The sequence below is a fragment of the Phacochoerus africanus genome, chromosome 7 (assembly GCF_016906955.1).
Source record: "Phacochoerus africanus isolate WHEZ1 chromosome 7, ROS_Pafr_v1, whole genome shotgun sequence".
NCBI lineage: Eukaryota > Metazoa > Chordata > Mammalia > Artiodactyla > Suidae > Phacochoerus > Phacochoerus africanus.
The window spans coordinates 65487811-65559899 of NC_062550.1; the positions used below are offsets into that span (position 1 = coordinate 65487811).

General features: G+C 38.8%; 3 protein-coding genes across 6 annotated transcripts in view; 2 read left to right on the plus strand and 1 right to left on the minus strand.

Annotated features, from left to right (window-relative positions):
- Positions 1-10013: 10013 nt before the first annotated feature.
- Positions 10014-18750, minus strand: TMEM52B (transmembrane protein 52B). The gene is made up of 5 exons (XM_047788568.1): positions 18232-18750; positions 15973-16016; positions 13815-13853; positions 13114-13277; positions 10014-11582 (listed from the first exon to the last, which is right to left on the minus strand). The coding sequence occupies exons 1-5, from the start codon at positions 18514-18516 to the stop codon at positions 11344-11346; spliced, it is 771 nt and encodes a 256-aa protein (XP_047644524.1). The 5' UTR covers positions 18517-18750; the 3' UTR covers positions 10014-11343.
- Positions 18751-29574: 10824 nt separating this feature from the next.
- On the plus strand, positions 29575-40975 carry OLR1 (oxidized low density lipoprotein receptor 1). 2 transcript variants are annotated; one of them, XM_047787562.1, is made up of 6 exons: positions 29575-29764; positions 31428-31529; positions 33603-33848; positions 38384-38523; positions 38833-38948; positions 39213-40975. In XM_047787562.1, exons 1-6 carry the CDS (start codon positions 29689-29691, stop codon positions 39355-39357), a joined length of 825 nt encoding a protein of 274 aa, XP_047643518.1. In that variant the 5' UTR covers positions 29575-29688; the 3' UTR covers positions 39358-40975. The 2 variants fall into 2 exon arrangements, with proteins under 2 accessions (XP_047643518.1, XP_047643517.1); XM_047787561.1 differs by having other exon boundaries at positions 29577-29773.
- Positions 40976-63152: 22177 nt separating this feature from the next.
- The window catches only part of CLEC7A (C-type lectin domain containing 7A), a 16982-nt gene continuing 8045 nt past the window's right edge, over positions 63153-72089 (plus strand). For 2 of the 3 annotated variants that reach the window (XM_047788569.1, XM_047788571.1), the window contains exons 1-4: positions 63153-63330; positions 65528-65626; positions 67073-67210; positions 71878-72029. In XM_047788569.1, the coding sequence (XP_047644525.1) occupies positions 63228-63330; positions 65528-65626; positions 67073-67210; positions 71878-72029 (492 nt within the window). In that variant the 5' untranslated portion in view covers positions 63153-63227. The remainder of the gene's footprint in view (positions 63331-65527; positions 65627-67072; positions 67211-71877; positions 72030-72089) is intronic. The other variant, XM_047788570.1, reaches the window with a different exon arrangement.

Sequence of the window (72089 nt, forward strand, 5' to 3'; positions counted from 1 at the left end):
AAAAGACAAAAAAAAAAAAGAAAACATAACATCCTCTTGCAATACAAGACAACAATCAACCACTTAGTGTCAAAGAGCAGAATTTGCTACCCCAAAAAATATCTCTGGCATATTAGTTATTTTAAGCGGGTTGTTTTCTAAAAAAAGAGCAGGTGGGGGGAAACAAGTGAGAGTTACCCTTTTGTAAGTAACATTTACGTTTGTAGGGAAAGTCTCCTTTATAAGGGTGTCTTCCTTGTACCTAGAAGAAGACTGTGACCAAATCCCTAGAAACTCTCTTATTAATACAGAAGTTGAGGACTTACATCTACATAATCACCTTACCCTTTTTATTACGTTTTGCCTGGCAAAGGACTCTCCAGTAAATGACTCTCCCCAGCCTCAACATCCCCTTTTGTCTTTAGCCGAGGGAGGTATTTAAAGTGAGGGCTTGGGACATTTTGGTGAGTTCCTCAGTTCTCCTGGGTCTCTCCGGTGTAGACGTGTTACTAAACTTCTCTTTGGTTTTCTCCTGTTAATCTGTCTCATGTCAATTTAATTCTGAGACCAGCCAGAAGAACCTAAAAGGGCAGAAGACAATTTCTTCCTCCCCAACATTAGTATTTACCCAAAGAAGTCGAAAACTTCTGTCCACGTGAAAACCGGCACACAGGTATTTATAGCAGCCGTCTTCATGTGTGTCCAAACTTGGAAGCAACCAAGATGTCCCGAGGTGAGTGAATGGACCATTCTCCATTCATCTCCATTCCAGGTGGAAGGAATGTTAAAGAATCTGTGGACTTTTTTGTTTGTTTGTTTGTTTTGTCTTTTTAGGGCAGAGGGCTGCACCTGTGACATATGGAGGTTCCCAGGCTCGGGGGTGAATCAGAGCTGTAGCCGCCAGCCTACACCACAGCCACAGCAATCCGGGATCTGAGCCGTGTCGGCAACCTACACTACAGCTCACAGCAACGCCGGATCCCCAACCCACTGAGCAAGGCCAGGGATCGAACTCTTGTCCTCATGGATGCTAGCCTGGTTGGCTAACTGCTGAGCCACGATGGGAACTCCATGTGGACTTATTTTCAAACCACCGTTATTACTCAAATCCATGTGTAATTAGTCTTGAGTTTTATCTTTATTTTTTTGAGGCAACAGAGAAAGAAAATGCTAACTGATGCTAGAATAATTATAATTAAACCATATTTCATCCTATCATTTCTCTTCTTAATATCTTTCAGTGGTCAGAGATTCTTTATAGTGGTTGGGAAAAGTTCAAATTCCTTAGTAGGGAAATGGAGTACTTAGGATCTAGCTGCTGTTTATCACTGTAGCCTCAGCCATGTTCTCCTTTGCACTCTCTGTTCCAGGCATACTAACTGACTTAAATTCCTTCTTCCCCTAGTGTTGCCCTTGTTTCCGGCCATGAGATATTCTCAAAGGCTCTTCCTGTGAAAACATTTTCTCCTCCTATTTTTTTTTTCTTCTAATTCCTATGAATCACTCAGGATTTACTACAGGCATCACCTTCTCCAGGATATCTTTTTGATTTCATTTGCTTGGATCTTTCTGTATCCTTTGCATGGGCTTTCAAAACATTGCGTGCTTATCATTGTCAAAGCACATTTGGTAATGATGTATCATACATTAGATAATATAACACCCATTAATTCTGTTTTTTGGGGGGGCAGGGAGTATGCATGATTTTGGAGGGAACTGCTTCTTCCACTGATAACCACATAGTTCTTCTAGAGGAGTTCACCAATTATAGACCCACACTGCCTTGACCATTTATAAGGCCAAGTGACTTTACACAAGACTCATCACCATCTTTCCTTAGAATTTCTCACATGTGAACTAAGAGAAGGAATCCTCCACTTTGGTGATGTAGTTTGGATGAAGGGAGATCTCGGGCTTAGAGCATCCATTGTTTTAGTCTCCTGAAATCTAAATGTACCCCCCACTCAAGTAAGAGAGCATCCGGGAGGGGTAAATTTCCCCCCCTTCCCCTCATGGGTTCTTGTGGTTGGACTAATTAAAAAAAAAATGGCATGAGATTGATGAACGGGAGAAAAAGAAACATTTTAATTTGTGCACACAGAGGTCTCAGAAATGAGATCTAAGAAGTGGTCAAAGCAATCGGCTTTTATACTTTTTAGATAAAAAATAGCAGCACATTTGTGAGAAACTGACAGGACGAAGAAACTTAGGTTTGGAGCACCAATTAATGAAGAATCGAAACAGAGTTTGGTCTTGGGGAGGTAAATCAAGGAAGTAACAAGTTTTGATTCTATGGGCTTCTTGGCCCCAAATTTCCTATCTCTGGCAATAAGAGTGACCTTCTACCTCTAGATACAGGGAGGGCATCTTTCACATGGGAGATTTATTTCCTGCTTTTAGGGAGATGGAGAGGAGGGTCAAGATGTCCCTCTTGCATCAGCTATTTCTTAAGTAACTTTAATGCAAAATAATCAATATGCCATAGAGGCCTATTTGGGGATGGCCTGCCCTAGGTTCCAACAAGTGATAGAGAAGATGATACTCAAAGAGGCAAGATACGTAGGTAGGGATAGAGAGATAAAGGAAGAGTTAGAGGGAATTCTAATAACATCTAAGTATTTAGTTTCAGGTCATCTCTAGCAATGGATGACAGGCTACTTGAAGTCATATTCCTTGTATTTATATTCCCAGTGCTTTGGATACAAAGTAAAGACTCAAAAACCGTGCAGTAGGTGATGGCCAAAGACGCAAGGGTAGACTTTCTGATTTAAGATGGTAGATTGAAGAGGTTATTATTTGTTTGCTGTCTCCTGAAATACCACGAAAACAATTGTGTCATGGGTTGAGTTACGGTCCCCTCAAAAATGTTAAGGTCCATGAGTTCCCATGGTGGTTCAGTGGGTTAAGAACCTGACTCGCCTCCGCAAGAATGCGATTTGATCCCTGGCCTCACTCAGTGGGTTAAGGATCTGGCATTGCCGTGAGCTGTGGTGTAGGTCGCAGATGCAGCTTGGATCTGGCATTACTGTGGCTGTGGCGTAGGCTGGTAGCTGCAGGTCTGATTGGACCCCTGGCCTGGGAATTGCCATATGCCACAGGTTTGGCCCTAAAAAATTTTTTTTAAAAGTTAAGCTCTGGTATCTGTAAATGTGACTTTGGAAATAGGGTCTTTGCAGATAATCGAATTAGATTGGGCCCTTAGGGTGGATGTTAATCCAATAGAACTGGTGTCCTTCTAAAAACGGGGGAAATTGGGACACAGAGACAGATATGCATAAAAGAAAGGGGACGTGAAAATGCTGGAACAGTGCCATCTGCAAACCAAAGAGTACTAGGGGTTCCTAGAAGCTGGGAGAAAGGCCGGAAACAGATTCTCCCTCACCGCTTTTAAAAGGAACCAACCCTGCCCACACCTGGATTTCAGACTCCTAGGCCAGAAATTTGTGTTGTTCAAACCATCCAGTTTGTGGCACATACGGAAGCCTGTGATATTGTGATTTATAATTAGAAATACATATTTGTTCTTCTACCCTGTCCCTGGCACAGAGCTCCTAAAACTCTTGGAATTTCCCATGTGATAAGAGTGACAAAGTCACATTACTGAGCGACTTGGAATGCCTCTAGGTAGCCTAAGGTTGGGGGCTGATCACCAGAGGAATCGCTAATTAGAGCCTTAAAATTTTCACTCCCCCTCCACCCCACCTCCAGGGAGGAGAAAAGTGCTAGAAATTGAGTTCAATAACCAATAGCGAAGGATTTAATTAAGCTTGCTTAAGTAATGAGGCCTCCATAAAAATCCTTAAGGACAGGTTGCTGAGAGCTTCAGGTTGAGGACCATGTGGAGTTGCTATATGAGTGGATCCCTGGGAAAGAGCCTAGGAGCTCCCTGCCCCTCCCACATCCCTTGCCCCGTGCATCTCTTGCATAAGTATAACTGGTTCTATTTTCCGTAAGTTGATGTAGCAACCTAATCAACCAGAAGAGGAGGTCATTGGAACCTCCAAACTATAGCCTATAGATCAGAAGCCCAGGCGGCAACCTGACTTGTGAATGGCATCTGGAATTGTGTGTGTGTGTGTGTTTGTGTGTGTGTTGGGGTGGGGGGAGCAGTATTGCAGGACTGAGCCCTCCTTAACTGTGGGATCTTAAACTATCTCTTGAGTTGAATTATGAGCCACCCAGATGGAGAATGGGAATTACTGGTGTGGGGGAAAAACCCACACGCATGTGGGAATTTGTGTCAGAATCCTATAAACCTAGAAAATCAGTACAGACTGTAAAAGAAAAAAGTAAATCAACCACTCACGAAGTCAAAAAAGAAGAGAAAATAGAAAACAGTTTTGGTGTCTAAAAAGAGGACTGACAAATGATAAATGATTGAGTAGATCTGAGAAAGGGAGTCCATACCTGGCCCGAGGGAAACTCTAAAGTGGCCCATTATTCATTACAGAATTTAGAACGGGAAGGTGAGAACTTACTTGTGACACCTGAATCCCCACACTTCTTCCTCCTAGTCCATTCCCAGAATTCGGGCAGCCCAGCTGGGTTTTTGCCTACATAACGGCATTTCAAATGAGCTTTTTAGTACCTTGTTCTTAAACAGGATCAGACAGCAAGGACTCAAGGATTTCAAGAAAAGATCTAAGACAAAGCAAATAATCAGTGAAAATGAACGTGGAGAAAATAAATGAGACAATTTGGGGAGTTAAAAACCACAAAAAGTTTATCATTACTCTCTTCAGAGAAATGAAAGAAAAGATTATATCCATGAAACAAAAATAGCTATAACCAAAGACTTGATAATTTTAAAAATTTTAAAAATTAAAAGTATGAGAAGGGAAAAATCCTATTAAAGTATTAGAAATGTGTAAGTTCACAAAATTTCCTTGAAAGTAATGCAATAAAACACAGAGATGGAAAAGGAGGCTGAGGAAATAAAAGTCCAACGTTCAAATATTAGGAGTCTCAGAGAGGGAGAATCCAGAAAACGGGGAAGGGAGGTCAGATTTTATTTAAAGCTAGTTATACCTACAAAATCCTTTTTTTTTTCTTGCTTTTTAGGGCTACATCTGAAGCATATGGAGGTTCCCAGGCTAGGGGTCGAATCAGAGCTGTAGACACTGGCCTACTCCACAGCCACAGCAACACCAGATCCAAGCCACATCTGTGACCTACACCACAGCTCACGGCAACACCGGATCCTTAACCCACTGAGCAAGGCCAGGGATGGAACCAGTGTCCTCATGGATCTAGTCGGGTTCATTTCCATGGTGCCACGATGGGAACTCCTGCCTACAAAATCCTAAGGGAAACTGCTTTCTTCCTAGAACTTTATGCAGAGAAATGGAAATTTTTTTCTAGTATTTAAGCATGAGGGTAGCACAAGGCATTTCTTAGACATAGATGGTCTCTAAACATTCACTTCTGATATATCTCTTTGCAGCAAGTATCCCCCAAATGAAGAAGTAAACCCCCAAAAAGGAAAAGACATGGGAGATAGAAAATAGGATTTAACACAAAAGAGAGAGATGAAGATAATCTTCAAGATAGTGGAAGTAATTGATAGCTCTTAAGGTATGAAAAAACATGCTTTATGAATATATAAATAAACCTCCATAACCCTCCCATAATAATGTACGTGTACTCACAAAACAGTTAAGTCACTACACCAGGACTGGACAAGGAGAAAGACAAAGAGCCAGAATTTTAACCCACAAAGCTTGGTGTCAGGATCCTAATCATTAGCAGCATTTTTCCTACGTCCCATGTATACTGCTCATCAAAATTATGATATAATTATATTTATAAAGTAGAAGGGCAGGAGAAATGTTCAGATGTGTGTCGTAGTCTCAAAGGTAGGAATAATGGTGAAAAAGGGCTGCATTTTCATCTTCTGTAATGGCAAATCAATAGGTAACGCTCCAAACTTGAAAATAAAAATCGAGAATAAAACTATATGACAAGGCCCTACTGTACAGCACAGGAAACCATAGTCAGTATCTTATAATCATCTATAATGGAAAAAGAATATATATATGTACATACAGAATTTCAAATGAGCTTTTTAAGTGCCCTGGTCTTCAATATGATTGGACAGCAAGGACTCAAGGATTTCAAGAAAAGATCTAATATGAAGCAAATAATCAGTGCAAAATAACCTGAAGAAAATCAAAAAGTCTATGTAATGGAGATGAAAATACCAAAAAGTTTATCATGAGTCTCTTCGGAGGGAGGAAAGAAAAGATTGCATTCCATGAAACCAAAATAGCTACCAAGACTATTCATATTTCAAAAATATTTATGTATTTTAAAGTATATCTTCATGTATATAAAATGACTTTGTTGTATGCCTGAAACTAACACGACATAAACAGAAAATGCACTTATAATGTATATTTGCTATTTAAAAAATTCTATGGTCCTTAAGGTTTCAACTGAAACACGACCACTTTTATGACATCCTTTCCGGTTTTGGGGAATTCTGAGGTGGGAAATGGTGCGATTCCTGCTTAACTGATGCAGAGGTGCCAACCGAAGGACACTGGGCCGCATTACTCAGATACAGCTTGTGAAAATATTTTCCTCTGTTGAATGCTCAATGTATCTTGGATGATCCATAAATCACTGATAGTGTTTTCCCAGTCAGCCTCTTCAAGGGTGGACTTCCCATCCTGGCTTTTTATTGTGTTCCAGCCAATTTGCTCACCCAAGGAAAAGAAAACAAACTCGATGTTCCCAGACGTCACAATTTTTCTCTCCTGCCTCTTAAATATGTTACATAAATTCCATTTTTGCTTTATTTCCCTGTTCTCATATGCAAGTAAATTCCCAGTGTTAACTAATCAGACCCTCTAAGGAAGGTCTTATTGACCAGACCTACAAGGCCAACTCAACAAGACTCTAAGCTCTAATTCCTGACCAATACTTGGACCGGAAACAAACCATTACAAGGTATTCTGTCCTGCTCTAGTTGCCCCCAAAGCACAGACAAAGCCAGACATCACCTCCTCCTAGGCAACCTTCTGTCAAACCCACTTTCCCTGAGAAGGGAGCGGCAGTATTAGCCTTGTGTAAAAAATACATTCCCACCTTCAGGTCTCATACATTAGGAGCTTTGTGCTAACAGAGTCATTTCCTCCTGCTCAGTAGATGTCAACACATCCTCTCAGATAGTGCTACCACAGTGGACATAGCCCTGACTATAGGAGTTTCAGGCTTGGAAAGATAAAAAAATGACTTTAAAAAATGTGGGTTTTGAGAATTCCCTGGTGCCTCAGGGGGTTAAGGATCTGGCTTTGTCACTGCTGCCGCTTGGGTTACTGCTGTGGCCCAGGTTCCATCCCTGACTTGGGAACTTCCACATGCCAAGGGAAAGGCTCCTCCCCCCAAAAAATGTGTTGTTTTTTTTTTCCCCCTATTGTAATGACCCCAGAAAACCCAAATTAAGCGGTAGAGGATAGAAAGTGCAGCTTCACGGTGAGGCTGCATATTTATGTCATTTGGGCTTAGAAAGGGGTATCACAGAATCTCCACTGCCTAAAATTAGAGGAAAGACCTTCCAGGTCTAGAACAATGGGGCAAAAGTCCTATTTCCTAACCATTTTGTTATTATTTTTTTTCAGTTTGGACACAGCTTAGAGCTCTGCTGCAAAGAATTCATAATTATCATCCATTTGATCACCACCACCACCACCCTCTGCCCTATTCATTTTCAGGCTCTCATCACTTCATCCCTTTTTGTTTTGTTGGTTTCATGACCGCACCATTGGTATATGGAAGTTCCTGGCCCAGGGATTGAATCCAAGCCACAGCTGCAACCCACGTATGCAGCAGCTGTGGCAATGACAGATCCTTTAGCCCACTGTGCTGGGCCAGGGATTGAACCCGGACTTCCACAGTGACCTGAGCTGCTGCAGTTAGATCCATAGCCCATTGTGCCATAGCAGGAACTCCTTTCATCACTTTTAAGTGGGATTTTTACAATATGCAAGGAAGACCTGCCTTCTTCACACTTCAGCTTAGATCTCAAACTTTCCTCAGTATCTTTCTGAAAACTTGATCACATGGAACTCTCCTGCTAAGAAACTTCCATCACAGTCTTCAGGTTGAGTATCTGAATCACTCATTACAAGGCTTAACACCATAATTTTCTCCTTCAGCTTCTGCTCTCTCTGTCCTTTTTTACAACATATAATTCAAACTAAACAAATGTTTACTAAAGGAAAGAAACTAATCAAAAGTGAATAGTTAAAGAAGCAAGAGGAAGGAAGATGGAGAATTGATTTTCCCATTTATACCCATATATATAAATACACATTTTAACTTCATGGCTTCCAAATGCATATCCTCCTGTCCAGAACCCAGAGTCCCATAATAGCAAATCCAGCAATTTTTGTGGCAATTTTACAAACGTGGCAAAGTATAGAGGTCCAATACAGAACATCTTTTTTTTTTTCTTTTTCACAATTTGAAGCTTTCCTCATTCAATCTCAAGGAAAACAATTTTTTCTCATTGACACGTGCACCTTCCTTGCTGCTTTTGTGTACTAGACTTTGTCTCAGATTAACTTGGTTTATATTTTGCTATCAAATGCCTTTCCCTCATTTTATTTGTTTTATTTTATTTTATTTTGTCTTTTTAGGACCACACCCATGGCATATAGAGGTTCAGTCCAAACCTCCATCAGATTTGGATGGACGCTAGGGGTAGCTGCTGACCTACACCACAGCCATAGCAAAACGGCAGCTCAAGGCGCCACCTGATCCTTCACCTACTGAGCGAGGTCAGGGATCAAACCCACATCCTCATGGGTGCCTGTCGGATTCATTAACCACTGAGCCACAACAGGAACTCCTCCCTTGTTTTAGAAATCACTGACTTTCTCCCTAAATCCGGTCTCCGCTAGTCTCCCCCAACCTCATAAATAGCTGCACCGTCCACACATTGGCTCAGGTCATTGCTCACATTCGCCCTTACTGTTTTCCTACCGGATCCATCAGCAAGTCCTGATGAGCCAATGATGGGGTCCCAGACACATCCTTCTGACTGCAGTCCTGCTCAGGGATGTAGACGTTGGGGAGTTATCACTTAGCTTCAGCGAACCAACCTTTGGAGCTTGAGAGATTGGTATGAAGAAAAAAAGGGGTTAAAAAAAATTGAGATCAGTGGTGAAAGGGATTGAGCTGATGAACAGATGTCTTAGACTGAGCAGATAAAGAAGTGAAGTCAAAAAGCTGCTAATCTCTGGTGACAAATGGGAGGGCTTCAGGAGTGGAAGAGTCCATGTGGCTAAGGAGAGGGATGGGAGAGGGGAAAGTGGGGCAGAGAGATCTCTTTAGAATAATATCCTTGTAGGTAGGAGTTCTTTCCAGATCTTGTTCTACCTGAGGATATTTTCACTTCTTCCAGACCATCGTATCTAGAATATTTTATGGACTCTGTGCTAATAAAGAGATTCATTTTGGCAGTAGAAAAACAAGTCCCCCTAGGGTGCTATGAGCAATTAAGGCATTTAACACTATCCAGAGGCAATTTCTTTCTTTCTTTTTTGGGGGTGGGGGGTGCACTTGGGGCATATGGAGGTTCCCAGGCTAATAAGAGTGGAATCTGAGCTGCATCTGCCAGCCTCCACCACAGCCACAGCAACTCAGGAGCCTTGTTTGCAACCTACACCACAGCTCACAGCAATGCCAGATCCTTAACCTACTGAGAGATGCCAAGGATGCAACCTGTGTCCTCATGGATACTAGTCAGGTTCATTACTGCTGAGCCACAACTGGAACTCCACCCAGAAGCAATTTGTTAAATGACTCAGGATAAATTCAGATCATCAACAGGTTATACTCACTGAGAACATGTTCCCTCTGGGCTGAGTGAGCATTCTAAGAAAGTATTTATAAGAAGGTGGTACACTAAATAGTCATTTCCCAGATCTGTATTGCTCCCTGAGTACTGGAGCTAATTGCCTAATAAATGAGTGTTCTCCAATATCCCTTCCCTCTACACAGAACACATTAACAGGAATCACATCATCTCCAGTTGTTTGCCTCAATCGACAAATATTTATTGATGAAATAAAGCTACATCAGGTGTGTCTTGATCATAGGCTGGCTGGCGAAAGGACAAATCAGAACACGTCTCAGTGGAATCATAGCAGGCAGGAGAAAATTCGTTGTTGATAGTAAGATTAACAAATACATGTGCATAACAGTTTACAAATCTTATCACTTATGTATAGCTTACTTGATCAGAACACTCTTTGGAGGTGTCATTATCCCCTATTTTAAGAAGAGAAAATGGTGCTTGAAAGACTTTTCAAAGTCACTGGCAAGTAGTTTTCCCCCGAATACACCTAACTTCCTAAATTTTTTCAGTAACAGTACATTTCAGAGGTAGTATGTTATGCGGACAGCTTAGCACTGAACAGTGGGCTGGTGCCCTGGGAAGGATCCCATCCAGTTAGTGCTCCAAGAACAGGACAGGTGATGCTGAGACGCTCCAATAGAAGAATGAATTTCAACCGTGCATCCGCTAGGTGGCAGTAAAGGCCACCACTAGAAGTAAGCATTTATCTAGGGACACGTGGCCTTTAAGTGGTCAAAGTAGGAAAGAGGAAAGAAGCAAAGCAATGGTAGGTAGTTTTTTAGAGTTAAGAAAAGTGTGCGTGGGTATATGCACGCGTGCATCTGTATGTGTGCGTGTGTTTGCGGGGCAGAAGAACTAAAAAATGAATAGAACTGTTACTGCATTCTATGCAGTTTCCTACACTTGCTGATGGGTAGAACCAGAATGAAAGAAAGACTGTGATATGCTCCTACTGTGTTCTCTTAAAATCCCACCTCTGGATTCTGGATTTCCAGTGAGGTATTGTATGACATCCAAAATGATCATCATACTCAGTATAAAAGTGAGTGTTCTCTTGAGAGGAAGGATGCACAAATTCAGTGCATGAATATCTATGGCTATGCCTACACTCTTGTCTTTCTTCATAAATGTATACAGTCTATTCACTGGTAGAGAAGCAAGCAACTTGCAGTTTGCTCTGGGTAAAGAAACTCAATAGCTGCAGGAATCCAAGATAGTTTTGCTGTTTTCCTGTTCAGTAGTAATCAGCATCATTACAGGTTAATTGCAAATATTGGTCACTGGATAAAGAATACAAGCTCCCAACTGGAACATCCCACATCAGAAAATACATGCATCTGAAGAGTTGCAGAGTTGGAACCCATCTTTTCCACAGAATGATGTTTAGATGCTATCCTAAGCTTTCTGAAAGTTAGGGGGAAAACTGGTCCATGTGTCTATGAATCTCAACCAATTCTGAACAGAGCCCCCACACCTCATTTATAAAACCAGAGTTCCCATCAGTTTGGGGAGTGTTCTGGGGTCTCCTTGTGCACCGGAGGCAGCTGCTTTTCTTCTGGCACCGGGGGTAGATCAGGTGCCTTCTGCCCACACCTTGAAACAGTGAAGCGAGTCATGTGAAGGGCTTCTTCATACCCTGGGAGGGTGTCCAAGGAGGTGGACAGCTGGCTGAGGGAGCCGGGGGAGTGAGCCACTGCTAGGATTCTTCGAGCTGCAGGACCAAACGCTGACTGCAGGGCTGGGAAGGGAAGAAGAACTAGAGCTCAAGTCAATGCGGTGTCCTCAGACAGCAGGGACTTACACTACACTTAACTCCTCCATTTTTAACAGGTGTCCGAACCCACTGTCACCCTTGGCCACAGATGTTATGAAAATCCTGTGATGCTTGTTTAGAAACTAACTTCATCCTTTGCTAGGAGATTCCCATCTCCTGGCTTCCTCGAATAATCTAACGTGTGTTGCCTCATCTCACAAACTTGCCCTTTCCCATTTACAGATCTGGAACCCTTTCTATCAACCCACTAAAGTCACAGACTCCTTGGAAATAGTTCTTTCTGCCTTATTTGTCTTTTCTCCAAAATGACCATGACACAAGAAAAGCAGGGAAAGTGAACAACTTGGCAGAGCATTCTCGCTTTTCAAAATAAATATCACAGTGTAGTGTAACCTGCTGTTCTGCCTGATCTTCACTCCAATCTTAGGAAAGAATATAATCCAAAGAAAAGAACAAAAGGGGAAAGAAGGAGTGCTTTATGATCATCAAGTGTTGGAACTAATATTTAATGTATTAAGACCTGGCAAATAAAGAACTGGAAGTACACATGACTAATTTCTCTAAAGTTAAAAATAGTACAGATAATAAGAAATGTATACAAGATCTGAGACATTTTGGAGAAAAGGATATGTTCAGAGCTTAAAATAGTTTTTTTGTTTGTTTTTTGTTTTTGCTTTTTTTTTTTAAAAGGGCCACACCTGTGGGATATGGAAGCTCCCAGGCCAGGGTGGAATCTGACTTACAGCTGCCGGGCTACCACAGCAGCAGCAATGGGCGATCAAGCCACATTTGTGAACTACACCACAGCTCATGGCAATACGGGACCCTTAACCCGCCGAGCGAGGCCAGGGATGGAACCCACATCCTCATGGATACTAGTCGGATTCCTTTCAGCAGTGTCACTAGGGGAACTCCTTAAAATAGTTTTATCAAAATAGCTGTAACCTTGGGAATCCTTCCTCTAAGCCATTTCCAAAATTGTCACCAACATTTCGATTATTTCTTCACTCTATCAGCAGTCAGATAAAAAAACTGAGCACACTGCATCCATGAGAAACCAGGTTATCAGGTTCTGGAAATTAAAGCTACCCTGAGTTTTAGAACCCTTAATACTGCGACCAGTGTTTCTTTTCTTTCTTTTCTTTTTTTTTTTTTTTGTCTTTTTGTCTTTTTTCTAGGGCTAGCCTCGCGGCATATGGAGGTTCCCAGGCTAGGGGTCTAATTGGAGCTGTAGCCACAGGCCTACACCAGAGCCACAGCAATGTGGGATCTAGACGCATCTGCAACCTACACCACAGCTCATGGCAAGGCTGGATCCTTAACCCACTGTGGGAGGCCAGGGATCGAACCCACTACCTCATGGTTCCTAGTCGGATTCCTTAACCACTGCACCATGATGGGAACTCCTGCGACCAGCGTTTCTACACCGTTGGAGCACCTTAAGTATTGTTTTGAGCCTGGATTCACCTGCCCTGTTATTCATCCATGTACTCACAAGTGATGGTGCTTTGCAGAGTGCTGTCATGGTCAAAAGCGATGACGGTCACTTCATAGGGGGGTCGGCCCTCCTCTTCATTTTGCTGACGACTGAGACAGCAGCGGAAGCACACAGAAGTCAGGCCACACAGCAGAAGCAATGCGCCCACGACCACCAGCAACCTGCAAGGACCCCGCACTGTGGTGAGAGTTCGGGGGGGCGGGGGGCTGGGTTGTTTCCCAGCTTAGGTGGAATCAGTCTTCAATGTCTGCGTTTTTAATTCTTGTTTCGATATTTTATAGAATGACTCAAGATTTTAACACTTAGGCTTTCCCTTCACGTGAATACTTTCTTCTTTTGGCAGCAAGGCTAAGTCCATTCGCTGGAACAATTAATAACAGATTTGATGTGGTTCAGAGGGGCTGCTTTTTACTGAAGTAATCTCTGCGTGACTTGTTCTAGAGCTGACCCCGAGAAAGTACACAATCGTCCGTTGATGTTGGCCCAGGAGATGGTATTGAAATAGGAAATCCTGGCTTATTGTCACATAGGTTAGAAATGAGGTAAAGAAGTTTTAACCCATGAGATGCTAGATAAGTAGGCTGGCTCTCTCAGACCTTTCTTTCTTCCTGCTGTCAAAATACTTAAAAACCGAAAATATTACCCCTGAGAAAAAGTCCCTTTTAAACAGCTTTCTGGGTAATAGTGATGAAACTTACCATATGTACCAGAGATGTACCCAATCCGTGGTCAGGCAACTATGGAGAAGAATAAAAATTTTTTGCAATAAAACTATAGTCAATGTCCCTTATAATTCCGGAATCAGAAATATGAATCACAAGATATAATGCCTTGCTATAATAAAAGCATCACAGGTTATATTATAATGTCATTGTAACCAGCTGAATCTATTATGAAATGGGATACCTTTAGTAGTGACTTTTATCATAAATAGTATTGTGTAAATCATTATAAGATAGACTAAACTAGTGGTCATGAAAATGATGTTGATAGAACATGTAACCATGGCCCCTGGAAACAGTGTTAATGACAATTCCCAAGAAAGAACTTGCAATGCAAGTTTACAAAGAGTGAAAATGAAACCTCAGAGTTAAGGTTTGACTATATTTTTGGTCAGTAACATTTAAACATAAAGAAAATTTCAGTTATAAACATAAAAATTTGTAATTCATGTTTTGCAAATTGTTGCAAAAACAGCCACCATATAGCTAAACAACCAGGTCCTACTGTCTAGCACAGGGAACTATATTCAATATTCTGTAATAAACCATAGTGGAAAAGAATATGAATATATGTGTATATGTACATGTATGCATAACTGAGTCAATTTGCTATACGCCAGAAAATAATACAACATAGCAAATGAATTATACATCAGTAAAAAATAAAAAGCAGAAAAAAAGAAAAAAAAAGAGAGGGAGTGCCCATTGTGACCCAGCGGGTTAAGAACCCGACATAGTGTCTGTGAGGATGCGGGTTTGATCCCTGGCCTTACTCAGTGGGGTGAGGACCTATCGCTGCTGCAAGCTAGAGCGTAGATGGCAGATGTGGCTCAGTATTGGTGTTGCCACGGCTGTGGCATATGCTGGCAGCTGCAGCTCCAATTCTTGACCCTAGCCTGGGAATTTACATTTAAAAAAAAGAGAACAAAAACAAAACAACAGACCAAAAAAGGAAAAGAAAGAAAGAAAAAAAGGGCCACTGTAAAACCATAAGGATGTCCCCCATAAAAAGGGCTTTAGATTCTCACATTCAGGGTCAAAACTGAGGCCAAATAAGACAAGGGCAAAATGTAGAAACCGACTTCATTAGAAAACTCATTAAATACTCTGAATGAACCAGGGCAATTATCAGTTTTCACTCTAGGATGAAAAACACATGGACTTTATGGGAGAAGACGTGTGGGGACACTGCAGGAGTGTGGGGTGGGGTGGAGGGGAGGGCAAAGGTTTGTCTTTGAAGATAATTACATGTGCTCATACTTGCTGGTATAATGGTCTGTTGAAATCTGTTGAAATCCATGTCTACACTCTCTCTGTTTGCACAGTTGTAGACCGTGCAGTTTGCCTTTTCACCGCACAGCATCTTCTCTGCGTGTTCTCACATTCCCATTTGTTCAAAGCCCCTGATTCTATTAAAAATAACTCTTCCTGGGGTGGTGTCTAAAAAACTTCAGAAAGCATGTGACAAGAAACAATAGGCCATCCGCTTCCCCCGGGTTTAACAGACTTGGCTGTTGGGAAACTCTTCCCATGGCTAAATATGTGTTTTCCTTCAGCCTAAGTAAGATCTGCTCTGTTCAGTAGTTTCCCCCCAAGAGAAAGGAATCTCTTCCTTTTTTATCTTTTCTGTCCTTTGTGTTTACGTGAACCTAATCAAGACAGTTTAGGTTAAGGGATAAGCACCTCAAAGTGACAGCTAAATGAAGTCTGCAATAATTGCTAATGTGCCCTAAAAAATAGGAAATGAGGCGTCTTTGGCAATTCCCCGAATATATCTGCCTGTGACTGATGAATCCAGACTATCTTGGTGAGTCACTGAGAAGCATAGGAGGAAAGGCTTTTGCAAATCTCTGTAACTGTTACATTGAGATTAGGTCTGCTATTTTGATAGGAAGATTGGCTTTGGAAAACATGCAGTCAGCAGTACTATTTTGAATCCTTAAGGTGACACGAAGGCATGTCTGTTTGGGGACAACCCCCGTCTGTGAAGTCAATGCATCGATGCCCCTTTAAGTAGAAATAAGGGAAATCACAGATACTTAATGAGATTTTGACCCAGATTTTGACCCCGTCTGGGGTGTGGATGTCTCTGTCTGCCTCTCCCCGCTCCCCGTGGGGACGCCCAGATACTTACTGTTCAGGACTGACACAGTTCTCCTCACATCTTGCCCAAGGAAGCTGTAGGAAGGAAAATAATCTCAGACAGGAAAATCATCTTAACGGCTCTGCTCAGCAGCCTATGAATCCTCCCTCGTGACATTGCTGTGAGGTTAGCTGGCGAGAGCAGGGCAAATTCAAGGACAAGGTCATGGGGTCAGCCCTGTCTAGGGCTGTTTGCATCTCTCCCATGCCTGTTCTTTATCAAATTTGAAGTGGGAAAACTTGGAAGAGCAAATATCTAATCTGGTTTTTTTGGTTTGTTTTGTTTTGGGTTTTGTTTTTTCTGGTGGTAGGTGACCATCACTGCCTTTGTGAATAAGAGGCAGCATTTATATCAATAATTTTTTATCTTAGACATTTTCTGATCTGCCCCTCAGGGTATTGTTATTGTCCTCCTAATTCTCAGTTACAAACTGCATTCATTCCCTCAGGGCATCACTAATTCACTGTACAAGAGAAGAGGGGGAAAGGGGAGGGGAAAAGTTACATATTGACTAGTGCCAATATTATGTGCCAAGCAGACTGGCACATTTTAAGATTTGAAATTTTAAGATTTCAGGGCATCTCATCACAATAGCAATGGAGGTGGGTATATTTAACCCTGTTTTGAAACATGAAGGGACTAAGGCATAGAGGTTTAAGTAACATGACAAACTGCTCACATCTATTGGTTTGGCCAGGATACAAATACAAATCAAACTCTAGCATATATGTGTGTGGACTGAATTTCTTACCAACAGCTCCTTACATTGTCATCAAGTTCCTTCTACTCCCAGGAAAGGAAACGCCCTTCCTTCTTCTACCTTATATTACCGTTGATTTTCTCCCGCGGAAGCCTCTCTAGGTAAACTTTTGCTCTAGACACTCTTTCTCTCTTCCAATAACTTGGACAGCTTGACATCTCAGCAATAAAGAACGCAAAGTTCCTCTAAAAAAAGATGGAGAAGAGTTCCCGTCCTGGCGCAGTGGTTAACGAATCCGACTAGAACCATGAGGGTGAGTGTTCAATCCCTGCCCCTGCTCAGTAGGTTAACGATCCGGCGTTGCCGTGACCTGCGGTGTAGGTTGCAGACGCGGCTCGGATCCAGCGTTGCTGTGGCTCTGGCGTAGGTCGGTGGCTACAGCTCCAATTCGACCCCTAGCCTGGGAACCTCCACATGCCGCAGGAGCGGCCCAAGAAATGGCAAAAAAAAAAAAAAAAAAAAAAAGATGGAGATGTGTACTTATTGGGAGTCTGTTGGCGGAGGCAGGGAACACGAATGGTCCTTACAAATCGCGTGAAAAGGATTTGTCGCAGGACTAACAGCTGATCTCTGCAGACATTTCCTGAGTTTTGTTTTAATTTAAAATAGTTGGCTGTTAAGCATGACAAAGTGTGTTTCCTCAACCCACCCCTGTTCCTAACCGAAGGTTAAAAAAAAAGAAAAAGAAAAAGCCCAAAGTGCTCAGCAGATAAAATCCCTCTTTTCAGAACTGTTGCAAAAAGAGAAGAAGAAGCAAGAAAAGAAGGGAAGGGAAGGACAAGGAAGAGAAGAGGAAGCAAGAAGAAAATCCAAGAAAAAGAGAGGGAAAAAAGACGCTTACTGGTATATAGGAGGCAAAACAGACTGCACCCGCCCTGCCCCGACCTCTGCAGGAAATTGACGCCGGCCCATTTCTTCATTTGGTTTCCTTCTTAATAGATTTCAAAGCTGTATAAACTTCCCCCCGACAGTGGTTCAGAATCCCTACGTCCAGTGACCCTTCTCAGCTAATGAGTTACTCAGGATCTTCTGATTTTTTGTTGAGAGATGTAAAAAGGGGCAAAGTGTTTTTAAAGACTTCTCTTTCTTATCTGTGATCCCGAGGCATCTGAACTGTTAGATCAGTAAAAGGACTGATGTGGGGAACACTAGGGGAATTACGTAGGTAGTTTTAAAATTTTACTTGGGATTTTGAGGGATAGGTGATAAGTTAAAAGAGAGAAATGTACAGGAGACACTTCTAAATCGTCATCGCTGTCCTACTTGTATATATGTTCCTGTTTTCACCCATGTCATTAGTCCCCTGTGCCCTACGTAACTTTATACTACTATGGGAATTCTAGTTATTCTTTCTAGTTATTCTTTCCCCACCATCACTTTGGTTCTATACGTCTTTCCCCCTCTTTCATTTGCCCCCAGATTCTTCTGAGAGTTGATTTACTTGAGAAACAAACAAACAAAAGCCTTATTTTGGCGTTTTCACGACTCACCTGGATGAAATACACCAGGGCAGAGGTCATCAGGGCTGGAGCTTGAATGCCCATTGGGCTGGATTCCCTTTTCCCCAGATCAGGCACTGGGTGTCCACTGCCTCCTTTCCGTGGTCTGTGCCATGTCTGTCTTCTTGACCTACAGGACTTAAGGAGAGAAACTTTTCTCAGCAATAGATCAGGTTTTCCTTCTCTCTCCCTCCTTCTTTCTCTCCTCTCACTCCCTTGGGCTGCTGTTCTCTGTGGTTTTCCTCTCCCCTTCCATCCTGGCATCTTTAGTTCCATCACTGGCTTGAAGCTCTCCCCATTGGCTTCCCTTTGCCTTCCCTTCTTCTCCTTTGAATCCTTTCTCTATGTCCTTAACTTTCTCCCACTGCCCTGCAAGGAAGGCATTCAAGGAGGACACATCAGTATCTGGAAGGAGGTATTTTTCTAGGCAGTGGTGAGACACTGGACTCCAAGGAGAATCAAAGGCAAGCTGAGGGCCACCAAATAAGTTGTCTTCTCCATCAGAAAGGGAGTACTATTCTTGGCCCTTCACCCAAGCACTCCAGGGAGATGGTTGCAAGTTGAAAGTCACCCTACAAATTTCCAGTCACTCCCTCTCCCTGTGATTAGCCCTCCTCTCTTGCTCTTTGAAACCCTCCCCTTCACTGTGTTGATAATCAACTCCCCTGGTTCTGGGTCATTTATTCCTAGACACTGAAGTAGGGCTGAGAGGTTGCCACATGAACTGGAAAGCGCTCCCATCTTTGGAGAAGGCAGATTTGAAGATTAGAATATCTGGGTGCTGTCCATGAGATTTCCCCCCTCCACCCTGACTTCAATTTCCACTGAAATAGTTAAACTTTTTTTTTTTTTTCACACTGAGATTCAAGAGCTATAAGTCTCTCCCTCTCTCTCTCTCTTATATATAAAGTCAGAGCGAAAACAAGTGCACATGGAATGGACATAAAATATTTGTAAAGAAACATCTCTACAGGGACAAAGAAATGGCTGTATAAATGATGTATGCTTACACCAGTAGACTTTTACTTAATAATAGAAAGGATTAAAACATATTAAAAGTACAGAATATTTCATAAAAAAATTATGAATTTCTTCATAAAAAGAACGGGAAAAATTCTTCTCATAAGAGTTGGAAAAAAACAACTTTCAGATCCTTTCTAATTTGGAAAGTCTGATTTTACTATTGGGAGGCTTTGGGATGGGGTGATTCTAAAAAGCCATCACATGGCTTAACAATGGGACATGAGAATGGAGAATATAAACTTAACTTTTTTTCTTAGCTTGGGAAAGCAAATAGCTTTTCTTTTGAAAGAAAAGCCTGGTGTGGTCCTGGCGATTCAAAATCATTCAGTTCCAAAACTAAATGAGCACTGCATTATTATTATTTTTTTCTTTCTATGGCCATACCCACAGCATATGGAAGTTCCTGGGCTAGGGGCAGAATCAAAGCTACAGCTGAGGTCTACACCACAGCCAAGGCAACACTGGAATGAGATATTTTTCTGTTTTTCTGCGACCTACACCATGGCTTGCAGCACCTCTGGATCCTTAACCCACTGAGTGAGGCCAGGGATTGAACCCATATCCTCACAGAGACAACCTCAGGTCCTTAATCCACTGAGTCACAACAAGAACTCCTGCATCATTTTTTTTTTTAAATGTAAGTGTACTTTCCGAATTTCTGCAGAAAGCTTGGCCAGGTAGGAGGTATCTTATAGGACAAGAGAGTAGAATTCTAATCTTGGTCCTCCACCAAATCGTAATGTAGTTTCTCCATCCTCAATTTTCCCACTAATGAACTTGAAATGGAATACTCACTTGACCTGCCCTAGATGCTGTTTCATAGAGAAAATACAATCAGAGACATGAAGGCATTTTTTATCAGACTGTTTCTCTTCAGAGTGTCATGTACATGGACGTACAGTATCATTGACCTTGGCCCTCTCTTTCTTTCTCTTGTCAGAGAGGCAGTAGGGCATCATGGCTAAGACAGGTTGTCTGGGATTAAATACTTACTTTGTGGCTTATTAGCTGTGGGACCTTGGGCAAGTTACTACATCTCTCTGTTGGTTCAGTTTCATCCTGTATAAAATGGGATAATAATGATAATGTTACTTCATACACTTATAGAAATTAAACATGCTATTGTATATGAAATGCATATAACAATCCTGATATAACAAATATTTTGTAAGTGTTAACTAAGGTTGTCTTGATTTCCACTCAATTTTAACAATGACTTTTACCTACAGTTTGCTGGATAGTTAATGTCCCTCTGCTTCTCATGTGAATTGTTACCATGTCCATGTTTAAGGTTTCCTAGCATTCTGGTTCTTGAATATTTCCACTTGCTATCCCGGCCATCTCTTCTCCCAATCATGCCAGCCTTCACCTGCATGAACAGGTTTGCCCATTAACATGACTTTTCCCCCCCACTGCTTTTTCCTGCCGTGTGATTGCCATCATCTCTTTGCCCTCCAGCTTCCTAACAGGCTTGAACAAAATAGAATTCTGTTAATGACCTTCTTGTTACTTTTCTTTCTTAGAAAGACTACTGCCACTTCCCCTGCCCCCACCCCTCCCTGCTACGGGGTTATTCCCTGGAGAAAGAGAACTTCTTGTTTATCCTAATGGAAGTGATTCTGCCTTGTGGCAGCTTTCACTCTGGGCTCCGTCCCTATCAAACCATCTAGGGAGGGAATCATGAGAGAGGAAAGAGGATTCAAGAGGGAAGGCTGAGGAAGGTCCACCATGGAAGGGCTGGTTGCTGAGGTAGAGGGGAATGATCAACCCTGCACGATCTGGGGATTCCATTAGGCTTGTGAATCATTAGCTTGTATCCAGGTCGTTAAGGACGTGGAGTGGAACCAATGGAGGGTAGTGTACACAGGCTTTTTCACCTGTGCTTCAGGGAACTGTTATACAATAGCTGTTACAAGTGGGACTCAAGAAGTACTTATTTCTAGTTCCTTTGATTAGTTTCCTTTTGACCTTGCCTGGGTCACGTGACCCACGGTAGATTCCCTTCCTCTCTCAGTGAAACAGAGGCTAGGACTATTATTATTCTGAGGCCCCAAGAGTGAACTATGAAGAGCTGAGCATTCAATTGGACCAAAGCCATGGCAAAAACAGATGATATGGCAAGAGAAACCAGTTCTATCTTGCAACTACTGGAAGCTCCACTAGGAAGACATAAAAGATAGCGTCTATATTTTATGAACCAAGACTGCAGCCTAAGTATTGAGTGACAACCTCAGGGGCACTGGAAGTCAGTGACAGGATGAGATTTAGGAAATTTAATTTTAGGAATTATTAGCTTTATGTATCGTGTAACACAGTGCCACAAATTATGTAAGCATCCATGTAGAACAGTGCACATTTATTATCTCACAGTATCTGTGGGTCAGGAGTGGGGGCACTGCTTAGTTGGGTCCTCTGCTTAGGGTCTCACAAGGCTGCGATCAAGGTGTCTGCTGGGTTGTATTCTCATCTAAAGGCTTAATTGGGGAACAATTTACTTCTTAACTCTCCTAGGCAGAATCGATTCATCTGTGGCCGTAGGATTCGGGTAAGCTTGCTTCTTTAAATAGAGAGAGGAAGAGAGAGAGGGAGCAAGAGGGAGGGAAGAAACTTCAGTGAGACAGGCACTCACCTTACCTGACTGCATATGTACAATTACATACATTACATCACCTTTGTTGCACTGCAAGCCATGGAGCCCAGCCACACTCCAAAGGCGGAGATCACACAGCAGGGATAATGAAAACCACTTAAGATCTGTCAAAAGGTTGTCCATCTGTCTGCCACATAAAGATTGTAGAAATTATCCCTGTGGATATTTTCAAAACAGGAGAAACCCAAAAGTCCCTCAGTGAATGAATGGATAAACAAATGGGGTATAGATAGACAGTGGAATATTATTCAGCCCTAAAAGGATGGAAATTCTGACACATACTACCACATGGATGAACCTTAAAGACATTATGATAAGTGAAATAAGTCAGACACAAAAGGACAGCTATCATATGCTTCCACTTGTATGCAGTATCCAGAGTAGGCAAATTCATAGAGGCAGAAAATAGAATGGCGATTTCCAGTAACTGGGAGGAGGAGGGCATGAGGCATTGAATAAGTCAGCAATTCCAAGGAATTTAAACCAATAGAATTTGTATATATAAAGAAAAAAATTATTATAGGAAAATGAATAATGGAATGATGGAGGCTGGCAAGTCCAATTCTGCAGTGTGGGCTGGCAGGATGAAGACCTAGGAGAGTCAAGTTCAGTCTCAGTCCAAAGGCTGTCTCCTGGAGAATTTTTTTCTTTTTGGAGGAAGGACAGTCTTGTTCTATTTAGGTCTTCTACTGACTGAAGGTCCACTCCCATTATGAAGAGAAATCTTCTTTACTCTACTGATTAAACGGTCAATCTCATCCAAAAACACCCCTGCAGAAACACTCAGAAGAATGTCTGACCAAATGTCTGGGCACCTTGTAACCCAATCAAATTGACACAGAAAATCACCCATCACAAGAGTTATGGTTTAATGGATACAGAGATTCAGTTGGTGAAGATGAAACAGTTCTGAAGATGGATATGGTGATGGTTGCACAACAATGTGAATGTGCTTAATGCCATGAAACTGTGCACCTAAAAATGGCTAAAGCAGTAAAAATTTTTTTTTTAAATTTTCTTTTTATAGCTGCATCTATGGCATATTCAAGTTCCTGGGCTAAGGGTTGAATCAGAGCTGCAGCTAAGGCCTGTGCTCCAGTCTCAGCAACACCAGACCTGAGCCATGTCTGAGACCTACACCACAGCTTGCTGCAACACCAGATCCTTAACCCACTTAGCAAAGTCAGGGATCCAACCTGTATCCTCACAGACATTGTGTTGGGTTCTTAACCCATTGAGCCACAACAGGAACTACAAAAATTTTTATGTTATGTAAGTTTTATCCCAATAAGAAAAGAAAGGAACCCACTTGTTTCTGACAGGCTTGAATAGCCAAAGGCAAAAAATGGCCTTGTTGAGAAGCTGGATCACCCAGAAGATGGTAAGTGATGTAGTTTTCATACTCACTGTATTGTAGCCTCTCTATGTGAGCTTCTGGTTGGAGAGACATCAGGAAGAGATCTGATGGTGACCTTGGTGTGGCTATCCTCCACCCGACACTGTGTTTGAAGTCTTCTATGAAGTGGATATTCTTTGATTTGGTGACTTGAAATGCCTCTCACTGAATCCTTCGAGAGAGATTCATACTACATTTACAATATTATCAGAAGAAGCCATCCATGTCTTTTATTATCTGGTATAATTGAAAGAACAGTAAACTGAGTTTTTATCTAGCATCAGATAGAAAAAAGATATTCAGGAAGCCACTGAACTTTGGAGGGGCTTTAGTTCCTCTTTCTCATAATGAAAGAATTGAGACAGAGTTTTCTTTTCCTTTTGGTTTTAAAACCCAGTTTATGCTGGTGATGTTTTCATAGTTAAGAACCTCAAGTGTTAGTTTTCTACTGTTTGCAGAATACTACACATTATGTGGGATGCCAGTTTGGTATGAAAGAATATTTCCTTGATAAGAGGGATCTATGCTTACTTTTAATGGGCTTATACTTTAGTTGGAGAGATGGAATAACATTAATGGAATTGAAAATCAATACAGTGCACTGTTAGAATATATATAATGAGAGGAAAAAAATTATGATGGCAATCTGATCTGCAGATGTTGAGAGAATTTTTTTAAAAATTACATCACTATTTACAATAGACAAGACATGGAAGCAACCTAAATGTCCATTGACAGAAGAATGAATAAAGAAAATGTGGTACATATATACAATGGAATATTACTCAGCCATAAAAAAGAGTGAAAAAAATGCCATTTGGAGCAAAATGGAGGGACCTAGCGATTATCATAGAGAATGAAGTAAGTCAGAGAAAGATAAATATATGATATCATTTATATGTGGATTCTAATAAAATATTACATAGAAGAACTTATTTAAAAGACAGAAATAAACCCACAGATTTTGAAACCAAGCTTATGATTATCACAGGTGAAGTCCTTGAGGGGAGGGAGGAATTAGGAGGGCAGGGATAATAAATACACACTACTGTATAAAACAGATGATTAATGAGAACCTGCTGTATAGCACAGGAATATTTACCCAATAGTTTCTAATAACCTATATGGGAAAAAAAAGGGTATATTTAAATGTATGACTGATTTAGTTTGCTGTACTCCTGAAACTAATACAACATAAATCAACTATACTCCAGTAAAATTAAATTAAAAAAAAATGAATTGTTTTTGAAGGGAGCACAAGATTCATAGAGCTCATCACAAGGTCCTCCAACAGCTTACAGAGTTTACTATGAGTGTTGACCTAACAGATAATGGATGACTATGCTTTCCTGGGTCTCATGAGTAAAGTGTAGAGATCAGAATATGAGAGATCAAGTCAAGCTTAGATCTTCTTTAAGGAATGTAGTTTTGGTTCTGTGTGTTTCTTTGGGTATATTAACCATATTTTCACATGCCTCCTTCAGGGACACTTCTTCCCAGGACAACCCATAAAAGGTTACTAGGATATGATGAGCTCACAAGAAGTATGTGTTACGTCCATTTCATCAAAATCATACCTTTATGTCTCATCTTAACCCACCAGAATATTTATGGCATCTGAAATAGCTGTGTCACTGTGGGAAATGATAAGATGCCCTTTAATTGTGGTGCATTTCAGTTCCTATTAATTCATTATCAAAATAATTTCCTGAGATTCTCTTTATGTGGACGTCACCATGGTGAATGCAACATTTTATCTAATCTTGCTTCCTGCCCTCACTTTCCAGGGGCTTGAGTGATAGAGGTAAGTAACATTGGTTTATTTGATTGACTAGGATATATTTGCTACATGCTGAGATTTCTTTTGTGAACTGTGTGGTAGAGTAGAATTTAACATGACAGATAAACTACTTTCAATTTGGTCTCAGATATTCTATGCAGAGACTAAACCAAGATGAAATAGAAAAGATGAATGGACCAATCACAAGAACTGAAATTGAAACTGTGATTAAAAAACTTCCAGCAAACAAAAGTCCAGGACCAGATGGCTTCACAGGTGAATTCTATCAAACATTTAGAGAAGAGCTAACACCTCTCCTTCTGAAACTATTTCAAAAAATTGCAGAGGTAGGGATACTTGCAAACTCATTCTATGAGGCCACCATCACCCTGGTACCAAAACCAGACAAAGATACCACAAAAAAAGAAAACTACAGGCCAATTTCACTGATGAACATCGATGCAAAAATCCTCAACAAAATACTAGCAAACCACATCCAACAATACATTAAAAGTATTGTACATCATGATCAAGTGGGATTTATCCCAGGGATGCAAGGGTTCTTCAATATCTGCAAATCCATCAGTGTGATACACCGCATTAACAAACTGAAGAATAAAAACCATATGATCCTTCCTCTCAACAGATGTTGAAAAAGCCTTTGACAAAATCCAACACCCATTTCTGATAAAAACCCTTCAGAAAGTGGGCATAGCGGGAACCTGCCTCAACATGATAAAGGCCATATACGACAAACCCACAGCGAACATCATTCTCAATGGTGAAAAGCTGAATGAATTCCCACAAGGATGTCTGCTCTCGCCACTACTATTCAACATAGTTCTGGAAGTCCTAGCCACAGCAATCAGAGAAGTAAAAGAAATAAAAGGAATCCAAATTGGAAAGGAAGAAGTAAAACTACCCCTATTTGCAGATGACATGATACTATACCTAGAGAATCCTAAAGACTCTACCAGAAAACTGTTAGAGCTCATCCACGAATTTGGCAAAGTCGCAGGATACAAAATCAATAGATAGAAATCGACAGCATTTCTATATACTAACAATGAAAGAGCAGAAAAGGAAATTAGGGAAGCAATCCCATTTACCATCGCATTCAAAAGAATAAAATACCTAGGAGTAAACCTACCTAAAGAGACAAAAGACCTGTACTCTGAAAACTATAAGACACTGATGAAAGAAATCAAAGATGCCACAAATAGATGGAAAGATATATTATACCATGCTCATGGATTGGAAGAGTTAATATTATCAAAATAACTATACCACCTAAGGCAATCTACAGATTCAATGCAATCCCTATCAAATTACCAAGGACATTTTTCACAGAACTTGAAAAAATATTTTAAAGTTTGTTTGGAAGCACAAAAGACCCAGAATAGCCAATGACATCCTGAAAAAGAAAAATGGAGCTGGAGGAATCAGGCTCCTGGACTTCAGACTATACTACAAAGCAACAGTCATCAAAACTGCATGGTACTGGCACAAAGACAGAAATACAGATCAGTGGAACAGGATAGAAAGCCCAGAATTAAACCTACACACCTACAGCCAACTAATCCATGACAAAGGAAGCAAGAATATACAATGGAGAAAGGACTGCTTGTTCAATAAGTGGTGCTGGGAAAATTGGACAACCACATGGAAAAGAATGAAATTAGAACACTCCCTAACTTCATACACAAAAATAAACTCCAAATGGATTAAAGACCTAGATATAAGACCAGACACTATCAAACTCTTAGAGGAAAACATAGGCCAAACACTCTCTGACATAAACAATAGCAACATCTTCTCAGATCCACCTATCAGAGTATTGACAATAAAAAGAAAAATAAACAAATGGGACCTGATCAAACTTCAAAGTTTCTGCACAGCAAAGGAAACCCTAAACAACACAAGAAGACAACCCAAGAATGGGAGAAAATCTTTGCAAGTGAATCCACTGACAAGGGATTAATTTCCAAAATTTATAAACAACTTCTGTAGCTCCATACCAAAAAAAACAAACAACCCTGTCCAAAAATGGGCAGAAGATCTAAACAGACAGTTCTCCAAAGAATACATACAGATGGCCAAGAAACACATGAAAAGATGTTCAGTGTCACTCATTATTAGAGAGATGCAAATCGAAACCACTCTGAGGTACCACCTTACACCAGCCAGAATGGCCATCATCCAAAAGTCTACAAATAATAAGTGCTGGAGAGGATGTGGAGGAAAAGGAACACTAGTACACTGTTGGTGGGATTGTAAATTGGTGCAACCACTGTGGAAAGCAGTATGGAGATTCCTCAGAAAACTAAACATAGAACTACCATTGGATCCAGCAATCCCACTCCTGGGCATCTACCCAGAGAAAACCACAACTCGCAAAGACACATGTACTCCAATGTTCATTGCAGCACTATTTACAATAGCCAAGACATGGAAACAACCTAAATGTCCATCGACAGAGGAGTGGATCCAGAAGATGTGGTACATATACACAATGGAATATTACTCAGCCATTAAAAAGAATGAAATACCAGCATTTTTTTGCAACATGCAGCATTTTTTGCAACCTAGAAACTATCATGCTAAGTGAAGTCAGCCATACAATGAGACACCAACATCAAATGCTTTCACTGACATGTGGAATCTGAAAAAAGGACAGACTGAACTTCGTTGCAGAACAGATGCTGACTCACAGACATTGAAAAACTTATGGTCTCTGGAGGAGACAGTTTGGGGGGTGGGGGGATGTGTCTGGGCTGTGGGATGGAAATCCTGTGAAATCAGATTGTTATGATTATACAACTACAGATGTGATAAATTCATTTAAGTAAAAAAAATAAAAATAAAATATACAAAAAAAAGATATTCTATGCAGAAAAAGGGAATACAGAAAACTCAGGGAAGAGGAGCGTAATGGAATCCTAATTAGACTGTCAATATTTATGATTTTTCCAAATAGTTTTCTAGATATTTTATTTGTTTATGTATTTTCTCTAATCTTTTTTAATGTATTCTCTTCTTTTTATTTATTTTCCTGGTGTAGTTTAAAGTAAATATCAGATATCATATCATTTTGAAATACCTCAGAAGTTACCTCTAATAGATAAGGATTTTTTTTTTTTGCAATTGCAAATGAGATTGCAATGAGACATTATTTTTCTGATTAGAAGGTTGTGAGGTCAAAATAGGTGAGAATTCTATCAGTGAATATAAGGTGTATCTTTATTGGGATTCCATTGAAGAGTCTTCATGATTCAAGTCAATCATATAAAAATATATTCTTCAATGGCAATTCAATTGTGCTGAATATTACCCCTAACATTAATAACTATCATTTATTGAGTTGCAATGATGTTTAAAGTACAAAGCGTTTTGCCCAATACCCCATTTGAATCCTTGTAGCAACATCAGCAACATTATCAAGTGGACATTTCATGATCCAATTCAAAGACAAAGACATTTGCCAAGATTTATAGAACAATAGGCCGGCAAAGGAAAGATTAAACTAGCTCCCTCTGACTCCAAAGTTCTTTTCTGCTCTGTGTTATATCTCCACTGTATGAAAGAGCACTCCTGATTAAGTTCTAAAATTACCCAGGTTATTATGACTAGAGATAAGAGCCATATGTAATTAACCCCCAAATTCCTAAGCCTATTTCTGAGGAAAAAAGTCAAAATTAAAAAGGAAAATATGAGACTTATTAGAGATATAGAATAGAGATAGTCTGGTACAGTGAAAATGAAAAAAAATATGGGGAGTTTCCATTGTGGCACAGCGGAAATGAATCCGACTAGTATCCCTGAGGATGCAGGTTTGATCCCTTGCCTTGCTCAGTGGGTCGGGGATCCAGTTTTGCCATGAACTGTGGTGTAGGTAGCAGACTCGGCTAGGATCCTGTGTCACCATGGCTGTGGCTGTGGCTGGCTGCTACAGCTCCAATTTGACCCCTAGCCTGGGAACTTCCATATGCCAAGGGTGCAGCCCTAAAAAGGAAAAAAAGAAAAAAAGAAGAAAGAAAGAAGGAAAGAAAGAAAGAAGGAAAGAAAGAAAGAAAGAAAGAAGAAAGAAAGAAAGAAAGAAAGAAAGAAAGAAAGGAAGGAAGGAAGGAAGAGGAGGAAGGAAGGAAGGAAGGAAGAAGGAAGAAAGAAAAGAAAAGAAAAGAAAGAAAGAAAAAGAAAAAAGGATATTGGAATCAAATAATCTGGTCTAAATGCACACTCTTCCACAAATTCACTGCTGACTTACTCTTCTGAATTTGTTTCCTTATCTGAAAAAATAAATACAAATTCTCTCCTCTAATGCTCATGGAAAACACAGTTTTCCCTTTCATAAATTACTTAGTGAAACATCCTGAAACACTATCAGAATCACCATTTTCCCCTCCTGCAATAGACATAACTCAAGAATTTGCGTCAGCCAACTTCCCAAAATGAAGCAAATACTCTCCTTCCTCCTACCAATGATTGAGTCATTCCATTAGATAGCAGCAGCTATTTAAACGCTCCAGTGGGAGCTCAGACATTTCTGCTTGTAGAAGTCCTTGGCTGCTCCACTCCCTCATTCTTGGAATAAATTCAGAAATGACACTTGATGACCTCAAGAGCAAGAGTATGAAGGATCAACCTGACGAGAAATCAAATGGAGATAAAGCTGAAGGTACTGGGGGTAGGTGAATGTGTACAGGGACAGAATTAGCTTAGACGTGTAAACTAAACATAGGATTAGACGGCTGAGACACCTGAGTATGGGAAAATATTAGAGCGTTTAGAACATTTACTTAAAAGGAAAGCCAGATATGATGGTAATAAGGAAGGTGATGACCATGAATAAACTAACTTGGTATAATGATGATGAAGAGGATGAGGATAACTAACTTTTACTGAACATTTGCTGTAGGCTATGTTCTCTGATATGATTTATAAGCCTTATTTCTCCAAACCTTCACACCTTGAGATTAGCTCTATTACCTACTGTTTACAGAGGACTCACTGAAGGGGATTAACCTAAGGACCCAGTTTGACACAGCTAATAAGTGGTAGAGCTAGCAGCAATCTCCCATAACATGGACCTGATATTGACCAGAGGGAACTGTTGGTGGAAAGTCTTACTCATCTATTTGCCTCTAAGTCTAGGATTCGGCAATTATTTGCAAGGTGCACGGCTCTCTTCAACTTCTTTTCTGTCAACTTGCCACACACATGCATGAACCCTATTTCTTCCTGTCAAAAATTCTATTTTATTTGTATCATCTGAAGAGGCTAATAGGAGTGCTTTTGAAACAGGAGAACTCTGTGAATACATTTGACCACTGATTGATTTGGATCATTATACATTCACACTGGAAATTCTGTGATGTGATGTTCCCAGTCATGCAGCTGTTGACAGTTGGATTAAAGACCTTTGTTTGGATCTTAACATCTGCATGATATTAGGCAAGTCACTCACTGAATTTTCAGTTTCCTTATTTGGATAGAAAAGATAACATTATCAGTGCCTAAAGTGTTTATCTTACAAGGTGAGGAGTACAAATTCATTACATAAAATGTTTTCCTGCTGAACCAGTAATATCTGTGCTTTTGAAGTGGTGGACGACTTAAAAGATATTTGTATGCTTGTGAGCTACATGAGTATTTGTTTTACAATAATGGGAGTTTTTTGTTTTTTTTTTCCTTGTAATAAGAGTGCTGCAGCTGGTGTGAGTGGAGGATGTGGTGTTAACAGGAATCAAGTGAAATATTGAGGTTTCATTCCTATTTTCCTTTGGTCAGAACCTCAGTTCCAGGTTGTAACTTTAGTGAAAAATCGAATGGTACAAACAGCACCTTCTTTAGACTTTCTCCGTTGATTAACTGACTAAAGGCTTATTTGCTTGTTGTCTGACATTTGTTTATAGTATGTTACTTACAACTCTGTGTGCCTGTGTGCACGTGGTGCATGTGGTCTGTGTTAAAAACATGAGGCTCTCTGCCCTGTGGAGGAGGTTGATCCAACCAAGGTGAACTGAGAGTTTCTTGAAGATGCATTGTGGGGAAGAACAGATCAAATATAAGCTTAAGAATCAGGTATTTGGGGTCAAACATCTGTTATTGACTCCTAGGTCCTAACTTTTGTCAGTTGTGTGTCCATGGCTAAAGTACTTGAATTATTTAACTGTCCCCGCTTCTCATCCGTAAAGGTGGATAATGTGTTATTTGTAGAGCCATTGAGAAAACTGGAGGTAGGTGATGCAAAGCACCAGGTGCAGACAGGATCCAAAGAATGGTTTGATCCCTTGCCTGCATCGTTTCTGTCTTTCTGAATCTATCCTCTGTCCCTCCAGGTCCTCAGAGTCTTTCCGCTCGGCGGTGGCGCCCTGCTGCCCTGATTCTAGGGTTCCTGTGCCTGGGATTACTGGTGACCGTTATACTGCTGATAATACAGTGTAAGTGCTGAAGCAGGAAAGTGATGGAGAAAAAAATGAGGGTTTACAAACATGGTTCCTAAACTGGTTTCGTAACTGTCAACAGCCTTGACTTGGATACATTTTAGGCAAACTTGTCTTTAGAGTGAGTGGAAGATGAATGGTCCTATTGTGCTCTCCCCTCAAACAGATAGAGGCATGGGAGGAAGATTATGAATGGTAGGTTTCTGTTTGGTTTTGTTTTCATAACTTCCTGGATAGAGCCTATTTAAATCCTGAAATAATGAGGAAGAAAATCATTTGAAGGAACGAATCCACAAGATCACCCAGGAGGCCCCAAAGTGAAAGAAACTTCATTTAGTTCACATTGAGTGTTAATAGAGGTGATTAAATGCCAATTTAAAGTTAAGAACTGGAGTTCCTGCTGTGGAGTAGTGGGTTAAGAATCCGGCTGCAGCAGCTTGGGTCGCTGCAGAGGCGTGGGTTCAATTCCTGACCCGGGAACTTCCATTACCGTGGGTATGGCCATAAAATTAAAAAATAAAAATAAAAAATAAAGTTAAGAACCCAGACATGCAGGCTTAATAAATGAAACATATAAACAAAACAATCTTCGAACTTATGCAATGACCATTTAAGAAAGAGGGGATGTCGTGAGGAAAAGAAATGAAAAGAAAGATGAAAGTGGCCAAGAAGGAAAGACAATGGTGCTATCATCCATCTAATCTGCCTGTGTATGCAGCTTGGAGATCTGAGTTATTTCGGCTCTCAAGAGTCCAAGTTATTAAGGCACTTGCAAAGCTATTTATTTCTTGATTAAGGTCAAAAATCACTTTTTTTTTTTTTAAATTCATGAATATTTTCAATCTATTAAGCGTCCCCTAAGATGGGAGTAAAGCTTTTGACTCAGTGGTTGTCATTGGAAATGTCTTCCTATGAGGCTCTGACCACTTTACAACAGGGTCACATCTGGCTTTCAAGCCAAGGAGTCTACTTTGTAATGAACCATCAAGCTTATGGGACTGAGACATTGGATTTCAGAGCCATTTGAAATACCTCCTGTCTGGGCTGTAGATAAGTGGTCAAATGAAATGATGTCACAGTCATCCGCAAATGCAGCCACCTCCAAGGATGAGCAGGTGAGCCTCAAGGGCTATGAAAACTCAGGATACTGCCTCTCCACCCCCCCAGAGCTGAGAGTTACACATCCAAGCAATGATTTCTGTGAGCCCAGACCTCTTTTGTTCCTGCCACCTGCCCTTTGTTGCAAAAACTCCTATGTATCCTAGGTCCCCCCTCTCCTCCTAGGAGCCTTTTCTCAGGGTGACCTGAGATGCTCTCTCCAGGGCTTAAGTCCTAATTTTGCCCCCAAAATAAAACTTAACCCTCAAGCTAAAAAAAAAAAAAGAAAGAAAAAAAAAAAAGAACTGACACATTGCACCTTTAATGTATGTTTCCTGCTTGTCCACAACCTTCCTTTCATCTCTGTTCTTGCAAAAAAAAAAAAAATAATAATAATAATAAAAAAACAAAAAACAACAACAAAAAAACCCCGCCCAAATAGTAAGCTAAAACAACAACAACAAAATGTTTTCAGACTCTTGTGACACAGCAGCTTAAAATAATCCTGCGGGAGAATTTCTCAAAAACGCGGTGAGTGTCACAGTTTATAAGTAAAATCAGGAAGTGTAGGAGGATAAGAGAGAGCAGAGGAATTGACACAAATGGAGTAAATCATTAATGACAATTCCTACTAATAGTCACCGAGTCTGCTAGGTATCTGACTATCTTTGTATTTTATTTATGGCACTGATATAAAATTTATTTTGTGGTTCCTTTTAGCTTGTGTGTAACTCTCAATAACAAGTAAAATCCTAATGTTTTAAAAATCACAAGTATCTTTGACAGTTCCTGACATTTAAAAAAACCGGCAAAGTAACTTCCAAATCTATAATTTCTGAGTAGATTTGGGTCATTTTGCAGTTTATCTGTTATCAAAACAGATGATTTGATTCTGTTCTTTGATTTCTTCAAAATCTAGTGAAAGATTTTCTTGGAGATTGCAAATGGAGTCATAATTCAATTATGATTTAGTGTCCCAGGTGTCTGATCTCCTGAAGCAACAGAAAGTGAACCTTACTCACCAGGAAGACATCCTGGAGGGACAGGCTTTAGCCCAGCGCCAGGCGGAAAAATCTTCCCAGGAGTCACAAAGGGAACTCAAAGAAATGATAGAAACTCTTGCCCACAAATTGGATGAAAAATCCAAGAAACTGATGGAGCTTCAACAGCAGAACTCGAATCTTCAAAAAGCTCTGGAGAAAGCGGCAAACTTTTCAGGTAAGAGGGGGCGGGGGGGGGGGCGAGGGGTGAAAAGAGACAATGGAAGCTTCTCTGTATTTCTTCACCTTTTTAGGAAATGTTTTTATGTAAAAAATTGGCATATTGGTATTTGCATCATTATTAAGCTATCATCTTCTACACCAGAAGTCCTCTTTCTTTGTCATCCTCACCCTATTCTATGCTAAATTCTTGAGATAATCTGGTTCAATTAACCACACACACTTTAAAATATATATTTTTTAAGTTTTATTGAAGTATAGTTGATTTACAATACTGTGATAATTTCTGCTGCACAACAGAGTCACTTATTTATACATATACACACATCCTTTCTTTTTTCAGATTCTTTTCCCATGTAGATTGTCACAGAATATTAAGCAGGTGCCTGTTGGCGAACCATTCCATATAATCATACTTTTGTTGTATTTAAGTTTTCCTTCCTCATAAGAGCCTCCTCTTTCTAATCAAAACCCTAATTTTGAGATTTTTCTAGAAGAACCCTCCTACCCTTACCCTTGGCACAGATTCATATCTCTTTCCATTCCAGTGTATCTCAATTGTTGATTTCTTTTCCTAAGGGGGCTCCTTTGTCCAGGGAGACCCTTACTCTTCATTAGTTTTGTTTTATGGCACTATTTCTTAAACTACACTGCATCAATTTAAATTGAATCAGGAGAGGTAGGACGGCTTGTAAGTGTTAGGTAGATTCTTCAAATTAGACAAAAATATGAGTGGCCCAGGAAATCAGTGTACATGACAATAATTGAGTTGATCTCAGCTGACTCAGTGAACTCTGAATCCAGGAGGCAGGTGGAAATAGTAGCTGCTATAACAAGGAGATGATAATGTGAATGCTGATAATATTACAGAAGTGATCTGTATTATTTAGTATTTCTATGGTGTGCAATTAAATCAGGTATTGAATTTTAGTCAGGGAAGAGTTAGAACGTCACTTTCAGAGGTGCATTGCTTTCCTGGAGGTGTAGGCATGAGTACCCTATTTTTGGCATTAGAAATTAGCTACCACAAATAAACAGATTTCTCCAGCTTCTTGTACAGTTTACTTAATCTCAACCATGTAATTTCATTGAATAAAGATTGCATAATAATCACCTATAGATACTTATCCATTTATTTTATAGCTGAAAAAAATTAAAACCCAGATAAGTAAAGTGATACATAGTTTTGTATAAAGGTTTGCTGTTTTATAAATCCCTTCAGTATGTACATGTCTATTTATTTATTTTTTATTATTTACTTTTTTTTTTCTTTTTAGGGCCACAGGTGTGGCATATGGAAGTTCCCAGGCTAGGGGTCGAATACAAACTACAGCTGCCAGCCTCTGCCACAGCCACAACAACGCCAGATCTGAGCCATGTCTGCGACCTGCACCACGGCTCACAGCAATGCTGGATCGCTGACCCACTGACCGAGGCCAGGGATTGAACCCACATCCTCATGAATACTGGTCGGATTCGTTTCCACTGCACCACAACAGTGGAACTCCCTGTACAGGTCTATTGGAATTTCCAAAATTAGCAGAAATTTTTAAGCAAACTGATTTTTAGCAAGTGTGAAGCACATACTGAATCTCTTTAAGGAAAGAACTGTTGAGGAAATAAATGATTACACCATCTCAAAGAAGGCTTAAAGGAAGGAAGCTAATATATCTAAGACAGGGATAGTTATAAAACAGACATAGCCACATACCAAAGCTGATTTATTTCACAGGTGGAGCTGCAAAATAGTCTTGTTTTTATCAGTTGTATGAGATGAACTCTATGTCAGGACTGCTCAGAACCATCTCCCAGAGATGCCAAGTGTGGACAACTAATCAAAAATAATAAGTGGTATGTCTTTTGCTGGCAGATATACCAAGTAACATGTTCCACTCCTTGACAGTGTCAGATAAAAAGCCAGTTAGTAGAGATGCCAGGTAAAGTACCGTGTTTTATCAAGCAGCTTTGAGAAGATTCTCGAAAACATTAATAATAAAATACTGTATGGAAAAATATGCCAGTTTTCTCAAGTTTGAGACAAGTTTTATCTTTCCAACTAATAAGAATGTGGTCCTTGGGATAGATGCGAAGGGGGAGAGATGCTGGGAAATTACCATACGTGGTCTGCTCGAGGTCATACAGCTAGAAAGATGCAGGATCTTCCTAGTATCAGACTTTAAATTGTAGCCCCAGAATTAGTGGTTGTTCTCAACCTCTATGGTACAAAATTATCACCCAAGTATCTTGTTAAAAATTCCAGATTTACCCCTAAATCCTATACCAAAATGTCTTGAGGGGCACCAAGAAATATTTCCTCAGTCAATTCTAACTCAGGAGTTTGAGAGGTAGTGTGAGGTAGTAATTAAACAGATGCTAGCGTTAGACTCCTCATGTTGAAATTCCCATTTTCTGCATCTTTCAAATGAAGATAATGAATGGAAACTATCTCATCCATACTGTTATGAGGATTAAATGAGCTAATACATAAATATTACTGCCAATCATTTTTAGCATATAACAGTATTTGTGTTTGTTGAATTAAAAAGAAAATATAGATAGTTTGAATATCACATTTTGAGATTTGTCTGTTTTACTTTTCGTGGCTTGGAAAACCTACATGGACTTTTAGTTCAGCAAAACCATATACTCTTTCCTTTGCCCTCCTGTGACAGGACCAGGCAGATTAAGAAGTAAAAACCTTGTGTTCATTGCTTTCCACCTGGCCTTTTGAATGCCCTCTCTGGTTTACTTTCTTCTTTCATTGTTGCGTGTCCTTTCACCTCGTCCTCTCTGATAAAGCCTATTCTTGTAAAATTATCTAATGGCTTTATGCCAGAATGAAACGTGAAATTAAAATGTTGCCTTTCTCAAGGATTTTAATTTTTGTAGAACAAAGGGCTTTGTTCCCCATTAGAGAGATTCCAAGCATTAGTAACACACAGAAGAGACTAATGATGATGGAGGGGAGAAGAAAGAGGAGGAGGAAAAGGAGGGGGAGGAAGAGGAAGATTTCGGGGTTGTTTACTGTAACTGTAAATACGTAGACGTTGCCATATTTTGCCTTTTGCCTAAGCCCTGAGTTGAGTTTTTTGTACTCCCTAGGATTTTTCTTCTGAAAACTTCCCCCTGCGTTGTGAAATCTTATTGAAATTGAGATGCATACTTTGCATCCATTTATTGTTCTCCTTAGAATAGCTCTGTCCAAAAGAAATACAGTATATACCAAATATGCAGCATTAAATTTTCTAGTAACCACGTTAAACAATGGAAAAGAAACAGATGCAATTAATTTTAGTGACATATTTTATTTAACCCAATATAATTGAAAGAGTATTTCAACTCAAATCAGTATAAATATTATTAATGGCATTTTTAGAATCTTTTTATTCGTACTAAGTTTTTCAAAACTGGTGTGTATTGTTTTATCCTTACAGCACTTCTTAATGTGAACCAGCCACAGTTTAAGTACTCAACAGCCACCTAGGGAACTCCTGTTGTGGCTCACTGGGTTACAAACCCGACTAGTATCCATGAGGATGTGGGTTTGATCCCTGGCCCCACTCAGTGGGTTAAAGATCTGGTGTTGCCATGAGCTGGGGTGTAGATCACAGACACTGCTCAGATCCTGCATTGCTATGGCTGTGGCATAGGCCGGCAGCTGTGGCTCTGATTTGATTCCTGGCTTGGGCACTCCATATGCAGGTAAGGCCCTAAAAATCAAAAATAAACAAACAAACAAATAAATAAATAAGCCACAAAGGGCTGCATGTCCAGAATTAGGAGGCACAGGAGCATCTTAGTTTATTTATTTTTTAATTTTTAATTTTTTTTGTTTTGTTTTGTCTTTTTGTCTTTTCTAGGGCTGCACCCGTGGCATATGGAGGTTCCCAGGCTAGGGGTCCAAATGGAGCTGTAGCCTCTGGCCTATGCCACAGCCACAGCAACGTCAGATCCGAGCCACGTCTGCGACCTACACCACAGCTCAGGGCAATGCTGGATCCTTAACCCACCAAGCAAGGTCAGGGATTGAACCTGCAACCTCATAGTTCCTAGTCAGATTCATTAACCACTGTACCACGATGGGAACTCCAGCATTTAGGTTTAAATCCATTATTCAAAAACCTGAAGTTTTCAAATATATGTGTATATTTTTGGAAGCAGTATAGCCATTAAATATTCATGCCCCAACTTTCTCACTTCCATAATTCTAAACATAATTTTAAAAAATAGATCAGATTCTAAAATTATATCCCAGCTCAAGCCTTGCTTTTTAACAGCCTCACTTTTTAATTTATTTTCTAAAATCAGAATGCTTCATTTCTCTTTCTCAAAAAACAAAAACAAAAACAAAAACAAAACAAAACGGAGCCATAAAGATTCTAGGTTACTTAATCATTTGCAGAGTTTGGGTATAATTCTAATTAGGAAGAGATGGTATGTCTATGAGAGTCCTGAGGGGTGCACTGATTTAAGGATTGTAGAAGTACTTTAACTCAGGCATAACTGACTAATTAGGTATGTAACACTTCCTAGGTCCTTGTCCCCAAGACTGGCTCTGGCATGAAGAAAACTGTTACAAATTTTCCTCTGGCCCATTTAGTTGGGAAAAAAGCCGGGAGAACTGCTTGTCTTTGGATGCCCAACTGCTGAAGATTAATAGCACAGACGATCTGGTGAGTTTTTATGCATGTGTGTTGGGCTGAAATATTGGCTTATAGGGAAATAAGTCAGATCTAGGCCCTTGGTGGAAGAGCATTTGTTCGAGAAGCAGAATAGGTACCTGTTTTTTAGTCTGACCTGGCCACTGATTACATGCATGTCCTTGGATGGACAGGGTATGGTGGGTCTCTAGGCTCCAGCAGGCATGTCTATAAAACCATCCAGAAGATGGCAAAGATCCCTTTTGTTCTGTAGTTTCGTGAATCTAATCTAAGAAGTTCACATCAACTCTTTGATCAATTCAGAAATGTTCCTCCCTACAGGAATTCATCCAGAAAACCATCGCCCATTCCAGTTTCCCATTCTGGATGGGGTTATCTCTGAGGAAACCCAACAACTCATGGCTCTGGGAGGACGGTACTCCTTTGATGCCCCACTTGTAAGTTTCCTATTCTTTTCCTAATCTGCTGGTGAAGTTACTGCCGCATTCCGCAGAGTGTCCTCTTCTTGCTGGAAAGAACCCTGGGAAATTTCTGAATCTCTCTCCTCAGCCCTCTCATGCAGAGGCTTGCCCCTCGACTCATTCAGACCTTCTCTTGAGTTTTCCTTCTTACATTTATTACTGATTTGAAGCTTTAAGACAAGGCCAAGTGCCTGACCCAAGGTAGTGATATATCTATTTTTCTTTTCTCTCCCCCTGCAGGTTTAGACTCCAGGGAGCTGCTTCCCAAATGTATCCTTCAGGCACCTGTGCGTATATACACAGGGGAGTTGTTTTTGCTGAAAACTGCATTTTAACTGCATTCAGTATATGTCAGAAGAGGGCGAATCTCTTGAGAGCACAGTGAATTTGAAAGCTTTGGAAGAAAAGGAGAAGATCTTTGGATTCTTTTCTGGAATTTAAGCTATACTTGGTCACTTAAGTGCAAACCATGAAAGCCGTGACAACTGCCTGTTGCTCGATGAGTGCAGAACTCCTTAGCAGAGACTGGGCCTCAGCTACCTGACAGCTTGGTTATCAATAGTTTTACTTCTATCCCTTTCTCTCTGTGTTCCCTAGCGTGTCCCAAGCCCCCTGCCTGCCATCAGTGAAGTCCATTTCCTGTTTCTATTATTTCTAAGAACGTGTTGCTTAATGCAAGGTCGTAAAATTTTTTCTCCTTTGGTTTCTCCTAGGCATTTTATAGTTTCTGATTTTACATAGAAACGTATAATTTATTTTGGGTTAATCCATAAGCCGTGTTTGGATGTATCGAAGTGTTTTTATTCCCCCACTTGGCTACTCAACTGTTTTCACAATATTTGTTGAACAGTGCATTATTTTTTTCACTATGGCTGTCTTTGCACTTTTGTCAACAATTATTGATACATGCCTGGGTCTGTTTCTGAACTCTCTCTTCTGTTTCCTTGATCTATTCTATATTCTTTGTTACAGCACCACCATGTTATTTTTTTCCCATTTTTAAAAGTTTTATTGAAATATAGTTGATTTACAATGTTGCGAGAATTTCTTCTGTACAACAAAGTGATTCAGTTATACAAGTACACATACATCCATTCTTTTTCAGATTCTTTTCCTTGTAGGTTATCACAGAATAGGTAGTTTCCTATGCTATACATCAGGTCCCTTTTCACCGTTCTTTTCATATACAATAGTGTGCATATGATAGTCCCAAACCCCCAGGCCCCCCTTCCCCCAGCCTGTCCTCTTTGGTAATCATATGTTTGTTTTCAAAATTTGTGAGTCTGTTTCTATTTTGTAATAAATTCATTTGCATCTTTTTAAAAGATTCCATGTATAAGTGATATATGATATTTGTCTTTCTCTGATTTACTTCACCTAGTATGATAATTTCTAGGTCAATCCATGTTGCTACAAATGGCATTATTTCATTCTCTTTCATGGTTGAGTGATATTCCATTGTAAATATGTATGACATCTTCTTTATCCATTCCTGATTTGATGGACATTTAGGTTGCTTCCATGTCTTGGCTCTTACAAATAGTGCTGCAAGATCGTTTGAATTTTGTGGTTTTATAATGCATCTTGAAATCATATAGTGATCGTTCTTCAACATTATTCTTTTTCAGAGTTGTTTTGGCTCATCTATGTCTTTCTATTTCCATCTTAATTTCTGAATTGGCTTGTCAGTTTCTAAAAAGCCTTTTGAAATTTTAAATGTGATTGCATTGAATCTATAGATAAATTGGGGAAAAAATTGAATTCTTAAAAATATTGTTTTGTTCAACTCATGAATGATGCATATTCTCCATTTACTTAGGTATCTCTTATTTTCATTAGTAATGTTTTGTCATTTTCTCTGTATAGATGTTTCACATATTTTGTTAATCACCATGTATTTTATATTTTATGCTATTGTAGACAAATGTAAACATTTATAATTTTTATTTCCAAAGTCCTTGGCTAATATACAGAATTATAATAAAATTTTTTTATATTAATCTTATATCCTGAAGTTTGATAAACTCAATCATTTCTTCCAGTAAGTTTGTGTTTGTGTGTGTGAGTGTGTGTGTGTGTGTGTGTGTATTTCATTGGGTTTTCTGCATACGTAATCATGTCATCTGCAAATAAGGATATTTGTTCCTTTCTGGATGATTTTTATTTCCTTTCCCTGTCTGATTTTATAGGCTATGCAGTATATTTTATATACTCCAGCACTATGTTGAATAAAAATGGTGAGAGGGCATATCCTTATTTTGTTCTTGATCTTGGGAAAAAGTCATTCAGTGTTATACCATTAAGTAGGGTGTTAAATGTATCTTTTTCATAGATGAAATTTCTTTTCCTGTAATAGCTTTGTCTGGTTTAGGTTTCAGAGAGGTACTCCTTTTCTGGAAGATTTTGTGTAGAATTATACTGTTTATTCATTAAATGCTTGAAACAGTCTGCCATCGAAGTCATCTTGCCATGGAGTTTTCATTGCTGTAAGATTTTAAACTGCTGTTAAAAAGTCAGTTTCTTTAATAGGTGCAGTGCTAGTCAAATTATTTCTTCTTTTGGGGGGGGGGCACAGCTTGCAGGGCTTGAAGTGGGATCTCAGTTCCCAGACCAGAGATTGAACCCAGGCTGGAATGGTGAAAGTGCCAAGTCCTAACCACTAGACCACAGGGAACTCCCCTAAATGATTTATTCTTGAGTGAGCTTTGACATCTGGCGTCTTTCAAGGAATTTGTCCATTTCACCTAAGTTGCTTAATTTTTTGGCCCAAGATTTTTCTTTCTATTTCTTATTATCATTTTAATATCTCTAGAATCTCTAATGATGCTACCTCTCCCCTTCCTGGCATTGTTAATTTGTCTCTTCTCCTTTTTTAAGAAAAATCAGCTTGGCTGTAGGTTTAGAAGAAAAATTTCATTTTTCTCTTTGAAGATCTTTTTTGTTTCATTGAAATTACTTGTTTATAAAAAGTAAAGTCTATTACTTTTTATTTTATATTTTAATAATCTCTTCTCCAATTGGTATTATTTATTTCTTCTACTTAAGTTTGAATTTGCTTTTCTCTTTTTAAAAATTTTTTTGAAAATATATTTTTTTAGTTTTTTTAAAGTTTTATTCAAATATAGTTGATTTACAAGGTTGTGATAATTTCTGCTGTACAACAAAGTGACTCAGTTATACATGTACAAACATCCACTGTCTTTCAGATTCTTTTCCCCCATAGATTATCACAGAGTATCGTGTAGAATTCTCTGTGCAATACAGCAGGTTGCCACTGACCTATCATTCCATATACTCCGTGTACATACTGACAAAAAAGAAAGATGGATAACATTACATAAAAATTATTTGAAGATTACATTTAAGGAAACCAATACAAACTTAAAGAAATACATCCTAAGTCTCATACTATCTACAGATTAGTAAATTTTTGTGGTATTTTAAGTTCTCAGGCTAAAGATCAATCAAGGTTAAAGTTTCAAAAAAATAATGTTATTTAAACATGAGAAATATTTTAAAATACAAATATTTTGATCTTGCATATGCATATGTACTTGTGTGTGTGTGTGTGTATTTCATTGGGTTTTCTACATATGTAATCATGAAGAGGGGAGCTAATTTACTTTTCTTTTTCTACTTTTTCTACTTTCTTTAGATAGACGCTGAGGGAATTGATGTGAGTTTTTTTCAAGTGTAGCCATATAGTGTTATATAGTTCCCCTTAAGCACTGCTTTAGTGGTATGCAACAATAATATATGTATATTTTTTCATATTCACTCAGTTCAAAATACTTTCTAATTTCTCTTTTAATTTCTTCTTTTGTCCTTTGGTTATTTAGAAGTGTTTTATTTAGTTACCAAATGTTTTGGGATTTTCCAGAGATCATTAGGCTATAGGTTTCCAATTTAATTCTTTTGTGGGCAGAAAACATGCTTTCTATGACTTGAACTTTTTAAATTAATTGAGACCTGTCAGTAAATTTTTCTTGTGAACATAAGAAAGAATGTATATTCTGCTGTTGTTGGGTGAGATGCTCTAAAAATATACATCAGATGAAAGTGGTTGATAACTAAATTCAACTCTACTTATCATTGCCGATTTTTTTTGGGGGGGGGGATCTATTACCTTGTCAATTATTGAAAGAGAAGTACCTAAACTTTTGACTATAATTATGGCTTTGTCTGTTTCTCTTGAAGCTCTATCAGTTTTTGCTCTATAGACTTTAAAGTTTTGATAGTGGAGGCAAAATATTACGGATTGTTAGTCCCTCTTGATGAATTAACCTTTATGTCATCATGAAATGAACTTCATCTCTGTTAATAATGTTCAGTCTGAAATTTATTTCAGTGAAATTAATAAGGCACTCATTTTTCTCTGATTAATTTAACACGGTATATCTTTTTCTATCCTCTTCCATTTAACCAGTTTTTTTGTCATTGCTCAGTCACTTTTACTATCTGTTTCTAATTCTCCAGACATTGGCAACTTGTCTTTTGTCTTTCTCAAGCTTAGATTTGGAAGCAATTGCCCTAATCTGATCTATCTTGGGGATGTATTTCAGTTTATCCTGCCTCTGGCTTCCAAGCACATAAATATTCTTATCCTTTCTATTCTTTAAGTGAGGGCTACAAACACAAGCCACGGCCTGCCACCTATTTATGTATGTCCTAAAAGCTAAGACTGATTTTTTCATTTTCTTTTCTTTTCAGTATCATTTTGTACTGGTAACAGCCACAGCATATGGAAGTTCCCTGGCCAGGGACTGAATCTGAGCCTCAGCTATGACCTGCGCTGAAGTTGTGGCAATGCCAGATGCTTTAACACACTGCATTGGCAGGAGATGAAAACTGCGCCTCTGCAGCGACCCAAAAAATGACTCATAGGCACTGTCAGCTTGGCAAAAGAAGATAGCCCTGTCATCAGCTTTGAAATTTCTCTACCAGACAGAGGTAAGAAAGGCACCTTCCAGTCTTGACAAGAATTTTTTTTTCTAAGGACCCTTTCAGCTCAAAATGTTTTTCAGAGATATCAGTGACATGTAGTTGAGTCTTGCTATTTTGTATCCTTTGACAATTTGTTTTTTGTTTTTGTGTTTAAACTATTTACATTTAATGATATTTTGATATAATTAAAGTCTGTCATTTTTGTATTTCCTTTCAACCTGTTTGAACTCCTTACTGTTGCCTTTTTCTCTTTTCTTGCCTTCTTTTGTATTAATTATATATTACTTACTATAACATTTTACCTCCTGCTGGCTTATTAGCTATTGCTCTTTGTCTTGTTATTTTAGCAGTTGTTTCAGGATTTATATATACATCGCAACTTATTGCAGTCTACCTTGAAGTGATACTATACAATTTCATGTCTAGGGATGGAGTCTTAGAACAGTATACTTCCATGTATTTTCTCCCAGACTTCCCTGTTGCCATATGTTTTATTTTTATATTTGTCATAAACACCAAAATGCAGAGTTGTCATTTTTTTTAAATAGTAAATCATCTTTTAAAAATATTTAAATAATAAGGGAGAATATCTTACATATTTACCCATGTAGTTACCAGTCCTGGTGCTCTTCATCCATTTTTTAGATCCACATTACCATTATTTGATATTTTTTTTATGCTTCTTAAAGGACTTCCTTTATCATTTCCTATAGTAAAGTTCAGCTTGTGAGGAAACCTTTCTGCTTTTGCTTTTCTTTCTTTTTTTTTTTTTTTTTTTTTGGCTTTTTAGGCCCTCACCTGCAGCATATGAAAGTTCCCAGACCAGCGTTCTCATTGGAGCTACAGCTGCCAGCCTACGCCAGAGCCACAGCAACATGGGATCCAAGCTGCATCTCCAACCTACACCATAACTCAGGGCAATGCTGGATCCTTAACCCATTGAGCAGGGCCAGGGATTGAAACCGAATCCTCATGGATTCTAGTTGGATTCATTAAAGCTGAGCCATGATGGGAACTCCAAGTTTGGAAATTTTTAAGCTACTAAGCTTTGATGTCTTAAAATTTTTTTCTACCCTCTCCACCCCAGAACAACCCTCTTACCCCTACACACACACACACACACACACACACACACACACACACTGCTCAGGGACTCTGGTTATATACATAATCGGCTACCAGAAATTATCCCACAGTGCCCTAATGCTTCTTTCTTTCCTGCTTTCTTCCTTCTCTGCTTCCCTACCTTCCCTAGTTCCTTCCTTTCTTTTTAAAAACTATTTTTTCTCAGTGTTTCATTTTTGGTAGTTTCTATCGTTCTATCATCAAAAGCATGAATCTCTTCTACTGAGTATCTATCATTAATATCATACAGTGTATTTTTTTGTCTTACACATTGTAGTTCTCATCTTTAGAAGTTAAAAATAAACATCTTAAGCCTTACATGTCTCTATGTGGTTTTTTAAATATATGAACATTTTATGAGCATATTAACTATTTTAATAGCGGTGACTTCTATTTCTAACAACTGAGTCGTTTTTTATAATTTTATTTTGTAATGGGGTACAGTTGATTCTTCTTTTCCAAGTGTTAGTATCTTTTAAAAATGTTTTACTTAAAGTACGATTGATTTACAACGTCCTAATTTCTGCTATACTGCAAAGTGATTCAGTTACATACACACACACACACATATGTATATATTCTTTTTAAACTATTTTTTTCCAGCATTGTCTATCCCAGGAGATTGGATAGAGTTCCCTGTGCTACAGAGTAAGACATCATTGTTGATCCATTCTAAATGCAATAATATGTATCTACTGGCCCTTTGAATGGTGTGGGGGTTAGGGACACCAGCCTTTCATGCAGCCAAATATCCTTGTATAAATTTTCAGTCAGCCCTCTGTAAACTTGGTTCCAAATGCAAATTGTATAATACTGTAGTATGGATTTAGTGAAAAAAAAAAATCCATGTATGTGTGGATCCACGCATTTCAAACCTGTGTCATTCAAGGATCTTCTGTATAATTGACTTAATGTATTATATTAGGTCAATGCCAGATATTTTTGTTCCTATAAATATTCCTGAATTTTATTATGAGAGTGATTTAAGTTATACAGAAGCTGTGTAATGCCCCCTGGGTATTGCTTTTATGATTATCAGGCAGTACCGAAAAATTTTGTCTGGAGTTAATTAGTCTCCATTATGAAGCAAATATTTTCTGAATATTCTACCCAACACCCCATGAACTATGGAACTATGATCTTTACTAATCTTGCTGTTGGGAAAAGACACTGTTTCCTGCCTTGTGCGAACCTGGGTTTATTTCCCTTTATTTATTTTTAATGTTGTTTTCTTCAGTCGCTTGGGTAATTCCCTCACACTCATACTCTGATCTGCAGAAGCTCCTCTGTAGGTCTCTGGGTTTTTCTCTCTTTGCAGCTTGCCTTTCTCTTGTTCTCTGTGCTGAACTCCGGCTAACATTGTCTTTCTCAATTCAGGGGTTTTCCAGTAATCCCTTCACTTCTCCTTTGCTGCACTTGGCCTGTAAGCTCTGTACAAACAGGATAAGCTGGGGCAACCGTGGTGCTTATGTTGTTTACTTTCCATCTGTCATGGGGCATTGTCCTTTATTGTCTGACATCCAGTGTTTTGAAAGTTAATGATTCATGCCTTTTTTTTCTTGTTTTTGTTTACTTGTTTGTATCAGGTTAGAAGGTAAATCTAGTTCTTTTTACTCCATCTTGGTTTTAAGCAAATGTCCAAGAGAAGGATTTTGCTTCTCTCTCTGTCGGAGCTACTGATATCTCTGAACAAAACATGCTGAACTGAAAAGGTCCCTGGAAAAAAATTCCTGTCAAGACTGGAAGGTGCATTTCTTGCCTCTGTGTCTGGCAGAGAAATTTCAAAGCTGATGACAGGGTTATCTTCTTTTGCCAAGCTGACAGTGCCTATGAGTCATCAATTAGTCACTTGCACTATTTCTGTTTCCATTTCATCCAGACATTGGCAACTTGTCTTCCCCAAGCTTCGATTTGGAGGCGATTGCCCTAATATGATCTATCTTGGGGATGTATTTCAGTTTATCCTGCTTCTGGCTCCCAAGCACATAAATATTCTTTTATTTGTTATTATTTAAATTACGGCTACAACTTACAGCCATGGCTTGCCACCTATTTATGTATGTCCTGAAGGCTAAGACTTAGACTTATTTTTTTTTCAATTTTATTTATTTATTTTGCTTTTTAGGACTGCACCCACAGCATATGGAAGTTCCCAGGCTAAGGATTGCATGGGAGATGCAGCTGTCAGCCTACAACACAGCCACAGCAACGTGGGAACCAAGCTGCATCTGTGACCTATACCACAGCTCATGGCAATGCAGGATGAACTTAACCCACTGAGTGAGGCCAGGGATCGAACTCATGTCCTCACGGATACTAGTCAGATTGTTTCTGCTCACCACAACAGGAACTCCCGTGATTTTTATATCTTATTTTTTGTTAGTATTTTTTTTACAGTAGCACCCACAGCATATGGAAGTTCCTTGGCCAGGGATCGCATCCAAGCCACAGCTGTGACCTGAACTGAAGCTGTGGCAATGCCAGATCCTTTAATCCACTGCACTGGCAGGGAATGGAACCTGTGCCTCTGCAGTGACCCAAGCCACTGCAATCAGACTCTTAACCCACTGCACCATAGCAGGAATTCCTGTTTTACATTTTTGAGGTGTTGTTAAAACAAACATGCAACAGAGACTATCAGTGATCCACAGTCTGAAATCTTATTCTCTCATCCTTTACTGAAAAAGTTTGCTGACCCTTGATATAAATAAATTCCTGTTTATGCCATGTTTATTTGTCATTAGAGGAATGTACTCTGAATTTGGACTGAGTTACCACCTCTGTTAACCTAAGGAAATTTACCTAACATCTATTATCTTTATTTCCTTAAAGATAGATAGGAAATAACACTAGTACCTCATAGACTTTCATGAGGTAGAAATAACACTAGTACCTCATAGACCTTCATGTCATATCTAGCAGCTCAAAGTTACTTGACGATTTAATGGGATAATAATTATATAATAATTCACATAATCCCTAGGTTTGACTGAATTTCGAGAAATGGTAACTATTTAAACTATTGGTTCATTTTTTTCCTGCCTTTATAGGGTCCTACAAGTGTTTCTGGTGTTGATAGTAGGTTCCTAATCCTTACAGCAGATTGCCCAAATCACTTAAAAGCCTTCTTAACTTAGTTCAAATGCGTTTGTAAACATTGCTTAGAAATCTTTTTTATTGTTCTTGTTATTGCTGAAATAATGTGCTGTGGAACGTACCCTGACTTGACATTTGTTTCCTGAACTATAAAAAGCATTTTTCAGCATTTCTTTAGTTTCTCTATAAAGACAGTCTGAGTTTATTAGGACTTGGAGGACATTTGGGTCAGTGTGGGAATTGATGGTATATATGTGAATATTTCTCCAAATATTGAGTTACCTCAGAGTATTTCACTGACTTAGACTCTTCTGATTGGGAAACATGAGAAGAATAAGTATACTTTCCTGAATCTACTGTTCAAGTGTTTAAACCTCAGCAAGTAAAATGAGAAAATTTTAAACATCTGATCCTTAAACCTTAATGTCTACAAATGTACCCTCTTTCCACCTACATTTACTTCCCAAATCCTCTCAACCTCTGATTCTCCATCAGTCATCTTCATCCAGGTGATGTGCAAGGTGAAGGATGCCATAAGCCAGGAAATTAATGGACCCCTCTTTTCCTGGGAGTAAATTTTTAAAATGAGAGAGAAGTAAGTGGTCCTGAGCATTTGCACAGTTGGGAACCTCAGACTTTTAAGTAGGACTATGAGGCACTTGGCTTGTACCTGGACTCTAAGAAAATCTCAGTGGCTTTGAAAATTATTGAATTGGCCCTTGGTAGGACCCATTTAAAACTTAATGGTCCATGTTATACTCCAGCAAACAGTCACATGCCTCACTTTTCCCTAATTCTTTTACTGCATTAAGAGCACAGTTGACAGATAATTTATAATTCTACTCTTAGAGAATAAACAATCCAATAGTAACATAAATAATTCAGGTTTAGTAAAACATCCTATACAACTGACAGCTGGAATCTACCCAAATATATTCATAAAACATCACATCATCTGTGTCTGCTAAGCTCTTTTCTGGGTTATGCTTATACAGCACTATGTCTCTTTTTTTTTTTAACCTGTCCAGGTTATATTTTAAAGTATACTTGATATACAATGCTGTGCTAATTTCTGTTGTATAGCTAAGTGGCTTAGTTTGAATATATATATATATATATATATATATATATATATATATATATTTCCATTATGGTTTATCCCAGGAATTGGATACAGTTCCCTATGCTATAAAGTAGGCTCTTGTTATCTATCCATTCTAAATATAATAGTTTGCATCTACTAATCTCAAACTCCCAGTCCATTCTTTTACTTCCCCTTCCCCTGCTTTGGCATCCACAAGTTTGTTCTCTTTGTCTATGGGTCTGTTTCTGTTTGGTAGATAGGTTCACTTGTACCATATTCTAGATTCTACATATAAGTGATATCACATGGCATTTGCCTTTCTCTTTCTGACTTAATACACTTATTATGAAAATCAGTAGTTCCATCCATGTTGCTGAAAATGGGATTATTTCATTTTTTTTAATGGCTGATTTGTATTCCATTGTGTATATGTACCAGATCTTTTTAATACATTCATCTGTTGATGTACATTCAGATTGTTCCCAAGTCTTGGCTACTATGAATAGTGCTGCGATGAACACTGGAGTGCATATATCCCTTTGAATCATTGTTTTTCTGGGTTTATGCCCAGGGGTGTGATTGCTTGATCACATGGTTAATTCTATTTTTAATTTTCTGAGGAAACTCCATACTGTTTTTCATAGTGGTTGCATTAACTTACACTCCCACCGGCAGTGTAGGAGAGTTCCCTTTTCTCTACACCCTCTCCTAACAAACAGCATTTGTTATTTGTAGACTTTTTTTTTTTTTTGTCTTTCTGTCTTTTTAGGGCTGCACCCATGGCATATGGAGGTTAGAAGGCTAGGGGTCCAATTGGAGCTGTAGCCTCCAGCCGATGCCAGGGCCACAGCAACATGAGATCCAAGCCGCGTCTGCAACCTACACCACAGCTCACAGCAACGTGGATCCTTGACCCATCGAACTAGACCAGGGATCAAACCTGCTTCCTCACAGATGCCAGTCAGGTTTGTTACCTGCTGAGCCACAACAGGAACTCCTATTTGTAGACTTTTTAATGATGGTCCATCTGACTGGTGTGAGTCTTTTACTTACTTACCATAAACCCCAAACATTAAAAATTTAAATAAATAACTTTCTCCTAAGTATTATTTCTATCTTATTAAGCATTGTGCTGTATATATTGGAAATGAAACAGGATGCCTTATATATTTAAGATTTTTTATTATGATTGATTTACAATGTTTTGTCAATTTCTGCTGTACAGCAAAGTGACCCAGTCTATATATATATATATGTGTGTGTGTGTGTGTGTGTGTGTGTGTGTGTATACACACTCACACACAAATTCTTTTACCTAACAAAATATTAGCAAACCACATACAAATATACATTAAAAAGATCATACAACATGATCAAGTAGGATTTATCCCAGGGATGCAAGAATTCTTCAATATCAGCAAATCTATCAATGTGATAACCACATTAACAAACTGAAAAATAAAAACCATATGATCATTTCAATAGATGCAGAGAAACCCTTTGACAAAATTCAGCACCCATTCTGATAAAAATTCTCCAGAGAGTGGGCCTAGAAGGGAACTACCTCAATATAACAAAAGCCATGTATGACAAATCCACAGGTAACATCATTCTCAATGGCGAAAAACTGAAAGCATTTCCACCAAGATCAGGAACAAGACAAGGATGTCCTCTTTCATCAATGTTATTCAACATAGTTTTTGAAGTCCTAGCCATGGCCGTCAGAGAAGAAAAGAAATAAAAGGAATCCATATTGGAAAAGAAGAAACAAAACTCATTGCTTGCAGATGACATGATTCCATACCTAGAAAATCCTAAAGACACTATAAGAAAACTATTAGAGCTCATCGATGAATTTGGTAAAGTCACAGGATACAAAATTAATACATTGAAATCAATTGCAATGCTATATACTAACAATGAAAGATCAGAAGGAGAAATCAGGGAAACAACCCCATTTATATTGCATCAAAATAATAAAATACCTGGGAATAAACCTACTTAAAGAGACAAAAGACCTATACTCTGAAAACTGTAAGACACTGATGACAGAAATCAAAGAAGACACAAATAGATGGAAAAATATATCATGCTCTTGGATTGGAAGAATCAATATAGTAAAAAATGACAATACTACCTAAGACAATCCACAGATTCAGTGTCATCCCTATTAAGTTACGAATTATATTCTTTATAGAACTAGAACAAAATATTTTAAAATTTGTATGGAAACACAAAAAAACCTTGAATAGCCAAAGAAATATTGAAAGAAAAAATGAAACTGGAGGAATCAGGCTCCCTGACTTCAGGCTCTACTACAAAACTACAGTCATCAAGATGGTATGGTACTGGTACGAAAACAGAAAAGTAAATTAATGAAACAGGATTGAAAGCCCAGAAGTAAACTCAAACACCTATGGTCAATAAATCTATGACAAAGGAAGCAAGAACATACAGTGGAGGAAAAAATAGTGTCTTCAATAAATGGTGCTGGGAAAACTGGACAGCTGCATGTAAGAGAATGAAATTAGAACATGGTCTAACACCATACACAAAAATAAACTCATAATGGATTAAAGACCTAAATGTATGGCCAGACACTATGAAACTCCTAGAGGAAACATAGGCAGAATGGAATTTGACATAAATCACAGCAACATCTTATTTGATCCACCTCCTGGAATAAAGACAATTAAAACACAAATAAACCAATGGGACCTAGTTAAATTCAGAAGCTTCTGCACAGCAAAGGAAACCATTAAAAAAAGAAAAGACAACCCAGAAAATGGGAGAAAATTTTTGCAAATGACTCAATTGACAAAGGTTTAATCTCCAAAATATAAAAACAACTCATACAACTCAACAAAAACAAACAAACAAACAAACAACCCAATTGAAAACATGGGCAGAAGAACTAAAAAGATATTTCACCAAAGAAGATATACAGATGGCCAGCAGGTACATGAAAAAATGTTCAAAATCACTAATTATTAGAAAAATACAAATCAAACTACAGTGAGGTACAACCACACACCAGTTAGAGTGGCTATCATTAACAAGTCAACAAATAACAAATGCTGGAGAGGGTGTGGAGAAAAGAGAATCCTCCTACACTGTTGGTGGGAATGTAAATTGGTACAACCACTATGGAAAATAGTATGGAAATAGCTCAGAAAACTATATATAGAACTACCGTATGACCCAGCAATCCCACTCTTAGGCATATGAACAAAACTTGTCTTGAGAAAGATACATGCACCTGTATGTTCATCGCAGGGCAATTCACAATAGCCAGACATGAAAACAACTTAATGCCCATTGAAGTATGAATGGATTAGGAAGATGCAGTACAATGGAGTACTACTCAGCCGTAAAAATGACAAAATAATGCCATTTGCAGCAACATGGATGGGACTAGAAACTCATATTGAGTGAAGTAAGTCAGAAGGCTAAAGACAGACACCATATCACTTACACTGGAGTCTAAAATATAGAACAAATGATCTATCTACAAAACAAAAAAGATCATGGACATGTATGATAGACTTGTGTTTCCCAGGGGATAGAGGGAAGGAGTGGGATGGAGTGGGAATCTGGGGTTAGCAGATGAACATGATGAAGTCTAATATATAATTTTAAAATACTTGCTTATGTACATCAGTAACCTAAATATCAAAATAATTCTATATTAAGATATTTTGCTTTCATCAATTATTCTAATTTGCTGTAACAAAGAGATGTGGATTAGAAGCTCTTTTCACTTTTTTTTTTACCAAATTCATTCTACAACTTTCTTAAATGCCTTCTTTCTCTAGTGCCAACAGAGTAGGCTGTAATTAATACATAGAAAGCATATTCTCAGGGTGCTTACTATCTAGTGCATAGGAAGAAAATAAACAAATTAAAAATTGGTACATATTTACAATTTCATTCATTTATTTAATATGTGAAGCACTATTCTAGATGCTGGGAATTTGTAGTGAACAAAAGTCTCCTGTCCTTTAGGAACTTGTAAAACATTGGAAGACATTAAAAATTTTAAATACAGTAAATGCATGTAGAAATTTTTTTTATTTTCATTTTTATTTTCATTGTTCTGTCAATTTTCTACTGTACAGCATGGTGAGCCAGTTACACATACAAGTATACAATCTTTTTTCTCACATTATCATGCTCCTTCACAAGTGACTAGACATAGTTCTCCAGCAGGATCTCATTGCCTATCCATTCCAAAGGCAATAGTCTACATCTATTAACCTCAAGTTCCCAATCCATCCCAATCCATCCTCCTCCCCCTTGGCAACCACAAGTCTATTCTCCAAGTCCATGTTTTTCTTTTCTGTGGAAAGTTTCATTTGTGCCATATGTTAGATTCCAGATATAAGTGATAGCATATGGTATTTGTCTTTCTCTTTCTGACTTACTTCACTCAGTATGAGAGTCTCTAGTTCCATCCATGTTGCTGCAAATGACGTTATTTTATTCTTTTTTATGGCAGAGTAGTATTCCATTGCGTATATATAACACATCTTCCTAATCCAATCATCTGTTGATGGACATTTAGGTTGTTTCCATGTCTTGGCTATTGTGAGTAGTGCTGCAATGAACATGTGGGGTGCATGTATCTTTTTCAAGGAAAGGTTTGTCTGGATATATGCCCAAGAGTGGGATTGCTGGCTCATATGGTAATTCTATATATAGTTTTCTAAGGAATCTCCATACTATTTTCCATAGCAGATGTATCAACTTACATTCCCATCAATAGTGCAGTAGGGTCCTCTTTTCTCCACACCCTCTCCAGCATTTGTAATTTGTGGACTTATTAATGAAGGCCATTCTGACTGGTGTGAGGTGGTACCTCATGGTAGTTTTGATTTGCATTTTTCTAATAATGAGTGATGTTGAGCATTTTTTCATGTGCTTGTTGGCCATCTGTATATCTTATAAAAATGGCCATACTACCCAAAGCTATCTACAGATTCAATCCAATCCCTATCAAATTATCCGTGACATTCTTCACAGAACTACAACAAACAATCCAAAAATTTATATGGACCCACAAAAGACCCAGAATTGCCAAAGCAATCCTGGGGAACAAAAATTAAGCAGGAAGCATAGCTCTCCCAGACTTCAGGAAATATTACAAAGACACAGTCATCAAGACAGTGTGGTACCGGTACCACAACAGACATGCAGACCAATGGAACAGAATAGAGAACCTAGAAAGAAACCAAGACACCTATGGTCAATTAATCTTTGACAAAGGAGGCAAGAACGTAAAATGGGAAAAAGACAGTCTTTTCAGCAAGTATTGCTGGGAAACCTGGACAGCTGCATACAACTCAATGAAACTAGAACACACCCTCACACCATGCACGAAAATAAACTCAAAATGGCTTAAAGGGAGTTCCCATCATGGCTCAGTGGTTAACAAATCCAACTAGGAACAATGAGATTGTGGGTTTGATCCCTGGCCTCACTCAGTGGGTTAAGGATCTGGTGTTGCTATGAGCTGTGGTGTAGGTCGCAGACACAGCTCGGATCTGGCATTGCTGTGTCTTTGGCGTAGGCCAGTGGCTACAGCTCGGATTAGGCCCCTAACCTGGGAATCTCCACATGCCACAGGTGCTCCCCCCCCACCAAAAAAATGGTTTAAAGACTTAAATATAAGACAAGACACCATCAAACTCCTGGAAGATAACATACGCAAAACATTCTCTGACATCAATCTTACAAATGTTTTCTCACATCAGTCTCCCAAAGCATCAGAAATAAAATCAAAAATAAACCAATGGGACCTAATCAAACTGACAAGTTTTGCACAGCAAAGGAAACCATAAAAAAACCAAAAATACAAAAAGACAACTTATAGAATGGGAGAAAATAGTTTCAAATGATGCAACTGACAAGGGCTTAATCTCTAATATATACAAACAACTTATACAACTCAACAGCAAAAAAGCCAACAACCCAATTGAAAAATGGGCAATGGACCTGAATAGACATTTCTCCAAAGAAGATATACAGATGGCCAACTTGTGGAAATTATTCAGGGGATCCAATGGCTGCTCTCAATAGAATAACTCCCAACAATCACAATTTCTTAGGAATGAAGAAATAGAGATGACTTCATGCAGAATGAAGTCATGTTTTGATCATGAATCAGGTCCGAGCTGCAAAAATTCTTTGGTTTTACTCACAAGTGAATAATACAGATTCACTAACTCTAACTTGCCTTGAAATGTGTAATACAAAGCAGCAGATGGCACCATCACCTCATTTGCTCCTGCTTGGTTTTGCTAAATCTTTTGTTTAATTCATACTGACTCAGCTCAGATCACACACCACAGGGAATCTTCTTTTACTTTTTGGTTACACTGTACCTCACTTATTCACCATCCAAGGCTACCAACTGAGATTTAAGACCCATTTTTACTGATGAGGAAACAAAGAGGAAATCAAACAACACATCTAAAGTCACTTAGTCAATCCAGTGACAGAATCAGGAGCAACAAGGTAACCTAATTAATTTATTAGATAGTATATTAAATTGAGAATTTTGCCAATTACTTGAAGATTTTTCCCCCATGCAATTAAATTGTCCTATCTCAAGTAGTTTCCCTTCTTAAAAAATGAGTGGCATATACCAGGTGAATAACTTTCAGCTGTCTTATGGGTTCAATTTTTCTTTTCCTAAATAAACTTAGGTGTGAAATGCCCATATAGAAAACAGCAAAACCAGGGATGCTATGGTTGTATCAGTACTGGGGTGAGCTAAACACTTTCCTGTTTGGCCTGTACTGTATCACATTTTGCTATAGTTTTCTTCCCTATTAAAAATGATACTGAGTTTAAAGTTATAGCAAAAAAAGAAAGTATAGTTAACATATTTGACCAAAATATAGATGGCCGATACAGTAACAAAAGCAAATGAAGTGGAGAAAGAAAAGCCACTGTGGGTGGAAAAAAGAGGGACAATGCCATCTGTCACCTAAAATGAACATGCATACAAGAAACACCTCCCACTTGAAAATAACACCCTTGAAAATAACACCCACCTTTCTTTGTTTTGTCCTGGCCTCCAAAGGCAATTGGAAGACATTTTTGTTGCAACTGGGACCAGAAATTGGAATTACCTTTAGTTCATCTCTTAGTGCATAAGAAGTATATATTTGTTTTCTTGCCTATTTCCATCATTAGACAGAACTATTGAGACACGGGCTGAAACAATCAGCACAAAAAAAAATCTATAGAGACAAAATTCTTAGCATTTTGGAGTTTATAAACTGAACCAGAAAATAACATTGGGGAATTTTAGGCTATAATATTTGAAGGCACTGATATATATTTTGTACATATATTATTATTTTTTAAAGTGTTTTCATTTTCTTCATATATATATCATAAACATTTATTTATGAGAGCTGGAACAAGAAGTCTTAACCAGAATATTGTATTGTCCTCATCTGGGATTATGCATATTTTGTGAATCAACTTTTTTTTTTTGCTACTCTGTGCATGCCTGTGCTTGATCCTGAAAGAACTGTGAGTCTTGATTTGGGGACTACAAATAATTTTTAATAGGTAGGTAAATTGACATTCTGGAATCCATGAATAATGAGGATCAACTCTATATATATTTCCCATCAGCAGATCTGTGTCACTTTTCTTCTAGTAAAAATCGTATTCTTTATGGAAGTTAATTCACAGAACTCCCGGTTGTGCTGATTGACATATGTGGTTTGGGAGCAAATTGGAATGGTTTGGAATTGCTCAAGTTCACTCAGAGCATCACCTGGTTTATATTATTTTTAATTGCCCATTTTGGCATATTTCAGGGTTTCGAAAGTAGATTTGAAATAAACAGTGATAGGATTTCATAGACATTATAAAGTCAAAGAAACAACTTGAGTAACTTCATTGTCATTCCATGTGGTCATTTGCAATTATTATTTGTACTTAATCAATTTTTCAACCTGCAGAGACATTGAAGGCTTCTAAAGTTGATTCTGAAGAAAGGAAGATATAAGAAATCTTGTAATTTCTGGAATTGTAAAATGGGATTTTTTTAAATAAACCTTTGCCACACATATCCTATGTATAAGAATTTTCCCGTTTGTACATCCATTGCTTCAGTGAAAAAAAAACTTCAAAATTGAAAAGCATTCAAATCAATTGTAATTAAATTGATGTCTTAGAATGCAGTTTACTCCACATGAAACCAAGAAAAAGATTAATTTTGTCCATATCTTTGACAAATTTGGAGAAAGAATCCAAAACAGTAATATTGTTACTTATTACTGTGACATACCTATATGTAGGTATAAATTTCTTTTCCTTTTCCAAAGGGTGTTAATATAACTGAAAATATTGTATTTATAATTAAAAGTAGTTTGTACAATAATATTTATTTTTATTTAATGTACACATTTATGTGCACTTTTTTTTTTTTTGTCTTTTTGCCATTTCTTGGGCCGCTCCCGCCGCATATGGAGGTTCCCAGGCTAGGGGTCTAATCCGAGCCGCAGCCACCGGCCTACGCCAGAGCCACAGCAACGCAGGATCCAAGCCGTGTCTGCAACCTACAACACAGCTCATGGCAACACAGGATTCTTAACCCACTAAGCAAGGCCAGGGATCAAACCTGCAACCTCATGGTTCCTAGTCAGATTTGTTAGCCACTGAGCCACGACGGGAAGTCCCATAACAAAGATCTTTAAAAAAAAAAATTCACTGCCTACTTTTATTTTCCAGACATTATTATCATTCATTCTATTTCATTGTTGTTATTAATTTTTTTTAATTTTATTTAATGTTTGTTGTACGGGAAGAGGGAAGAAAAAGTAATAATGCTAAGTGAACTGTTCAAAATATGTTGGGTACACCACTGCTCAAGAAACTCAAGGATTAGTGAGGAAAGCAGTTACAAGCATCTAACAAAAAGAAAATGACACATAAATATATTTCTTCCTTGGGTAGACAGGGAAGTTTCAAACACAGGTGCCATATGAGAGTGAAGTTTGTATGCACTGTAAACACTTCTCCCCAATGAAATGCAAGAAAAGGGGCTTGAGTTAGAGGAATAGCAGAGGTTCTATGCGGAATATGAACAGGATAGTACATGGAAACCATGAAACCATAAACAGATTCAGAAAAGAGAAGGTCATAGGTAAAAGATAGTGAAGGGCACATATTCACCATGAAGAATGTGACAGTTATAAAGACAGCCTTTGGTTTACTTAAAATTTTTAGAGGCTCTAAGAAAGGATTCTCTGTCATTTGTAGTAAGCATAAAATTAACACTTGACAGAACATTGTGACTAAAGCTAAGTAATTTTTGTGGTCTACCCAAACCAGGGCATACCTGAACAATTTAGGTAATTTGGGGGTGTTATCCCCCAAATATAATGCGAAATCAGTTGGGATGGGGACTGGGCCTCATGCCCTTTTGTATCCAAGCTCCTGAGGATATACTAAATGTTCAGTCAATGTTTAATTGCTTAATGGATGGAAGGAGGAAAGAAGAAGACCCAAGTGAGCATTCAAATTAGAGGTGAAATTTGAGGATTTTTTTTTAAATTTATGAACATAAAAGGAGACGTTACTTTAGAATGTTTCTGTCTCCTGAAGACTTATATTTTTGGCGGAGGGGGGTACTGCATCCAGGGCATATGGAAGTTCCTGGGCGGAGGGTCAACTCTAAGCCACAGATGGGCCAACATTAAATCCTTAACATGCTACACCACAGAGGGAAGTCTGAGACCTACATTTTCTTTTTCTACAATGGTTCTTCAGTGAATCTTTATTTTTTAATAATCTTATTTCATTCATATATATATTTCTCTTTATTCATTTATTTATGTAAAATTTCCAAAAAATCCCATTAGATGTTATGCCTCAGTATCTCCTGTGTTTCCTTTTCCTGATAATTACTAACTCTGCTAATCCTACCAATATAAATATTATTTGGGGAAGGTATTATCTTTAAGATTTAATTCTGGAAGCAAACACTGTTAACAACCGTTTAACATACGTACAAATGAGGAGTTCCTGTCGTGGCAAATCAGAAACTAATCCAACTAGGAATCATGAGGTTTCAGGTTCAATCCCTGGCCTAGCTCAGTGGGTTAAGGATCTGGCATTGCCGTGAGCTGTGGTGGAGGTCACAGATATGGCTCAGATCTGGCGTTGCTGTGGCTGTGATGTCAGCCTGCAGCTATAGCTCCGATTGGACCCCTAGCCTGAGAACTTCCATATGCCCTGGGTGCAGCCCTTTAAAAAAAAAAAAACACACATGCAAATGAGAGCGTGATCAGGTTGATTGGGCTGCCCTCAATACCGTTCTTTTCACTGGTTTTATTGATATAATATTCAATCTGAGTCGATTCAATTAATTGTACTATTGGTTTATAAAATTTATTTTCACTTCTAGAACTTTTCTTAGATTTCTCATTTTTCTTTGGAGAACAAACTTGCTATATAAGATGCAATTTTTCATCAAATCTCACTGAGAATGTGAATTAGATAGTTGTTTGCTGGGTTTTGTCTGTTTATTTATTGGTTAACTCGGGGGTTTTTTTACATTAATATTTAACTAGGGGTCTTTTTCTCTGAATACGCAAACTATCTCTCCCCACACCCTCCTGCCTTTTAAAATACTGAGGGGTTATTTTCTTAGTTTGTCAAAGATTTGTGTAATCACTGTTTAACTGTTTTAGTCCCAGACAAAAGAGAAGACGAAGAAGTTTACATTTATTGGAAAAAAATGTAATTGTATTGGAGTTAACAGTCAAAATTTTTAGTTGACTTATAGGGTTGTTTTAGTTCAGGTGTTTAGCAAAGCAATTCAGGTATATGTGTATATATTCCATTCCCTTTCAGATTCTTTTCCCATGTAGGTCACTACAGAGTACTGATTACATTTCTCTGTGCTATGTAGTGGGTCCTTGCTACTCATCCCTTCCATATGTAGTAGTGTGGGCACGTCAGTCTCCAACCTCCCACTTTATTCCTCCCCACAACATTTCCCCTTTGCTACACGTAAGTTTGGTTTCAAAATCTGTGAGTCTCTTTCTGTTTCGTGGATAAATTCTTTAGTATCATTTTGATTAGATTCCACATATTAGTGATATGAGATTTGTCTTCCTCTCTCTGACCTGCTTCGTATTTAAAATTTTCTTTGACAACTTAGCCAATTGTTTTTGTACAACTGTAAATGTAAAGAGAATGGCAGTCATAGATAATAAAAGCTATTACATGGAGTTCCCATCATGGCTCAGTGGAAACAAATCTGATTAGTATCCATAAAGATGCAGGTTCAATCCCTGGTCCTGCTCAGTGGGTTAAGGATCAGGCGTTGCTGTGAGCTGTGGTGTAGGTCGTCGACACGGCTCAGATCTGGCATTGCTGTGGCTGCGGTGTAGCCTATAGGCTGCAGATCCAATTCAACCACTAGCCTGGGAACCTCTATATGCCAAGGGTATGGCCCTAAAAAGTAAAAAAAAAAACAAAAGTTATTGCATGAAGATTCTCCCACTGTGGGGGTGGGGTCTGAATTGGCAGTAAAAAGCTTTTGTTACCGCCTGGAAAGTGCTCCTCTGTTTACTATTCTCTAGTTCTATTTAGTCCATGAGGCTTTCTTCCTTGAGCTAATTTATTAACTGAGGACAATCCCCTGCTTCCAGCTATCCTCTGCTTTTCCAAGGGTTGCATTATGGAACTAGAAGACTGATGGAGATTAAGATTAGATCCATACCACCACTTTGCAACATGTCTATGAAAAGTTGGAAAATTTTTGCAGCCAGCTAGGTAAAAGGGAGAAATTTTTTTCCTACTGAAGTCCCTTCCATGTTGATAGGGATTTGTGAGAACCACAGAACCCCTGGCACAGAACTACTCCATCCAAACTTCTGCACTAAGAGATTTAACAAACTGTAACATAGAATCTTGCGGTTTAAGGCTGTGTCCCTGGGGTGACCCTAGACCCTCTTAAAATGCCTGCCTGAGAAAGCTCAGAGCTTCCAGGAGAATTTATTGGTTGTTCCAGAGGAAACTTGGAGATAGTCAGATAAGCCTCTGAATCTTCCTCTTAGAACAATTACTTTTGAAGCCTGCAACTAAAATCCTCTCTCTGCCCTTTGAGATGTAAATTGACTGCCTAAAACTTTCATCAAGGTCCGGAAAGACATCTCTGAATGCAAACATTTAGGGAGTTAGGGATGTAATTGGCCCTCTAACGTCAGTGGGGGCACCACTTTGCTTCAACATGCACCACTGTCTCCTATCAAAAAAGATGGAGAAGTTTGTTTCTCTTTTGGAAAAAAGATCAATTAATAAATCTAGATGGTCTTATCACATGGCTTAACCCTCTCAAGACCACTCAGTACCTTTCCCCTAGCACACCCCAGCCTTTAAAAAGTCTCTAGTCTCCTCTTTTGGGGAAGTCGAGTTCAGTTTATTTGGGGCCTTCTTTTCTGTTGTAATCATATAACTGAACAAAATCTGTCCTTGCTGCTTTAATGAGGGCCTGGGGTTTTTTGTCTTCGACAACTACCAGATATCTCCTTCACTCTGTTTGCTTCGAAATCTTTTGAATGGGTTGGCTACCTCTAGTTTCCAGCAATGATATGTGTTTTCCATATCTCATTAATTTGGGCATTACTATGGAAATCAGAAAAGAGGAAACATCAAGTATTTAATATAATACTCAGTCCCAGAATTCTCTATAAGCTGTTACTTGCCATTTAAGCGTATGGAATGGTAGCATAACAGAAGAGGTCATGGGTTTAGCAGTAAGAGTAGACTTTGGGTTGATTCCTTGCAATATTTTTAGTAGTTTCTTAAAATTGAGCAAGTGGGTAAAATTTCTATGTCTCATTTTTGTCGTTTGAAAATAGGACTAAACAACAAGGTCCTACACTATGACACAGGGAACTATATTCAATGTTTTGTGGGAATTCCTGTGGTGGCACGGCAGAAATGAATCTGACCAATATCCATGAGGATGCAGGTTTGATCCCTGGCCTTGCTCAGTGGTCTGGGATCCGGCTTTGCTGTGAGCTATGATGCAGACGCGGCTCAGATTTTGTGTTGCTGTGGCTGTGGGGGAGGCTGACAGGTGTAGCTCCAATTTGACCCCCAGCATGGGAACGTCTACATACGCCATGGGTGCAGATCTTAAAAAAAAAATCTTGTATAAATAATAATGAAAAATTATATGAAAAATAATACATAGGACTAAAAGAAATAGGACCAGTAGTGCCTAGCTCACAGACTTGTTGGAAAACTGAGATTGTATGAGAGAACATGTACAATGGGTAGTACTTAGCTCATAGTCATTGTTGAATAAATAATGTACTACTTTGTATTATCAACCTCTGACAAATCCCAAAGAGATGTGTTACAGTGTACCTTCTAATGGCATCCTTCCCATAGCTACCTGTCTCTGGGTTCTTCTGTTAGTCAATGAGATTCTTCACAGATAATCATTTTGTTCTTCTAACCCCAGCTCTGGCCAGATGAAAAGATGGATATTATTTGCTAAGTGTTTACTAGAAGCGTGAGTACATGAAGAAATGAATGAATGTATAGGTCTAGCAAAGTATGGGTGAATTCAAGGTATCAAAATTATTTTAAGTTCACCTAGGCCAAGTCAACTGATGATGTCCAATTCAGTTGTGAGACTGATGAAAGCAGCCTAAGACATGAATGGTGTCATTTGTCTTACATTTGGCCTGAAACAAAGATCTATCTCGTGTGCTACCTTTTCATTTTTTATGTGACATCAGTCTCAGAAACAGGATCTGAAGGTACCAATGGGAAGTTACCACAGCCTAGTTTTCATTTCCTGCTTTTGGGTAGCTGGTCGGACTACTTGTTAATGCTTAGTAAATGCCAATCCCACGTGATTTGACTCCCAGATCCTCTTTTGTCTAGAGGCACTTGTCTTAGGAGAAGAGAGGGATGAGCTCGCCAATGCTGTATCAGTTTAGAAACTCACTTGAACCATGGAATACCAGGCTCCTTTAGAAAATGTGGATGAAGATGGATACACTCAGTTAGACTTCAGCTCTCACAAGCTCACCAGGAGATCTGTGGTCTCCGAGAAAGGTATTTGATTTCAACATTGTCAATCTCATCAACTGAAATTGGAAGTGGAAAAGAGAGGCGAGACATGATTTGTTGGGCTTTTATTACTATATGTTGATTTTCAGAAATCACTGAAGATTCTTTGAATGTGCACGAAGCCTTTTCTCTCAGCAACCATTCAGTGACCAATCATTAGTACAGTTGACCCTTGAGCAACAGGGGTTTGAACTGCACAGGTCCAGTTATATATGGAGGTTTCTTAATCATAAATACTACAGTGCTACACCATCTGAAGTTGACTGAATCTGTGGAAGCTGAACTGTAGATATGGAGAATGTCAAATACTGAGGGTCAACCGTAAGTTATACAGGGATTTTTTTGACTGTGGGAGGGTAGATGCCCTTAACCCCAGTGATGTTCAAGTGCCAAATTTATTTAAGTTAATTATTATGATGATGAAAAATACCTACAATTTCTCTATTCTCTAGAGATGGGCACTTCCAAAGTAAGAAGTTGTATTAAGTGAGGTGAAATTCAAAGATGAAAGAATTTTGATAGGAGTGGCCTACTTGATAGAAATGAGTAAATTGTAGCATGGGATTTAAGGAAAGGTAAAGCAGGGAGTTCCTGTCGTGGCTCAGCAGAAACAGATCTGACTAGCACCCATGAGGACGCAGGTTCGATCCCTGGCCTTGTTCACTGGGTTAAGGATCAGGTGTGGTCATGAGCTGTGGTGTAGGTCACGGATGATGCTCAGATCTGGCGTGGCTATGGCTGTGGTGTGGGCTAGTGGCTACAGCTCCCATTTGACCCCCAACCTGGAAACCTCCATATGCCTCGGGTATGGCCCTAAAAAAGACAAAAATAAAAAAGGCAAAGCAGTGGATATGAACAACATCAAGATACTGGAGATCAGGAGAAGAATGAAAAGATGGAGAAAACAACTTGTGATTTTGTAGAAAAGGCCAAAGGGAAGTCAGAAGTCTTAGGGCTTAGAAGCCCCAATCTGAATTTTTTGTATGTGTGATAATGAGGTTGATTTGATATTCTTTATTTTTTTATTTTTTGTAAAGGGAGTTCTTTGTATGTCAGTGAAGAAATATATGTGTTAGATAAAAATATCCCATTATCAGGATATGAGTCTTAAACCAAATGTAAAAGAAGTGAAACCTGGACAAGGGCATTGAAAGATCTGTCTCTTTAGGAGTTCCCTTTGTGGCTCAGCATTAACAAACCTGACTAGGATCCACGAGGAAGCGGGTTTGATCCCTGGCTTCGCTCAGTGGGTTAAGGATCCGGCGTTGCCCTAAGCTGTGGTGTAGGTCACAGAGGCAGCTCGGATCCTACGTTTCTGTGGCTATGGTGTAGGCCGGCAGAGACCTCTCTCTTCATTGAATGAGCCATTTAATCTCCCCTGTAATTCTCCTATTTGAAAATTCTCTGAAATGCTCTTAATGCCTATTCTCAATCTTGGTGTGGGGGTATTAATAGAAAATGAATTTCTTGTTATCAAGGGAGAGTTTATTCACAGGTTTTGACGTCAGAATTTGCTCCCTTCTGCTTTCTGCTCATTCATATTGCACAATTATTTTCCTCTCATCGCTTGTGCAATTCTTTCCTTGGGCAACCTGTTGGGGGAGAATGGAAAAAACTATGCAAAAGATAGGGAGGTATGTGTGTGTTTACATGTATGTGTGGTTAAACGGTGGGTTATCTAGACTGTGCTAGTAGTCTAGGTGCCTTTATGTGTGTTCACTTATTTAATTTTCATAATAACATTTTGATGTATTAGTATCCTAACTTTTCACAAAGAGAATTGAAAAAAAAGAAAAAAAAAAAAACAAAAACAGAGGGCATAATTTTCCCAAGAGCATGCAACAAATAAGAGAAAGGGGAAGATTACTCTTAGAAACCAGTGCTATTTCTGCTCCATGAAGCTGTCTCAAGAAGAAGTATGCTTTCAGGAATCCTGATAGTGTCAAGACCTATAAACATCAATGTGGAGCTGAAATTTAGAGTGCACAAATACCAAGGCACTGCACTCAAGTTACAGTTTCAGAAACATGAAGAGGTATTGCTAAAAGGGGAGAAAAATTCGGATTATTCCTAGATGAGTAGATATTTCGGGGATCAGATTTTGATGAACTAGAGAACTGAAATGTTCCATGATCCATTATCCAGTTACTTTACTCAATTTCTGCTCCCTTTGGCTCCTCAGGACCTTGTGCTGCATCCCCTTATTGGCGACCCATTACTGCGACTTTGGGAATTTTATGCTTGTTAATGTTGGTGATAGCTGTGGTCCTGGGTACCATGGGTGAGTACTGGGGGAGATGAGCAATGGCAGATATTTAATTAAAAATGTGTAATGGGGAGTTCCCGTCGTGGCGCAGTGGTTAACGAATCCGACTAGGAACCATGAGGTTGCGGGTTCGGTCCCTGCCCTTGCTCAGTGGGTTAACGATCCGCGTTGCCGTGAGCTGTGGTGTAGGTTGCAGACGCGGCTCGGATCCCGCGTTGCTGTGGCTCTGGCGTAGGCCGGCGGCTACAGCTCCGATTGGACCCCTAGCCTGGGAACCTCCATATGCCGCGGGAGCGGCCCAAGAAATAGCAACAACAACAACAAAGACAAAAAAAAAAAAAAGGTGTAATGATCTAGGCAGTCTTTTAAGAGTGTAACATAATCTTATTTAATCTGCATATTGACCTTATTGAATTAGTGCTATTAGTTCTTATTTTAGTCCTGGCATCATAGACCAGTTAACGGTAGGAACGTGATTAGATGTTTAGGCAGTATGTCTAAAAAACTCATACTTTTAACTGCAGTGATCTACTACCTTCTTGAATAGCTGGTTTCAAAGCTGTGGAATTCCTAGGGTAAACGAATGAGAGGAAACCAGTGGAGGTGAAGAAGGAAGTACAATTAGTGCTTATCTTCCTAATGAAATAAATTCTTTAAAAGACTCTAAGACATTTTTATATCTCATGATTTAAAGAAAGTGTTTTGTACCTGGTCCTTTAATCTGAATTTTTTTTGGATAATACCAGGGAATACTTGCAGCACTTACCAAGTACTAAGTGGATATCTTTTGATGGAGAAATAAATTTACCTAGATTTTATATCTCACCCATTCTATTGTCCATATTTTTGTGCCTTCAGAGAGTCTTTATGAAAGATTTCTTAATTAGGTGTTTATTGAGTACATTCTGTGTTATAGGCGGGTTCTCAAGAAGGCCCCATTTTTATATTTTATTTTTTATTTATTTTTGGAAGCACTTGCTACATGTGGAAATTCCCAGGCCAGGGATCAAAGCTGCACCACAAGCAGTGACCCGAGCCGCTACAGGGACAGCCCCAGATCCTTAACCTGCTGCACCACTGGGGAACTCCTCTTGGAGCTCTCATTTTTAAATGATAGATGAAAGAAAGAAGATTTATTACTATTTCAAATTGACCATGGCCCCAATTGACTGTAGATCATTTGCCTCTTGCTTTCTCCCTCACACTTTTTCTTCTCTATCAGGTTCATTTTTCTCTTTTGTATTATACCTTCTTCATGGAAGTTATTTCTTTTTTCCATCTATTTAATCTACCATCTATTTTATCTCTATCTTTTGTCTATCTTTAGCTCTCCATCAGCAATGTATTATCTCTTTATCACTAATTAAGAATGTACCCCTTTATATATGGTTATGGGATTTTAATTCTCAAACATAGTAAAATGACTTTTTTCTCTCTCATTATTGCTGTTCGGCTATGAAGCTATTTGGAGATCAAGTTCAGGGAACAAGATGTTGAAGAATGACAGCTTCCCATCAAGAAATAAAAACAACCAGAGTCAACCCGCACAATCATCTTTAGAAGAGGGTGAGGATACCACCAAGGCTCTCCCAACCACAGGCAAGGGCTGAGTGAAAGGATTAATAGAATCTTTGATTCAGAAGCATTAATTGTTGGTGCTAAGATTTGGAATGGGGCTGCAGAAGTACGTTTACATGTGGTGATTGTGCATTAAAGGAAAGCACACAGCAGTATTACCTCAGTTAAAAGCCTCTGTCATAAATACAATAACGTGATATCTTAAAGACCTTCTGAACTTCGTTGATCGGTTCCAAATTAGATTTTTTTTTTTTTCAAATCAGTAACTCATTTATCACAGACTATGTATGGAGGCTTATAGGAGATTGTATAATTTGATGCAAAGGGACAAAAGAATCAATCAGTCCTAAGGGGATTGATGTTTTAAAGTGGCATAGTTAAAGTAGGAAATCAGACATCACAAAAGAAAAAAAGCGATAGAAGGAAAGAAGGGAAAGTGTTGCTAAGAATTAAGACGCTGTATTAAACATGCACAGGAGAGAGAGACCTAAGATATATGTTTCTGAAAACTCTGGTTAAATGCGTTTTTACAAGTTCATTGATTTAATTACCACTTTATATACAGGAAACCTCAATTCCTTTCTATTTTTTCTTTTTGCCTTTTGAGGACTGTGCTCAAGGCATATAGAGGTTCCCAGGCTAGGACTCCAATTGGAGCTGCAGCCGCCAGCCTATGCCACAGCAACGTGGGATCTGAGCCGCATCTGGGACCTACACCAGAGCTCACGGCAAGGCTGGATCCTTAACCCACTGAGCGAGGTCAGGGATTGAACCCGCATTCTCATAGATGCTAGTCAGATTCGCTAACTGGTGAGCCACGACGGGAACTCCAAAACCTTAATTTCTAATTGCATCTTTATTGACTATGATGATTTTTTTTTTCCCACTGTACAGCAAGGGGGTCAGGTTATCCTTACATGTATACATTACAATTACATTTTTTCCCCCAGCCTTTCTTCTGTTGCAACATGAGTATCTAGACAAAGTTCTCAATGCTATTCAGCAGGATCTCCTTGTAAATCTATTCTAAGTTGTGTCTGATAAGCCCAAGCTCCCGATCCCTCCCACTCCCTCCCCCTACCCCTCCCATCAGGCAGCCACAAGTCTCTTCTCCAAGTCCATGATTTTCTTTTCTGAGGAGATGTTCATTTGTGCTGGATATTAGATTCCAGTTATAAGTGATATCATATGGTACTTGTCTTTGTCTTTCTGGCTCATTTCACTCAGTATGAGATTCTCTAGTTCCATCCATGTTGCTGCAAATGGCATTATGTCATTCTTTTTTATGGCTGAGTAGTATTCCATTGTGTATATAGACCACCTCTTCCGAATCCAGTCATCTGTCATGGACATTTGGGTTGTTTCCATGTCCTGGCTATTGTGAATAGTGCTGCAATGAACATGCGGGTGCACGTGTCTCTTTTAAGTAGAGTTTTGTCCAGATATATGCCCAAGAATGGGCTTGCGGAGTCATATGGAAGTTCTATGTATAGATTTCTAAGGTATCTCCAAACTGTTCTCCATAGTGGCTGTACCAGTTGACATTCCCACCAACAGTGCAGGAGGGTTCCCTTTTCTCCACAGCCCCTCCAGCACTTGTTATTTGTGGATTTATTAATGAGGGCCATTCTGACTGGTGTGAGGTGGTATCTCATGGTAGTTTTGATTTGCATTTCTCTTATAATCAGCGATGTTGAGCATTTTTTCATGTGTTTTTTGGCCATCTGTATATCTTCTTTGGAGAAATGTCTATTCAGGCCTTTTGCCCATTTTTCCATTGATTGACTGGTTTTCTTGCTGTTGGGTTGTCTAAGTTGTTTATATATTCTAGAGATTAAGCCCTTGTCCATTGCATCTTTTGAAACTGTTTTCTCCCATTCTGTAAGTTGTCTTTTTGTTTTCTTTTGGGTTTCCTTTGCTGTGCAAAAGCTTTTCAGTTTGATGAGGTCCCATGGGTTTATTTTTGCTCTAATTTCTATTGCTTTGGGAGACTGACCTGAGAAAAATATTCATGATGTTGATGTCAGAGAGTGTTTTGCCTGTGTTTTCTTCTAGGAGTTTGATGGTGTCCTGTCGTATATTGAAGTCTTTCAGCCATTTGGAGTTTATTTTTGTGCATGGTGTGAGGGTGTGTTCTAGATTCATTGCTTTGCATGCAGCTGTCCAGGTTTCCCAGCAATGCTTGCTGAATAGACTTTCTTTTTCCCATTTTAGGTTCTTGCCTCCCTTGTCAAAGATTAATTGACCATAGGTGTCAGGGTTTATTTCCGGGTTCTCTATTCTGTTCCATTGGTCTGTCTGTCTGTTTTGATACCAGTACCACACTGTTTTGATGACTGTGGCTTTGTAGTATTTCTTGAAGTCTGGGAGAGTTATGCCTCCTACTTGGTTTTTGTTTCTCAGGATTGCTTTGGCGATTCTGGGTCTTTTGTGGTTCCATATAAATGTTTGGATTGTTTGTTCTAGTTCTGTGGAAAATGTCATGGGTAATTTGATAGGGATTGCATGGAATCTGTAGATTGCTTTGGGTAGTGTGGCCATTTTTACAATATTGATTTTCCCAATCCAGGAACATGGAATATCTTTCCATTTCTTTACATCTTCTTTGATTTCTTTGATTAAAGTTTTATAGTTCTCGGCATATAGGTCCTTTACCTCCTTGGTCAGGTGTATTCCGAGGTATTTGATTTTGTGAGGTGCAATTTTAAAAGGTATCGTATTTTTGTATTCCTTTTCTAATATTCCATTGCTGGTATACAGAAATGCAACTGACTTCTGAATGTTAATCTTATATCCTGCTACTTTGCTGAATTTATGAATCAGTTCAAGTAGTTTTGGAGTTGAGTCCTTAGGGTTTTCTATGTATAGTATCATGTCATCTGCATACAGTGACAGTTTTATCTCTTCTCTTCCTATATGGGTGCCTTTTATTTCTTTTGTCTGTCTAATTGCTGTGGCTAGGACTTCCAAAACTATGTTGAAGAGCAGTGGTGAGAGTGGGCATCCCTGTCTTGTTCCAGATTTGAGTGAGAAGGCTTTCAGTTTTTCCCCATTGAGGATTATATTTGCTGTGGGTTTATCCTAAATGGCTTTGATTATATTCAGGAATGTTCCCTCTATACCCACTTTGGCGAGGGTCTTGATCATGAATGGATGTTGGACTTTGTCAAATGCTTTTTCTGTGTCTATTGAGATGATCATATGATTTTTGACTTTTTTTTTGTTAATGTGGTGTATGATGCTGATTGATTTGCGTATGTTGAACCATCCTTGTGAACCTGGGATGAACCCAACCTGGTCATGGTGTATAATTTTTTTGGTATGTTGTTGGATTCGGTTGGCTAAGATTTTGTTGAGCATTTTTGCATCTGTATTCATCAATGATATTGGGCGATAGTTTTCTTTTTTGGTGGTATCTCTGTCTGGTTTTGGAATGAGGGTGATGGTGGCATCATAGAATGTCTTTGGGAGTATTCCTTCTTCTTCAACCTTTTGAAAGAGTTTAAGGAGGATGGGCACCAATTCCTCTTTATATGTTTGATAGAATTCACCTGTGAAGCCATCTGGTCCTGGACTTTTATTTGTAGGGAGTGATTTTATGACCTCTTCAATTTCATTTCTAGTGATTGGTCTGTTCAGTTGGTCTGTTTCTACTTGATTCAGTTTTGGCAGGCTGTAAGATTCTAGAAAATTGTCCATTTCTTCCAGATTGTCAAACTTGTTGCCGTAGAGTTGTTCATAGTATTCTCTTATGGTTTTTTGTATTTCTGCTGTATCCGTTGTGATTTCTCCTTTTCCATTTATAATTTTGGTTATTTGGGTTCTTTCTCTCCTCTTTTTAGTGAGTCTGGCCAGGGGTTTGTCCATTTTGTTCACCTTTTCAAAGAACCAGCTCTTGGTTTTATTAATTTTCTCTATTGTTTTTTGAGTCTCTATTTTATTGATTTCTTCTTTGATCTTTATAATTTCCTTCCTTCTGCTGACATTAGGACTTTTATGTTCTTCTTTTTCGAATTCATTTAGGTGGAGGTTTAAGTTGTCCATTTGGGATCTTTCTTCTTTTTTGAGAAAGGCCTGTATTCCTATAAATTTCCCTCTGAGCACTGCTTTCGCAGCATCCCATAGATTTTGAGAGGTTGTGTCTTCATTATATGATGATATTTTGACTTCAGTTTTTCATCTCTGGGCACACACCTCCTCACTATTTTATCACAATACTCTCTGTAATGTGAATAATGGCTTTATGCTTTTATCTCTCTCTTTTTTTTTTTTGGAAAATTGCATTCTGACATGGATCTCACACCTGTAAAATAAGTTAACATGAAATTACAGTTCACCTTAACGATTGATTTTGTGTTGATTTATTTTAGAAGTTATCATGGAGAAAGGGATTTCTGGGCTGACTTTGAAGGAATGGAAGCAAATTAATAAGGGAGGGAGGGTCAACGGTCTAAAACACAGTTTATAGTTACTTAAGTCAATTTTTAAGTCGAAATGAATAGGGTTTTTGTTTTTTTTTTAATATGGTCTCTTCTGTCAAATCATATCCCTGTCATCTGAATAGAACATGAAATGAATTAATGACAACTCATTGATTATTTTTTAAGTGTCCTTAGGATGAATGGTGCTTGCACTGAAAGAGGTATTGGCATAGGATGGACCTCATTGTATTTATCTTTTATTTCCAGGAGTTCTTTCTAGCTCTTGTCCCCCTAAGTGGATCACACATGAGAATAGCTGTTATCTATTTAGCACATCATTAGATTCCTGGAATAGAAGTAAAAGACAATGCTCTCAACTGGGTTCTTATCTCCTGAAGATAGAGAGCTCCAAAGAGCTGGTAAGTGTAGATTTCAGCTATAATTACCTATGATCTATACTGAGCAGAAAAATGGACGTA

Bases quoted from the DNA above. Each gene is read 5' to 3' on its own strand.
- TMEM52B (XM_047788568.1), bottom strand. From the start codon at position 18,516: ATGGAACTAAAGATGCCAGGATGGAAGGGGAGAGGAAAACCACAGAGA. The intron at 16,017-18,231 runs GTGAGTCGTGAA...TCCTTCCTACAG, and splicing joins CCCTGGTGTATTTCATCCAG to CTTCCTTGGGCAAGATGTGA. The intron at 13,854-15,972 runs GTAAGTATCTGG...TCTTCTCCATAG, and splicing joins AACTGTGTCAGTCCTGAACA to TTGCCTGACCACGGATTGGG.
- OLR1 (XM_047787561.1), top strand. From the start codon at position 29,689: ATGACACTTGATGACCTCAAGAGCAAGAGTATGAAGGATCAACCTGAC. The intron at 33,849-38,383 runs GTAAGAGGGGGC...AACACTTCCTAG, and splicing joins GAAAGCGGCAAACTTTTCAG to GTCCTTGTCCCCAAGACTGG. The intron at 38,524-38,832 runs GTGAGTTTTTAT...TCCTCCCTACAG, and splicing joins TTAATAGCACAGACGATCTG to GAATTCATCCAGAAAACCAT.